General features: G+C 49.2%; 1 protein-coding gene and 1 long non-coding RNA gene across 7 annotated transcripts; both read left to right on the plus strand.

The window, feature by feature from the left end:
- Nucleotides 1–30,156: 30,156 nt before the first annotated feature.
- On the plus strand, nucleotides 30,157–30,543 carry LOC136484061 (uncharacterized). Its single transcript, XM_066481225.1, has one exon. The coding sequence runs from the start codon at nucleotides 30,157–30,159 to the stop codon at nucleotides 30,541–30,543; it is 387 nt and encodes a 128-aa protein (XP_066337322.1).
- Nucleotides 30,544–57,302: 26,759 nt separating this feature from the next.
- On the plus strand, nucleotides 57,303–60,701 carry LOC136483258 (uncharacterized). Of its 6 annotated transcripts, XR_010765386.1 has the most exons (7): nucleotides 57,303–57,791; nucleotides 58,236–58,291; nucleotides 58,388–58,434; nucleotides 59,192–59,633; nucleotides 59,784–60,038; nucleotides 60,117–60,222; nucleotides 60,434–60,701. It is a non-coding gene; the product is annotated as an uncharacterized lncRNA (long non-coding RNA). The 6 variants fall into 6 exon arrangements; XR_010765383.1 differs by lacking the exon at nucleotides 60,117–60,222 and having other exon boundaries at nucleotides 58,564–59,633; XR_010765382.1 differs by lacking the exon at nucleotides 60,117–60,222.
- Nucleotides 60,702–60,948: the final 247 nt, after the last annotated feature.

Below are 60,948 nucleotides of genomic sequence, written 5' to 3' on the forward strand. Positions count from 1 at the left end.
TCATTTGTAAAGCTAGGTGTTCGTTAGTTGAAACAACACTTTACTTGATGAAGATGATAGTTAGCTTTGTATCTTAGTCATTAGAGCTAGCTTAGTAGTTTACCATGTGTATTCTTATTTTAAGAGTTGGTGTTGCCGAAATGCTAAGTGGTGCATCATCATCACATGCATGTAGAGAACAAGTTGGTGGAGATCGTGACCATCAGAGATCATGAGTTCAAGGAGGTGATTGAAGACTATGAAGAGGAGATCCTCATGCAGGAGGAGGTCCCAGAGCCGCCACTGACTGACTGAGCTGACACCGCACCTGCCCAAGGCAAGCCCCGATGCATAACCTTTATTTTGAATGATCACTTGATATATATATATACATATATATATATATATGTGTGTGTGTGTGTGTGTGTGTGTGTGATGTGCATTTACGTTACAGGCATTTTATGGAAACTACATGCATAGATAACCTACCTATGAGTCCTACTAGCATAGGTCGTGTAGCTGCTATGCTTAGGCTACCGATAGCATGAGTAACCTACCATTACTCACAATAGGTGATTATTATTATCACTCTCATGACAAAATGCTGAAAGGAAATGGAGACCGGGCAGGGATATGATACGGGTATTGGTGGGTGTAAGAGGTTGTGTCCTACGGCCAACGGGGTATAGTTTGGTTACACTGTTTTCCCTATCCGTGTTGGTTAAGGACCGGCCATTGCATTGGGTTCTAGTCAGGTCACAGACTTATTATCCTGAGCACATACTTGTTTATGGGAGCAGGGAAGGCTCGTTGCTCTCTTGTCGTGGGTTCTGGCTCTTTCCAGACTAATTGATTGGAGGCGGGGATGGTGGAGGTCTAAGCACCACACTAAGTCCGGGACTCAGGTGTGGTGGCTTGGAGTCCAAGTTTGGATGGGGACCTAGACCCCTTGATAGGAGAGTGGTGGGTTGATCCTGCTTGTGCCTCGGGTACAAGCGAGGCGTGTGTTTAGGGGTACCCAGCTGGGCACATTAATTCATAAATCGTCGGGTAATCCGGTATGACTTATCTACGATCTAGCACCGTAGTAAGAACTGGAAGATGAAAGATGGTGAAATGGATCTTTTTGCTCCACTCTTGCTTGAAAGTAGATTAGGTGTTTACCTAGAATGGTTAGATAATGAACTAATCATGACTGCTAATAAGAAACATACATAAGGCTTCCCTACTAGTATTGCTTTTTGCAAAAAGGAAACCCAGCAAACCATAAAGCTTATCATATCCTTTGGAGTCAGGAAATTATTCCCACGAGTCGGGTAAGTCTTGCGAGTATATTGTGTACTTAGGGTTTATTCACCTTGTTGCAGGTGCAGCTTGAAGAGTAGCTGTTGTGTGGAGGATTCTTCTGGTGGGCACAGACGGATCCTTGTATTCTACCATTAGATGTTTATTGTAATTCCATTGTTTAAATTCTGCACTCTGAACTTAGTATTGTAATAATGTATTTCTAAGAACTCTTGTTGTATGAAATGGACTAAGTATTGTAAACTTGTTTTGATTATTGGATCCTGGAGGAAAAACATAGATTATTTGAGTTCTCCCTTGGGGTGTTCTCGATGGAATTCGTCTGATGTAGCTTGCTTTCGGGGTGCTTAGTGTCTGGTGGAAGACGAGCGTCTCCGAAGGTTTGTTATTTCGGGCGGTTCTGCCACAGGTGGTATCAGAGCCAATAATGAGTCTACGAGTTTCATAACTCTTTTCAAAACCTAAAATTTGACCAACAAAAGTTTTGCGAAAAGTAGGATGCAATGAAATTATGTAAATAAGTATAAGCCCTAATAATATGGTCTATCTAGGATAGCGACACTGGTTTTATCTAATCAAATTTCTATAGGTACACTAACTTACGCTGTGTAAAAATTGTTTAGCGTACGGAAAGTGAGTGTGCGATGTGCCAAAATTTTTTGCGAATGCCGCTATTTTCCGGCTTGAGTGAATGGGTTGGACGATGCATGCATCATGAAAAGAGAATCTTGCTTAAACTAGACTTCCCCCACACGTATAATATGGATAAGTAAATTGATAGGATAATCTAAAAGAATGCTTTAATAAAAGTCTTATCATTTCTCTAAGTCTCTTATTCCTAATCTGGAGGGTTGTCCCTAATGGTTGGTTCTTATCTATTTATAGATGAACCTAAGGTCTGGTGGGGGGAGTACTAGTGCTGGGGCAGACTAGGGTGATAACGGTTGTGGTGAGGACAATGGCCACACTAATGGGGACAGCCATGAGGCCCCACTTCTGGCTCCTCCTCCTTTGCCACCACCACCTTCGATGACCTATGCGGAGATGATGGCGGAGATGCTGGCTGCTCAGCGCGAGTCAGCCCGTGCCTTGGAGATGCTAGCCTAGGCAATTGGTGGCTTCGTCAGTGGGGGCCACGGAGGCAATGGCGGGAATGGAGGTGGTGCCCGTAGTCCCGAGGGACCCTATTCTTACTAGGATTTCTTGAAGATGCACCCGCCCACATTCACGTCGACTGCTGAGCCTCTGGATGCAGAGCATTGGCTTTTTATTCTGGAGCAGAAGTTTCTGCTACTCACTATAACTGAGGAGCGGAAGGTGCACTTTGCAGTGCAACAGCTATTGGGTTCTGCCAGTGCATGGTGGGACACGTTCAATGCCATGTAGCCAGTGGACCACCATGTGACTTGGCAGGAGTTTACCACTGCTTTCAGAGAGTACTTCATTCCTGCTGGTGTGCTGAACCAGAAGTTGACGGAGTTCCTGGACCTGAAGCAAGGGAGCATGTCTGTGATGGATTATGTGAACAAGTTTGTGGGGGTATTAACCCCTATACCCTTATGGCTAAGCTTGGGCCGGCCCAGATCGGTGGGTTCAGTCCACCAAAAGACGACGTGCGGCACAGCCAACCTGATTGGAGTCCCGCACAAGGAGTCAAGGCGGATTTGGCGATCAAGCAAGATCCTGGTCGGTTAGAATAGGAATCCTTATCCGGCCACATATGGCAATTGTAACTGACTAGGATTAGTTTCCAAATCTGTAACCCTGCCCCCCGGACTATATAAGGTGGGCAGGGGATCCCTCTAAAAAACATCTCTCATTGACATATAGCAATACAAATCAGACGCAGGACGTAGGTATTACGCCTTCTTGGTGGCCGAACCTGGATAAAACCTCGTGTCTGTCTTGCGTCACCGTCTTGTTTGGAGCTTGCGCATCTGTCTGCCGATAATCTACTACCTTGGGCATACCCCTAGGTAGACTGCCGACCATATTTCATCGACAGTGGCGCGCCAGGTAGGGGGTGTGCATACTGCTCTCCAAGCAAACAAGATGGTCATCATCTCTGGCTCCATGGCTACGCCGAACGGCCTCACGTTCACCGTCGGCCAGATCACCTGGACCACCGGCTCCGACGACTTCATCACCATGACCATGGAGGAGGCGTGGATTCAGTCTGCGCCGACCACTACTTCACCTGCATTGGCTACGGCTCCGACCACGACGGATACGGCTCCGACCACGATGGATACGGCTTCGACCACGACGGATCTGGCTCCGACCATGCCTACATCACCTTCAGCCATGCCGACAACCCATCATCCGCTTCCCCGCTACAAAGGGAAGCAGATCGACAACACCGACTTGCTCGACTCCATCGATCGGGTCGGCACTAAACTCGCTGAAACCCTAGCTCTGGTAAGTACGATTCAAAGTCAACCTAATGAGCAGGTAACCACTCCCCACAATAGATCTACCCGACTAGCTCGGACCAGTCATCCTGCACGACTTGGTACAGATCTCGTGGTCATATCTACTCCTGAGGGGCGCTCTGCTCGTCGCCGGCCAGCTCTTCGCGAGGGTCTTCGACTCTCCGAGTACGAAGCCTCGATGGAGAACCACCAGGTCCAGCCCTACGGCCTACGAAACTGCTACCTCCGGCTACGCGTATAACCTTACAACGCCGCTTGGATCTGTGTCCTATACACCGACCTCGGCTGAAGCCATGCAACTTCGTCAACATGGTCCGGATTGAAGATTATCAAGAAGGATCCGTCCACACAGGTCCAAGAGGGCGACTCCAGCTCCTCGTCTGGCATCAGCATCTAATGCATCTGTCCACATCGAGCTTCAGCATCACGAAGATGAAGGCGTCGAATACGAACTTGGATCTCCCAGACCACGCCCCGGGTTTCCCCAATTCCCGTCTTTCCCGCCAAGGACGAGGGGATTTGATCCATGTTGTCAGCAATGACGAAGCCACCAGCAGTTGGCGAAACAGAACAAGAAAGGACTGCACGCGAAGCACGCAATATTGACCGGTTTAATCGCCGACAAATCGAAGCTGAAGCTAGACCAGGAGGCATGATGCATAAGGGTCTAGCCACGCAACCTTAACAATGCTTTCGACAGGGTGGGGGACAAACAGGTCTTTAGGACCCCAAGTGCCAACGTAGCCGTCGCCATGGCGACGATGCAACGGCTACCCAACACCCCGGAAACCCAAGCAGTTCGCGATGAAATACAAGCCTATCTGACGGCTGCTATGGCCCAGACCGCGGAGATTGTAAACCAAGCTTGGGCTCCATCCGTCTCAGTCGAGTCAAGCCACAGCCGCCAGCACCCAAGTCGCTCACAGCCACTCAACCAACGTGGCTCGCGCAACAACGACCCATCAGACAACCGTCAAGGCGGAAACGGTGGCCACGATGGTGGCCAGGATGACAACCGCCGTCGAGATGACAACCGCCGCCGGGACGACAACCGCCATCGGGACAACCACGACAATCGCCGCGATAACCACGATCGCAAGGCTAATCCAGATGGCAACCGAGATCGCCGTGACGGCAATAACGATCTCCGCCATTACCTCGGTGGACGCGATCTGCGCGCTCGCATCAACCAGAGAGCCGACGATCGAGCATCCCACGAAAGTTATCGCCGTATGGAATATGACACTGCCCACGGCCCGCCGGGTTTGAAGCAGTTTACTCCACACCTTCGCCAAGTCATATGGCCCAAGAATTTCAAGCTCGAAAAACTTCAGAAGTACGACGGCAAGGAAAACCCTGAATTATGGGTCATGCTCTACGAGACTACGTGCAGATCAGCCATGGCTGACGAACACGTCATGTCTAACTATTTCCCAGTCGCTATTGGCCATGCAGGTCACCAATGGCTGGTCAGCTTGCCGGCGAACTACTTTGACTCTTGGCAGGAGCTCAAGCAAGCCTTCATCGACAACTTCATTGCTACTTGTGAACAGCCAGGCAACAAATACTATCTACAACGGATTTGAGATCGAAAGGATGAGCCACTACGCGAGTACGTCTGGCGCTTCTCGGAGATGCGCATCAAGGTCCCATCAATCTCCGACAACGAGGCAATCGAGGCTTTCGTCACTGGCCTCCGCTTCCATAACGCCCTAAGGGACAAGCTCCTCCGCAAGAGACCTGAATCAGGCATAGCGCTCTTAGCCACCGCTAAGAAATATGCGGATGCCGACGATGCTAAAAAGATAATTATTGAAGAAGCAGCAAGGGTTCCACGTTCCGACCACCCCCCACACCATGACGATTACCGCGGCAATCGTGGTCGGAACGACAATTTTGACCGCCGCAACCAGCGCAACGACTCCCGCGACCACCGTGACCAATGTAATCAGCGGCGTAATTGCCGTGACGATTATAGGAGCAAGCGTGCTCAGGAAGACGATGGCGAGGTCAATACCGTTAAAAAGGGGGGCGGATGTCGTAACTACGAAGACGACTACGCCAAAGCATTGAAGGGGCCTTGCCAGCTCCATCCTAAGTCAAACCATACCATGGAGAATTGCCGCGTCCTCAAGACTATCTACACGCGTCAACAGGCTCCGGATACGTCCGACAAGCCTAACGACGCAGGGGAACAATGCAACGAGGATAACGACGACGACGATGCAGACCCTCGTCATAAATACGTCAAGCCAACTGATCGCGTGCACACCATCATCGGCAGCAAGGCGTCCATTGAGACCAAATGAGAACGCAAGCTGCTCGCCCGCGCTTGCTTGAACGTGGCAAACACCGACAACCTTCTCACCGATCCGCGGCTCCCCCCTGTGGTCTCACCGCGAAATCTACTTCAGCAGGAAGGACCAATGGGCCGCCATACCTAAACCAGGATGTTTTCCCCTAGTCCTCGATCCTTGTATCAACAAGGTTCAGTTCGACAGAGTACTGATCGACGGCGGCAGCTCCATCGATATACTATTCAAGAACAGTCTACCCGCCCTGAAAATAGCCTAGGCGGACCTCAAGCTGTACGAGGCACAGTTCTAGGGCGTTCTCCCCGGACAGAGCTCTACACCTCTCGGGCAGATCACGTTACCTGTGCAATTTGGGACTCCGGACCACTTCCGCACCGACTACGTCAACTTCGTGGTCGCTGACTTCGACGGCACCTACCATGCTATTCTTGGTCGACCGTCGCTCACCAAGTTCATGGCCATACCTCATTACAGGTATCTGGTAGCTCAAGATGCCTACCAAGAAAGGAGTTCTAACCCTCTAGGGGCAACGTATACGCAGCTTATACCTGCGAGGACGACAGCTTCAAAATAGCAGAGGCCCACGACCTCTCTATTCGCATGGCCGAGACCATGCTCGACGCTAAGAAGACCTCAGCCGACCACCTGGAGATCCCAGAGCTCGAGGCTCCACGCAAGAACATCAGGTCCAAGGAGCACAAGGCGATCCAGCTGGTCGATGGTGATCTCAGCAAAACGGCCCTTATCGGGGCCAACCTGGATCCCAAATAGGAAGACGCGCTCGTCAGGTTCTTGAGGAGCAACGTGGATGTGTTCGCATGGAAACCTTCCGACATGCCCGGTGTACCTCGGAACTTGATCGAGCACTCCTTAAATGTCAATAGCAAGGCCAAACCAATCAAGCAGAAGCTACGACGATTCGCTCACGACAAAAAGGAGGCGATTAGGGTAGAAGTTACACTGGCTTTTGGCAGCCGGATTTATCAAAGAAGTGTATCATCCGGAGTGGTTAGCCAACCCGGTTCTTGTACGCAAAAAGAATAATGAATGGAGAATGTGCGTTGATTACACTGATCTCAACAAACACTGCCCTAAGGACCCCTTCGGCTTACCTCGCATAGACGAGGTCGTAGATTCAACTGCCGGTTGCGAGCTGCTTTCCTTTCTCAATTGCTACTCTGGTTATCACCAGATCGCTCTCAAAAAGGATGATCAGATCAAGACATCTTTCATCACGCCTTTCGGTGCCTACTGCTACACGACTATGTTGTTTGGGCTCAAGAACGCCGGGGCTACCTACCAACACGCTATACAGGCCTGCCTCAACGATGAGATAAAAGACGGCCTCGTCGAGGCTTATGTTGACGATGTAGTTGTCAAAACCAAGGAAGCACATACCCTTGTTGACAACCTGGAACACACCTTCATAGCCCTCAATACGTTCCAATGGAAATTAAATCCAAAGAAGTGCATCTTTGGTGTTCCTTCTGGCATACTGCTTGGCAACGTCGTCAGTTACGACAGGCATACGCCCTAACCCGGAGAAAGTCAAAGCTGTCTTAGACATGAAGCCCCCAAAAAAGGTGAAGGATGTCCAGAAGCTTACCGGATGCATGGCTGCTCTAAGCCGTTTCATATCAAGATTAGGAGAAAAAGGACTACGTTTTTTAAACTGCTCAAAGCATCCGAGAAGTTTGAGTGGTCGGAGGAAGCAGACGCTGCCTTCACACAGCTAAAACAATACCTTACATCACCTCCAGTCCTCACTGCTCCTAGAGAAGACGAAACACTCCTACTTTACATTGCGGCAACCAATCGGGTGGTCTCCACTACCATGGTGGTTGAGCGCGACGAGCCGGGCCACGCCTATAAGGTACAGCAGCCAATTTATTTCATTAGTGAGGTACTCAACGAATCCAAGACCAGGTACCCATAGATTCAGAAACTGCTCTACGCCATACTGATAACATCCCAAAAGTTGAGACATTACTTCGACGGATATCGTGTGGTGGTCATGACCGAGTACCCTTTGGGGGACATCATTCGCAATAAGGATGCGAACGGGCGCATCGTCAAATGGGCAATGGAGCTATGCCCCTTCTCCTTGGAATTTGCAAGCCGTACTACAATCAAGTCTCAGGCACTCGTCGATTTCATCGTCGAGTGGACAGACTTAAGCATGCCTGCCTCTCTGGGATCCGACGAATATTGGATGATGTACTTTGACGGCTCTCTCAACATTGACAGTGTGGGAGCAGGAGTTCTTTTCGTGTCACCATCCAAGGAGCAGCTCCGGTACATCCTCAAGATTTATTTCCCAGCATCTAATAATGCCGCCGAGTATGAAGCATGCCTACATGGTTTACGCATTGCGGTTGAGCTTGGTGTTAAACGTCTCTATGTCTATGGAGACTCGGCTCTGGTCATCAACCAACTCAACAAGGACTGGGACACGACCAGCGAAAAGATGGACGCATACTGTAAATCGATAAGAAAGCTGGAAGGCAGGTTCTATGGCATCGAGTACATACACGTGGTCCGAGACAAGAACCAAGCAGCAGATGCGCTGTCAAAGTTAGGATCATCCTGAGCCAAAATCCCACATGGCGTATTCGTCCAAGACCTGCTCACGCCTTCCATCGAAGAGGAAGATTCCACGGTCGACAAAGCTCCAGACCAGCAATTGGTGGCTACGGTTCTAGCGCCGAGCACCACCGAGCCGCCTCCGACCACTCATGAGCTAGACTGAAGGATACCTTTCATCAAGTACTTAACAGATGGCAGCGGTTATACTGATCGGACAGAAAACGAGCGCCTGATGCGTCGTAGTAAGCAGTATCTGCTCATCGATGGCAAGTTATGGCGCAAAAATGCAAAGGAGGAAATCTTGATGAAGTGTATAACCCAGGAGGAAGGCGAACATCTCCATAGACCAAATCCACTCTGGCTCCTGCAGCAACCACACAGGCCTCAAGAACACTGGTCGGTAAGGCTTTTCGAGCAGGGTTCTATTGGCCATCAGCAGTAGCCGACGCAGAGAAGCTAGTCCGCCACTGTGAGGGTTGTCAGTTCTTCGCCAAGAGAATCCACGTACCAGCACATGAGATCCAGACGATACCAGCCTCTTGGCCTTTGTATGCTGGGGACTGGATATGATCGGGCCCTTCAAACCGGCTCCTGGGAAGTTTACATGCGTCTTTGTGCTGATAGACAAATTTTCTAAGTGGATAGAATACATGCCTTTGGTACATGCATCTTCAGAAAAGGCTGTCACGTTCCTCGACCAGGTCATCCACCGTTTCGGCATACCCAACAGCATCATCACCGATCTGGGTACTCAGTTCACCGGGAATGCTTTTTGGGACTTCTACGATGAAAGGAGCATAGTAGTAAAATACGTCTCGGTGGCGCACCCTAGAGCTAATGGACAAGTCGAGTGGGCAAATGGCATGATCTTGGACGCATTGAAGAAGAGGATGTACAGAGAAAACGACAAAGCTCCCGGAAGATGGCTCAAAGAGTTACCAGCCGTGGTCTGGGGCCTCAGAACTCAGCCCAGTCGTAACACCGGCGTCTCACCATACTTTATGGTTTACGGCGCTGAGGCAGTCCTCCCACCAGATATAGCTTTCAGATCAGCACGGGTAGAGAACTTCGACGAAGGCAAGGTCAATGAAGTACGGGAGCTAGAAGTGAACAGCGCAGAAGAGAAAAGGCTCGATTCTTGTGTACGTACGGCCAAATACCTTGCTGTTTTGCGCAGGTACTACAACAAGAACGTTAAAGAGCGGTTCTTCGTGGTCGGGGACTTGGTCCTGAAGTGGAAGATGAACCAGGCTGGTGTCCACAAACTCGCAACCCCATGGGAGGGACCCTTCATGATCAAGGAAGTCACACGACCAACGTCTTACAAGTTAGCTCACCTAGACGGTACGGACGTACCAAACTCATGGCACATCGACAAGCTTAGACGTTTCTATGCTTAACTACTGAGATATGTACTCCTCTTGTACTTTCGATTTACTTCAATAAAGCAATTATGATTTCTCCGACCACTCTAATGTGTCACTTCGAATTTTATGGTTATTCTAACTTAGCCAGTAAAAGCCGACCACCACTCCTTCTACTGGTTTTCGGAGCAGGCCCTGTCTCCGGTTCCTCCCAACACGTGCATGGGATCCGCTCTCTACGTTACGGGTGATCGGCAGGTCCCCCTTGGTTTGACTTGTCCGCGTCTACGTGTGCACAGGTCACCGTACCTCACACTCCGACCACATGCCAAACTAGGGCCGCACAAACTTTTCGGATGATGTGTCGAGCAAAATGGTACAACTAAACAGAACGTTAACATGTTCTCACTTAGTTACACCAACATAAAGTTTCAAGCTTAAATACATTTTATACAAAGCAAACAAGCTTATAATGATATACAGTTACGTTATTACAAGCTTGCCTGAAGAGGCTCAAGTTTACAATAACACAACTATGTCCTCCTTCTACAGCTCTAAGCCTATTACATTGGCTGGTCGGGGCGCGCTGGCACTTACTGCTCGCCGCTTCCGATATCCTACTCGAGTCTCGGGGACTCTTGTGCTAGTCGAGCTGAAGGGGATGGACCCCGCCGGATGCCTGGCTGGTCGAGACCATAGGCTTCGTTGGTTGGCTTGCAACTGATGGCATTTCCAGCTGACTTGTCGATGGCGTACCCTGTACAGGTGCTGTCCCACCTCCACACAGGTTAATGTCGCCAATTATCTTTGACGACAAGTCTAGCTAGGCCTGTCCGAAGCTCCTCCGCCTTGTCTAGGTCTACCTCCTTCGGGTACCCAGCCTCCAGGCGCTTGAGATCGATCAGGGGGTAGTGGGCACGCACCATGCTTAGTACATGGGCACCCGTGTACTCACCCGCCTCCTTCATGAACTCTTGGAACCATCCCCACGCTTGTCTGCATCTCTCGACCAGTCCGAGCTGGGGCGTCCTTGGCTCTTCCTCTGTGAGCGCCGGGTCGATAAGGTCGAGGACTGGGCACAATGCCAGTTGCCACTTCTTGGCACCGGTTCTTCCACGTGTCCCGCTCCTCGGTGGCCTCGAGGCATCGTGCTTTCCAGCCGTCACGCTCTTTGATCACGGCCTCTAGGTGCCTCTTGGCATTGACTTTTAAAACTGAACACCATACAAGACATCAAATGTAATGGCACGACAAGACAAGGTGGGCAACAGAATGAGAAAGGTGGTCTGGAATACTTACTTTTCAGTTCCTCCTTCATCTTGGTTGTATCGGTCCTGGAGTTCAGACTGGTCGCACGCCAGTTTCTCGTTGTTCTCCTTTAGGCGACCACACTCTGCGGTCACACGGCTATTCTCCCCTTGGAGGCGGGTCACTTCAGCTTCTAAACCTGCATTACAGCTGTTACTGCCAACAATGCAACAACACAAGTCCTGCACTTGTTATGATAAGATGAAAACTTACTTGTTTTCTCTCGCTCTTTGTTATTGAGCTGGCCGACCAGGTTTTGGTTCTGTGCCTCTCGCTCTGTCCTCTCCTGGTCGGTGGCTTCAAGTTGGCGGCGCAAGCGTTCCACCTCGGCCGCCAGTTCTTTATTGTTCGCCGTGATCCCCTCAATCTGGTCGAAGCACCTCTTTTCGGTACTTTGCGGTCTTCATCAAGTCCTGCATATAGACAAGCTAAGTCAGACTAGTTCGACTACATAATAGGGTCAAGTGGTCAAACCAGACATACCTGGACTTCTGTCACTAGACGCTTTGCCTGCTCGTTCAACTTTTAGGGTCTCTTCGACCTCTGGGATTTCTTCGTGCATAACCCACTCGTCGTTCCGCCAGCGCGACACATATACATGTTGTCGCTTATCTTGGGGACGGCCCAGGACCTCTTCTACTTCGTCCTCTTCAGCCTCCTGTTCAGGGGGCGGCGCTGGTCTAGTAGTCTACAGTCTCCAGCGACCACCATGGCTTTTCCACGAGCCGTTGCATCGGCAAGAGTGCTCTGTGCCACCTCCGGCTACTGCTCCTCGGCTTGGTCTGGTTCCCTTGGCACCAAGGTATCCACCTCAGTAGGGTTAGCGCTCGGAACACTTGTACTTGGCTCGGCTATCTTCTCGACCAGCTGCTCGGGGACTGTCATTGGGCCGCTCGCCTTCTGAGGTTCCGGCGGAGTTTCTTCTACAGGTTCCTCCACGGCTGGCTGCTGGGCAGTTTTTTCTGCCATTGCTGGCGAAGTCGTGCCGCACCCAGCTAGCTGGTCAGGATTTCGGTGGACGCCGACCTAATATATCAGAGAAAAGTTCAGAAGACAATAGTATTCAATACAAATTATAAGCTTACATCAAAGTTACAGATACTTACAGCTTGGAAGCGTGGAATGATGTGGCGAAGGAGCGTCTCTTCGACCGCCCCTGCTCCGCGTGCTCGGCAGGTTCCACCGAATCTTTTTCCACCACCGGTACAGGCGCCGGGGTTTGATGCTCGACATTTCCCCCGCTTGTCCTCTGTGTTGCAGTGGTCGGTGATGCGATCACTGCTAGCACAGAGGAGCCACCCTACTCCGTCGACACCATTTGTCTCCTCCTCTTTCGAGGGACGAGCCGGAAGATGTCCGCATCCTCTGCTTCATCGTCTGAAAGGGGGAAGATGGCTTGGCGCCGTTTGTTGGCAGCCGGCCGCTTGCCAGCAGCTCTGGTCGATGCGTCCTCCGCAACCTCGAGTGTCGCCTAGTGGACGTCTTCGGTCCTGGCACTGGTCTGGGCGGCTGGGCCGGCAATTTGCGGCCAATCCACACCAGGGGGCGGAGACACAAACACTGCTGCCCGGTCACGACCATTACTCTGAGAAACATAGAGGAGACAACAGTCAATTTCTTGTTACAACATGATTCTACAGGTACAAGGAAGTATCATTTACCTTTGGGGGAGGTCGGGCCAGCTTGAAGGCGTGCTTGATGTCGTTTAACCGGACATAATTGGGATCGGCTAGGTTGAATAGCTCCCTAATCCTGGCCATTGACTTCTATCTTGTCGAGCGCCTCTTTCCTGGTCCTCGTTGGATCTGCGCTCCCCTAGTACTCGAAGCCAGGATGTACCCTCTTCTGGCAGGGCTGGATCCTTCGGCAGATGAAGTTCCCGACCACGCTTGGACCATCCAGCTTTCCCCATGGGATCATCCCGAGCAGTTCTGCGATCTGCTCCAAGTTCTCAGGCTTCTCTGACCAGCTGTTCTTCTTCTCCGGAATCAACCCCACGTCGCACAGGGTGATTGTGTTCGGCTCTTCGCGGATGTAGAACCACTTCTTGTACCATTCGTCCAGCGAGGTGTTCCAGGGGCAGTGCAAGTACTGGGGCTTCATGCCATCACGTAGATTGAGGTAGACGCCTTCGGCTATCTTCGAGCCACCGCTCCCTTTCTTCCGCAGACAGAACAGGTGGCGAAAGAGGTCGAAATGGGGCTAGAAGCCACCATAGGCCTCACAGAGATGAATGAAGGTGGAGACAAGAAGAATCGAGTTGGGATGCAGATTGCAAATCCCAATCTCAGTAATACAAGCAGAGACCCTGAAGGAAAGGGTGCACTGGAACCCCAAAACCCCACTTGAAGAAATCCTCGAAAACCACAATCTCACCTGGTTGTGGATCGGGGAAGCTTTCTCCTTCCGGCGCACGCCATCCCGCGAGTGCCTTGTTGTGGAGCACTCCCATGGCGACGAGGTCTTCGATGGTCTGCTCATTGCTCCTTGACTTCCACCACTCCTTCGCCATGACTCCGCCTTTCTTCTAGGCGTCTCTCTTCGCCATTAGTCTATCCTTACTAAGGGGGTGGATGCGGTGGAGGGGGATTGGTGATGATTTTCGGAGGAATAGGGTTCGGCAAGAGGAAGAAGGTTGCGGCGGCGAATGGACAATGGGGATCGGTAAAAGTAACTTACCAGATCTATATTATAAATAACAAAGAGCTCCGTCGTTTCGTCCGCCCTGAGATTCTTGGGAGACGTGCGCACGCGTAGCAGACGGTTGTTCACACAACCTCGAGATCTACGCCAATGAACGCGCCCCTTCATTACCAGTGTATGTGCCTCTTCGTTGATAGTGTAAGAGGGCCCACACTGACGCACCTCCATATAGGTGCCAAGTGACTGTTTGCCAGAAAAGAGCAAGAAGACAGAGTGACGTACTATACCCGTCTGCTTTTTTGACCAGACATGTTAGACTGGACTTGACAGAGAAAGGAGATAAATAAATACATCAAATAATATTGCAAGTGGCGTTCGTATTTTCGCTGCATGTCTTGCGCTCAAGGATGGATCAGACTACTACAATGCTCGGGGACTGCCTAGACCACTGCCGTGCTCGGGGACTGCCCAGACCACTACCGTGCTCATGGACTGCCTAGACCACTACCGTGCTCGGGGGTTGCTCCGACCACTGCCATGCTCGGGGACTGCTTCGACAACTTATGTGCTAGGGGACTGTCCCGACCACTGCTCGAAGAATGGTTCTCCTCGGCTACATGTGATTTGTACTCACATATAGTTGAGAGACATTTATTTAGACCTTGCTACAAGGCTCATACCTCGCCTTCCAGCAAGCTCGGGGACTACGTCGGTACGATGCACCTGCCGGTGCATCTCGTATCGCCTGTACAGCGATTGGATTCTTAGCTTCAGTGGAAATTCTTTTTTTAGACCCTGGCACCACGTGCCTACGTCACCTACTACCAGGCTCGGGGACTAAGTGGGCACACTTCACCTTGCGGTGAATGTGTTTTAATCGACCCCTGTGCTTTAATGATTGTAAGGATTATTAATGTGCTCGGGGACTGTCCCGACCACTGCTCGGAGAATGGTTCTCCTCGGCTACATGTGATTTGTACTCACATACAGTTGAGAGACATTTATTTAGACCTTGCTACAAGGCTCATACCTCGCCTTCCAGCAAGCTCGGGGACTACGTCGGTACGATGCACCTGCCGGTGCATCTCGTTTTTGTTTGTACTGACAATTGGGTTCTCAACTTAACTAGGAATTCTTTTTAGACCCTGGCACCACGTGCCTGCGTCACCTACTACCAGGCTCGGGGACTAAGTGGGCACACTTCACCTTGCGGTGAATGTGTTTGTTTTTCGACCCCTACGCCTCTGACGTTCAAGGACGCTATGCTTCAAGACCACTTACATTTCTTTTCAGAAATACAAGTGGGCACACTTCTCAGGACGGAAATCTTTTTCTTTTTTCTTAAGAGCACCATACATTCTTCGGACAACTTACTTCTCCGGCGATGATGGTGGTCAGAAATGTCAAGGACTAAGCCTTACTTGTCGGAGAAGGTTAAAATGGCGTGTCGCAGCATAATACATGGTGCTCGGGGACTAGCTGTGGGGGTATTAACCCCTATACCCTTACGGCTAAGCTTGGGCCAGCCCGGATCGGTGGGTTCGGTCCACCAAAAGATGACGTGCGGCTCAGCCAACCTGATTCGGAGTCCCGCACAAGGAGTCAAGGTGGATTTGGCGATCAAGCAAGATCCTGGTCGGTTAGAATAGGAATCCTTATCCGGCCACATATGGCAATTGTAACTGACTAGGATTAGTTTCTAGATCTGTAACCCTGCCCCCCGGACTATATAAGGCGGGCAGGGGATCCCTCTAAAAAACATCTCTCATTGAAATACAGCAATACAAATCAGACGCAGGACATAGGTATTACGCCTTCTTGGCGGCCGAACCTGGATAAAACCTCGTGTCTGTCTTGCGTCACCATCTTGTTTGGGGCTTGCGCATCTGTCTGCCGATAATCTACTACCTTGGGCATACCCCTAGGTAGACTGCCGACCATATTTCGTCGACAATGTTCAACCATCTATCACAGTATGCTGGGACCCACGTTGATACTGATGAGAAGAAGAGGGATTGTTTCTATCGCGGCCTCTCTTGCAGTCTGCAGAAAGGAGCTGTACACAGGGAACTACTAGGCTTTTGGTGCTATGATAAATGCTGCTATTACCATGGAGGGACTTCAGTGTGATTCTCAGGCTGAGTAGAAGCACAAGCAGGTGATTACTGGGTCTTCTAGTCAACCCTAGTCTCAGAAGGTATAGGTTGTCAGGCAGGTGCCCTATCAGTCTTCAGGTGGGCACACGTTCTGTCAGCCTTAGTAGACCTACCAAGCACCTCCCACTCAGTACTGTGCACCTACTCAGCAGATGCAACAACAATAGCCCTAGGGACATTAGGTTCCGCCTCATCAGGGGTAGGGGAACAAGCTTGGTGCTTGTTTCAAGTGTGGCAGGGAAGGCCACTATGCTCTAGAGTGTCCACAAAACCAGCCTGTGCAGTCTTCCTAGCCTTCAGCCAACTCCCGTCTGGTCAAGCGGATGATTATCAAGAAGAACGTGCCCGTAAGCCGCTCTGGGCAAGTTAACTTCACTAAGGCTGAGGAAATCTTGCAGAATGAACCAGTGATGGCTGGTATGTTTACCATTGATTCCCACCCAGCATATGTGTTGTTTGATTCTAGTGCATCACATTCATTCATGAGCATGGGGTTTGCACAGAGGCACAACATATCTCTTATGGCTATTCCTATTGCCTATAGAATCAGTACTCTGGGTGCGCAGTTGTGCATTAATACTTGAACGGACATAGTTGGATTAGTGCTAGCCACTCACACTTATCGCCTTTAGTTCATGGTGCTACCTGGGCAAGGCATAGATGCAATTCTGGGCATGAACTGGTTGCGAGTTTATGGGATAGTCTTAGATCTTAAGCAGAGAGTTGTTGAATTACAGCTTCCTTCTTCCGAGGATAGAATGACTCTTCTTATGCCCTTAGATCTAGCCTTACCAGTTATTGCTCAGGTTGAAGCTTCTCCTGATCTTGTCTCTATTCCTGTGGTATGTGAGTTCCCGGATGTCTTTCCTAAAAATATACCTAGGTTACCACCGGATAGAGATGTGGAGTTTTCCATTGAGTTAGAACCTTGCACTGCTCCTATTTCCCGGCATCCCTACCGCATGGCTCCTAAAGAACTAGCTGAAATAAAGAAGCAGTTAGAGGAATTATTGGAGAAGAGATTTATCCGTCCTAGTTCTTCACCATGAGGTTGTCTAGCTATTTTTGTGAAGAAGGATGATACTCTGTGGATGTGCGTGGATTACCGCCCACTCAATGCGGTAACCATTAAGAACAAGTATCATTTACCTCATACTGATACTTTGTTCGATCAGTTGGCTGGTGCCAAAGTGTTTTCAAAGATTGATCTTCATTCTGGGTATCATTAAATTAAGATCCGGCCACAAGATATACCAAAGACCGCTTTCTCTACTAGGAATGGGCTGTATGAATACCTAGTCATGTCTTTTGGTCTCACCAATGTTCCTGCATTCTTCATGTATCTCATGAATTCAGTCTTCATGCCGGAGCTGGATAAGTTTGTAGTGGTGTTTATTGATGACATTTTGATATACTCCAAGAACAATGAAGAGCATGCACATCATCTTCGGATAGTACTGACTCGATTAAGGGAACACAAGTTGTATGCCAAATTTAGCATTGGAGTTTTGGTTAGATCGAGTGTAGTTCTTGGGATATGTTCTGACACCTAAAGGTATCTCTGTAGACCCAAGCAAGGTACAAGATGTGTTAAATTGGAAGTCTCCAAAGTCAGTGCATCAGATTCATCAATTCCTTGGTCTTGCTGGTTATTATCAGCACTTCATTCCAGACTTCTCCAAAATAGCTCAGCCAATGACCAAGTTGCTCTAGAAAGATGTCAAATTTGTATGGAATCCGGCTTGTGAAGAAGCTTTCCAAGCCCTGAAGGAATTTCTTACCTCTGCTCCTGTTCTTTCCAAGCTCCAGATATTGGTCAAATATGAAGCAGGATATCACCAAGTACGTCACGGAGTGCGACACTTATGGAAGAGTTAAGGCAGACCATATGCGTACCCTAGGATTTTTGCAGCCCTTGCATATCCCTGTTTGGAAATAGGAGGAGATTTCCATGGATTTCATTATGGGTTTACCCCGCACGTCCAAGGGCTATAACTCTATTTAGGTCATTGTGGATTGCCTTACCAAGTTCGCTCATTTTCTCCCAGTGGATACCAGATATTCAGCCAAGAAGTATGCCAAGTTGTATTTTGACCGAATTGTGACCCTACATAGAGTTCCTCTTACTATCATCTCAGATAGAGGGTCAGTCTTTGTCTCTCATTTTTTGGAGCAACTTCAAGAGTGTCTTGGTACTAGTGTCCTCCGAAGTTCAGCTTATCATTCACAAACTGACGGCCAAACAGAAAGGGTAAATCAGGTACTTGAGGATATGTTGAGAGCTTGTGCCATTTGTTTTCTTGAGAAGTGGGATGAATGCTTGAATTTAGCTGAGTTTTCTTATAACAATAGCTATCAAGAAAGCATTCGTATGGCACCATTTGAGGCCCTGTATGGCAAGAAATGTAGAACACCACTTAACTGGGTTGAAGTGGGTGATCGTGAATATTTTGGGCCTGATTTTATCAAAGAAGCTCGAGAGCAACTCAGTATTATTCAGAGCCATTTGAAGGTAGCTCAAAGTCGTTAGAAAATTTATGCGGACAAGAGAAGAAGGCCCTTGCAATTTGAAGTGGGTGGCCATGTGTATCTCAAACTGTCTCCCATGAGAGGTGTGCATCGATTTGGTGTTCGTGGGAAGTTAGCTCCTCGTTATGTTGGGCCTTATATGGTTTTAGAGCAATGTGGTCCTGTTGCCTATCGTATCTAGCTCTCGGATATTTTGTCAGCAGTGCATAATATCTTCCATGTTTCCCAGTTAAAGAAATGTTTGTGGGTCCACGATGAAGCTGTGGAAATTGAAGGGCTTCCCCTCTAGCCCGACTTGTCGTATATTGAGCATCCTGTCAAGATCTTGGATGAAAAAGAAAGAGTGACTAGAAACAATGTGGTGAAGTTTTACAAAGTTCAGTGGCAAAATCACTCAGAGAACAAAGCAACGTGAGAGCAAGAAAGTTATATCTTGAAGCATTATCCCCACCTTCTTTCTAGTTCACCGAGGTAAATGTTTAAATCGGAATGTATTCCTTATCTCTTTTCCCACACTAGGCACATGAAATCTTGGGACGAGATTTTGTTTAAGGGGGTAGATTTGTAACACCCTCGGTGTTACACTGTAAATCATTTACTAAAACATGTCATGAGCATCATGTTTATGTGTTAATGCATGTAATAATGTGTGTAGATCAATTTCTGTAACTCGAAACGATCAACTCGAATGCGAAACGAAAGTTAATTCAATAGTCATGTTATACACTTAAGGTGGAAACCCAATTTTTATTAAGCAAAAATGCTAAGAAACATGTATGTGATACTTAAATAAAGTTTGAAGTACAAACTTTGTAGATGACAATGAAATACTTGCGGTCAAAAAATGATATTACTAGCTAATATTTCCACTAGCTTAGAAATCGCAATTAAAAACCAAATTCAACTCAAAAACTTAGAAATTTTCAAGTCTGTCAACAGTTAGACACTGCTATGTTTGGCAATTTATTATGAGAGATTGGGTTAAGGAGTAGGGAAGCATTAAGGCTTGTTTTAGTAGCCTAATATACCCTCTAAGGTATAGCAAAAGTGGTTTAGGGATTGGATCAACGGTTTAGATGTCTCGAACGCTTTAAAATCCGTGCGTGTCACTGTCTCGAGCGGTTTGTCGTTGTGGGCGCGGTCACCACGTGGCCACCCCACGCGCGCACATTGTCGTGCGTGCGCACGCTGTCACGTGGGACCGACCGTGGCCGCCTCTAGCCTAGCTAGGGCTCGGCTGCCGCTGGCCCGCCGTGTGGAGCCATCACTGCTGCCGCTTGCCCTGTCTCATGCTATGCTGCCGTCGCGTCCGCGCTGATCCGCTGCACCTATGCGCTATTGCCGGCCATGTGCGTGTCGCCCTGCCACAAGCACTTGGGTGAGCCGCCGTCGCTATGCCATTTATGGCACTATGGCCGCGCGGGCCACGTTGGTCGGGCGCGCACGCCCGTTGGCTAGCACCAGCGCGTGGGCCTCCCAGTCCCACCGCTCGTGTCCCGCCAAGGCGTGAACGAGCCGAGCCCACTGCCGCGCAGTCTCTCTCTTTTCCTCTTTCCCCCTCTATTTCCTGCAGCCGTCGTGTCGCGTCACGGTGAAGCCAGAGAGCGAGCAACTCTCATCAATTCCTCATGCTCGCGTCTCCGCCTTCACGCCCCCACTCCAGCCAACCCCACCCCGCCTTGACTCGCATCACGCCGAGCTCCAACTTTGGAGCTTTTCCCGCCGCTATGCCGTTAAGGTCCGTCGCCTCCCGCATCGTGCACACGCTAGTCACAGCTCTAGTGCCGCCTCCTCACCGCTGACATGGCCGTGCCTTTGCGGTCCACCGTTCACCTCTCAGCGCGCACACGGCCAGCCTTGCTCGGGTCATCTCCGACTGGGCTGGCTTCTCGATAAGGTTATTAGTGAATTGTCGTTTCTCACCCGCTACCCCTACCGCCTTATTGTTGCTGCGGCTCACCTGAACACCGTTGCCATTGTTGCATTGTGCCCCTCGTTGTGAAGAGGTCCTTCTACGGTGTCCTAGCTCGTGCAACCGTCGCCCATCATCTCACGTCGAACCCTAGGTGAGCGTCGGCCTTGTAGATAGGTCAACGTGGGTCCCGTGTGGCCGGCACAAGCGCCACTGCCATGGCTCGCCGCGCCAGAGCGCGCGAGGAGGGCCGAGGTCCTCGCCATTGTAAACAGCAGTGTTCGCCTACACGGCCGTGTAGACCGATTACTCGGCGTGTAATCGCTACTCAATAGCCGAACGTGCAGTTTAGGCCATAAACTGTAGGTTACACGGGATCGCCGTGTAAATGGTAAAAAACGGCCGTGTAATCGGTCTACACGGCCGTGTAGGCGAACACTGGGTAATATTTTGAAAATAAATTATTTTCAAAATATTACCAATGTTTATGATGTGTAATAAGTACCATTAGATTAGTTGTGAAATATACTTTCATAATAAAATTATTTGAATATACAAATATTAATATTACTTTCTACATACTTAGTTAAACTTAAAAGAGTTTGACTCCTCGATAAGCGAGATGTGCACTTATTTTGGGATGGAGGGAGTATTTTATTAGGCACTTAGGCTATTAGGTCTAGCACTTAGGTTCTTAATTCTATATTATTGGACTAACCGTTGTTGTGTAATTCTATATTATCTATGTTATAGGAATATATACACAGGTTATTATAGTTATTTTTACAAATAAAGTAAAAACGAGTAATCCATGTAAAACCGTGTACACGCCGTGTACACGGTCTAAACGCTACTCGAGACCTCGCCGACTGTCTACCGTTTACCGTTTAGGAAAACATTGGTAAACAGGAGATGATCCGAGGGTTCTTTTGCATAAGTGCTGTCTCTAGGAATAGTAATATGAACTGCGAGTTGTTTTGTTCATAATCCAGGGACCGTTTTTATTAATGTGCCAGCACGCGCGGACTCCCCACCACGGGCCGCCTCCGTGCGTGGGCCGCACCTCTCTTGTGGGCCGCCGCGCGCTCGCGCGCGTGCGTTGCGCCGCGTGGGCCGAAATTAGTTTAGCTTTTTCATGGAGAATAGAAATAGCTTTTCATTTGTATTTCTGAGCTGATCTTTGGTAAATCATATAAAATCATGTAGGTATCCAAAAATTGTAAAACCAATTTTATTAAGTTTCTAAAATTGTGCTCTGTCTGTTAGTATATTTAGTTTATATATATACTTGTCGATACTAGGAGCTATTAAATCATTTGAGAGTGCTTAATATTGTTAGGTTAAATATTGTAGGAATTTTTGTGGCAAAATGGTGATAGCTTTAGCTTTGAAAATTTTACAGTAGCTTCATGGTATTATTAGGTGCTCACTGTAATATTTGTAGCTTTAGAATAGACTAAACATAAGGGTAGTTAAATGCTCTTTGTTTCAAATATACATTAAATCATTAGTAGAAATAAATATATATCCTTCATTTGTAAAGCTAGGTGTTGGTTAGTTGAAACCAACACTTTACTTGATGAAGATGATAGTTAGCTTATTATCTTAGTCATTAGAGCTAGCTTAGTAGTTTACCATGTGTAGTCTTATTTTAAGAGTTGCTATTACCGAAATGCTAAGTGTTGCATTATCATCGCATGCATGTAGAGAACGAGTTGGCGGAGATCGTGACCATCGAAGATCACGAGTTCGAGGAGGTGATTGAAGAGTACGAGGAGGAGGTCCTGGAGCCGCCACTGACTAACTGAGCTAACACCGCACCTGCCTAAGGCAAGTCTCGGTGCATAACCTTTATTTTGGATGATCACTGGATATATATATGTGATGTGCATTTACGTTACAGGCATTTATGGAAACTACATGCATAGATAACCTACCTATGAGTCCTACTAGCATAGGTCGAGTAGCTACTATGCTTAGGATACCGGTAGCGTGAGTAACTCACAATAGGTGGTTATTATCACTCTTATAATAAAATGGTGAAAGGAAATGAAGACCGGGTAGGGATACGGTATGGCTATTGATGGGTGTAAGAAGTTGTGTCCCATGGCCAACGGGGCATAGCTTGGTTACAATGTTTTCCCTGTCCGTATCGGTTAAGGACCGGCCGTTGCATTAGGTTCTAGTCAGGTCACAGACTTATTATCCTGAGCACATACTTGTTTATGGGAGCAGGGAAGGCTCGTTGCTCTCTTGTCGTGGGTTCCGGCTCTTTCCGGACCGACTGATTAGAGGCGGAGAAGGTGGAGGTCTAAGCACCACACTAAGTCCGGGACTCAGGTGTGGGGGTTTGGAGTCCAAGTTTGGATGGGAACCTGGACCCCTTGACAGGAGAGTGGTGGGTTGGTCCTGCTTGTGCTTGGGGTACAAGTGGGGCGTGTGTTTTGGGGTACCCAGCTGGGCACATTGATTCTCGAATCGCCGAGTAATCCAGTACGACTTGTCTACGATCTACCACCGTAGTAAGAACTGAAAGATGAAAGATGGTGAAATAGATCTGTTTGCCCAACTCTTGCTTGAAAGTAGAATATATGCTTACCTAGAATGGTTAGATAATAAACTAATGATGACTGCTAATAAGAAACATACATAAGGCTTCACTACTAGTATTGCTTTTTGCAAAAAGGAAACTCAGCAAACCATAAAGCTTATCATATCCTTTGGAGTCGGAAAATTATTCTCACTATTCGGGTAAGTCTTGCGAGTACATTGTTTACTCAGAGTTTATTCACCCCTGTTGCAGGTGTAGCTTGAAGATTAGCTATTGTGTGGAGGATTCTTCTGGTGGGCACAGATGGATCCTTGTATTCTACCGTTAGATGTTTATTGTAATTTCGCTGTTTAAATTCCGCACTCTGAACTTAATATTGTAATAATATATTCCTAAGAACTCTTGTTTTATGAAATAGACAAAGTATTGTAAACTCGTTCTCATTATTGTATCCTGTAGGAAAAAACGTGGATTATTCGAGTTCTCCCTTGGGATGTGCTCGACGGAATTCGTCTGATATAACTTGCTTTCAGGATGCTTACTGTCTGGTGGAAGATGAACGCCTCCGAAGATGTGTTATTTCGGGCGGTTCTGCCATAGAAACTCGCCTATTCAACTGAACAATTACATACTGATGAATTGGCTAGAAATGTCAAGAGCACTGCTGGACTGGAGGGATCACGCCTACCAAGGATGGCCTCCAAACAGCACGCTAGAGTCGATGAGATTCACGAGCGCAGACGATGCACTAAAAGCTTTCCCTCGTGTTCAATGATCAGGATTGGATATGCCCACCACAGTACTAGACTTCGCCAAATTATATACTACTCCCTCTTTCCGTCCATAGAAGAATGCAGTTCTTCCTTATCGAGGAGTCAACCAATTTGAACTTTGACTGAAGTTATATTAAAAAGTACAACATCTTTTATATAAAAAATAAGTATCATTAGATTAATTATATAATATATTTTTATCATGAATTTATTTAAAGACATAAATACTAATACTATTTACTATAAATTTGGTCAACATTGAGTAAAGTTGACCGGCACGGATCCTATAGTTATATTCTTTTGTGGACCGAGAGAGTGTGTTATTTGTTGTATCCCTTTTCTTGTCACAAAATCATCAGCCTGTTCGGTTGGCTGGTTCGTTTCGTTGCTGGTTCGTGAAGAAGTACTGCTGGCTGGTTTGTGTGAGGAAAAAATACTGTTCCGGCTAAAAATTTACGATCGTTTACGACAAGCCACGGCCAAATGAACATGCGTCGATCGGGCACTGGTTTATGGTTATGGCGTGCGTGGCCTGGAACACTTGTCGAATTAGGGCTCATGCATATATTCTCCTGATGAGGTACCCTTTTCCCTTTTTCTAATTTTATTTAATTTACAAATAAATAAATCATGTCGTCCAAACGTGATGCATGTGACCATTGGAGCTAGTATTTGTTCATTTGATCCTGTAAACCCGACAGTACCGGGATCAAGAAACTATATATGCAAACATAAACACTACTGCATTTGGTTCAGCATGTAATGGTTTGGAATCACAATAATACTGCTTGCCATCTATGTCCGAGCTACCGGTTCAAATCTGGGTCCACTATGTCCTGCTCATGTCATTCCTTAGGTACCCGCCACTAGCTAGGATAAAAAGGGAAGGCCCACAGGCTGCTCTGAGATTGGTGTATGCCACGTGCAAGCAAAGGAGGGAGGTCTCTTTAGAAGAAGGAAGGGGAGAGTCTCTCAGAATTTGCCTCCCCCCTGGATGGCTCCTCCATAGACCATAGCAGTCCATGCCCACCGCGTCAACGCACGATGAAAGCGAGCCCCATTCTTCTCAGGTTCTGAAGGCAGAAGCTTTGGAATTGGATCTCCGTGCTGATCAGTCGTCCAACAGGTTAGTGATCGATTCTGCCACTGATTTCTCTCCATCCATGGCAAAAGCACTTCCGTACTGCCTTGAGCTAGTAACCTCTGCTTTGCTGATCCGTGATTAAGCATGTTATTGATGGGTCTCTGTGTTAGTGGTGTGCCAATGTTCAGCTTCCTAAGCAGTCCCTGTGAAATAGGGAAAACTTCTAAATATGTCATTTCATTGTTGTTATTTCGGGCATTACATTCCAATTTCCAGTGACTTAATTAATTTCAAGGTGCACATTATGCATTGCACAATCACTTGAGTGTGCAAATTTACCACTGTTATTCACATTTATATTTCACAATCATGCAGTTTGCAGTCCTATACAATTATCCAAGTGTGCTAGCTTTCAGAAGTTGTTCCCAACTAGTAGTGAAAATATTCAGAGCTGGAAATACTATTGTTGTATTTGGTTAAAAAAGGCTGTATCAATGATCCATGGCGATGCTACCTACCATCACATTCCTGTTGCCATCCGAGGAGGTTCAGTTTCATGCAGGTTCCTCTTGAAGCTACTAAAGCCAAGAATTTGCTAAAGTGTGGACATATGTGCAGGATTTTTGTTGATGGGTATCTCGCAGTTTGTTGATGGGTATCTCGCAGAGGTCAGATGTTGCGATGGACCCAAGTAGATCAGTGTACAAATTTTTCAGTCTAGCTTAGACAATGGCTTTTGTTCTGAATTTGCTTTGTAAGAGTTGCCGTACAAATGGCATAAGATGTATGCACATTGTAAAATTTTATTTGAAATACCTATGGCATCTTGGCAGAGTTGAAACCTGTATACAAGGTTTTTTTTGCTAAAAATGATTACACTGTTTTGTGATAGTTCCTATGATTGATTTACAAAGATCTGGATTGTGAAGAGAATATGCAGAAATTCACAACCAGAAACTAAAAACTGAAAATACCAGGCCCTGCAATTGCAATGGGGGTCATGCCTAGATCAATAAGGGTTACTTCGATGTACAGGTTTCGTGTGTTTTGGTTCAGATAGATATTGCATTTAGGCGATGGAAGGCTGGGATGGCACATGTGGCTGCGTTGCTGTAGTCTAGAATTTAATATACATATGAATTTCCATGAGGAACTGAGCTGAGGTGTGTAAGATATATATCATATTATTTATCATCATATAATATTAAGATCCTTTGTTCCTGAGACAGGAAACCTACTGTTGCCGTGTTCATCCACAGTGAATGCATCCTAGCCGTCCGTTCCTTTCCCAATCACACCAAACGTGCGCCACGCCTTCGTAAGAGCCTTTTACTTGTGAGCCATTATAAAAGATCGAAATTCCTTTTGAGCCACTAAAAAAAGTATGGCGGCCTTCAGTGACACTATTCTAAACTTTTGTTCCTCTCGTGCCACTTCCGTCCATTCCCCCTCAGACGGTGTCAAATTGGTGGCGGAAATGACAATTATGCCCTTGAGTCCATTTTCCTCTTCTTCCTCCCTCCCTCTGTTCTCACACGCAAGCAGGGACGATCCTTTGTTCCTGAGACAGGAAACCTATTGTTGCCCTGTTCATCCACAGTGAACCCATCCCTGCCGTCTGATTGGTCCTAAATGGCTAGAGAGGGGTGAATAGCGTAATAAAAATTTCTACAACAACACTAAGGCAAGATGGTTACATAACCAAATGGCGTAATGCGAGTTTTGCGCGCACTACAAAGAGTTGCAAGCCACCTATCCACAAGTCTAGTGAGTTATACTTATCTGACCACTCAACAACTAAGACTAACAACTACTACTAGGGAACTAGCAAGAAAGCTAATTACAACTAGTAAGGTAAACTATCACTACACAAGATGTATATCAATGCAAATACAAAGGAGTGATAGAGATGATTATACCGCCGTGGCAAGTGAAGAATCAATAAACACAATGAAATCCTTAGAGAAATGATGACACAAGATTTTTACCAAGGTTCACTTGCTTGCCGGCAAACTACGTCCTTATTGTAGCGATTCACCCACTTGGATGTTCACGCGCTAATTGGCATCACACGCCAAACCCGCAATCGGGTGCCGCACAACCAACACAAGATGGGGATCCACAAGCTACGAGCAATCCACTAGAGATGCCTTTCGTGAACTCCCACGAGGAAGGCTCAAGAACCCCTCACAATCACCACGATCGGAGCCAGACACAAACACCACCCTCCACTCAACGATCCTCGCTGCACCAAGACGTCTAGGTGTGCCAAACACCAAGAGTAACAAGAGAAATCCGCAGCGAAACACAATCACCAAGTGCCTCTAGATGCAGTCACTCAAACAATGCACTTGGATCGCTCAATCTCACTTCGATTTGCAATATCAAGCAAGGAGATGAGTGGGAGGGAGTATGCTTAGCTCAATGGGATGTTAGGAATGTTAAAATGCCAAGAGAGTTGGCCCAAAGCCGGCCAACTTGTATTTATAGACACCCCATTGAAAACATACCCGTTGGCCCCTTTAGTGGGCTGCCTGCACAAGCACCGGACATGCTGCAGGGTGCACTGGAAGCGTCCGGTGTGCATCGTCCGATCGCTTGTTGGCTGCCACGTGTCCTAGCCATTTGAAACTATCCATTGGCGCGCAACGGCTAACTCACGCGCGCTCACTGCGCTTGCACCGGACGTGTTCGGTCACAGACCGGACTTGCAACGCCTTAGGGTCCAGTGGTTACTCAAAGAGGTTCAAAACGCAATTTCAATGACCGAACGCATCCGGTCGTCCTGACTGGCCTCGCCCAGCGTCCGGTCAACACACAGACCAAACTCCCGAGTGCCACGTCATTAGCACGGGACGCGCCAGAGTCGCGTCCGGTCGGTTTTATCAGCCAGTGTCCGGTGCAACTCTGAGAGCATCTAGAGAGCTCCCTGAGCGACCGGACGCATCCAGTCACACATGACCGGACTCACTCAGAGCTCGGTCAGTCTCTACTGACTGACCGACGCCTATGGTTAGCCACCGAACGAGTCCGGTCCCATGGGGACAGCGTCCGGTGCACTCTGTGAAACCCTGTCTTTTCTGTATAGGGCGCTGGTGGCACCATCGGACTGTCTTTTCTGTATAGGGTGTCCGGTCCACTCTGTGAAACCCTGTCTTTTCTGTACGGGCGGACAGTCCACCGGTGAAGTTTTGAACCCTTGCTCCCATGTGCTAAACACAATGTGTATCACCTTTGTGCATATGTGTTAGCATATTTCCAAAGCATTTCCAAGGGTGTTAGCACTCACTAGAATCTAAATGCATATGCAATGAGTTAGAACATCTAGTGGAACTTTGATAACTACATTTCACAAATGAATTTCTCCCCTCTTCATAGTACGACTATCAATCCTAAATACACTCACACCTTCTATGGTGTCTTGAGTGCCAAAAACAAAATGGCCCTATCAAGTATACCTTTACCTTGAGCCCATTTTGTTTTTCTCTTTCTTCTTTCCAAGTTGGAGCACTTGATCATCCTAGCTGACCACTCCACTTGGCTTTGACCTAACCTCTCTTAGCTACACACTTAGCAATTAGGTTTCATCAATTAGCCAAAACCAAACTAGAGCTTTCACCGTCGAATCGCTCCGTCCACTCACCACATCCGTTGCCGGGCGTGGAGCAGGAGGCCGTGGCCATGCCACAGCCTGACCCGGCGCCTGCTCCGCACCAACCGCCTCTACACGAGTGGCTTGGGACGAACCATGACGCTCATAGCGTCATCAACAATCAGCGCTAGACTCAGCATGATGATGACGTCCACCGCATGGTGGCAAGAGCGAGGGGCGCGGGCCCTGGCCTGCAGCCGAGTAGTACGAGGACATACACCCTAGGCATGGCGGCCGACCGAATGACCGGAGCCCCAGCCCGGACGGCCCGGGGCCACGGGCCTTTGGTCCCCACATCCAGAAAGTGCCATTCTCACAACGTTTCCAACCACCCACCAACATTGCCAAATACACTAGGGAGATGAACCCCAGGAGATGGCTCGAAGTCTTCTGGCTCGCCTGCTGAGCGGGAGGAGTGGATGATGACTACTTCATCATCCAGTACCTCCCCATCTATGTGGGGGAGCATGTTCGAGCATGGCTCGAATTTCTTCCACCCAACAGCATCCGTGACTAGGTGGACCTCAAGAGGGTCTTCATTGGGAACTTCCAGGGGACATACGTCCGTCCTCGGAATTCCTAGGACCTCAAGAGTTGTCTGTAGGAGCCCAATGAGTCCCTGCGGGATTACATCCGTAGGTTCTCGAAGTAGTGCAACTCCCTTCCTGATGTCGTCAACATGGACGTCGTCAGTGCGTTCCTATCTGGGGCAACCTGCAAGTCCCTAATCCACAAGCTCGGCAGTGTGAAGCCCTGTACCACCCATGACCTGCTCGACATCACCACGAACCATGCCTCCAGCGAGGAGGTGGTCGGGGCAGTCTTCAGCGGCGGTCGGGACAAGGGCAAGGCCAAGCGTGAGGATCAAGGCAAGGGCCCCTCCACACAATAGGGCAAGAGGAACAAAAAGGATCGGCGTCGACCGAGCAACCTAGCTTTGGTCACCGCGGCCGACCACGCGGGCAAGCAGCCCCAGCCAGGCCAACCCGACCACTTCGACAAGCTCATGTAGAGCCCATGCACCAACCACATCTATCCCATTAAACACCTCTACAAGGACTGCGAGCTCCTCAAGCGCTTCTTACGGCAAGCCACCAAGCCAAAGGAGGGGAAAGGCAAGGAGGACGCAGCCAAGAAGGGAGGTGCGGTGGACAAGGATGAAGATGGTTTCCCTGACCCTGAGGAATGCCTAATGATATTTGGGGATCTGATGCCGTCCACTCCAAGCGCCAGCACAAGGTATGCTACCGAGAGGCATGCACCGCCGAGTCGGCCATCCCCTCTTTCCTTAGCTGGTCGTACTCCCCGATCACTTTTGATCATAGACACCATCCTTCCCATGTCACCCGACTGGGTCGCTACCCGCTCATCGTCGACCCCATCATCCACAAAAAAACGTCTCACTAAGGTGCTGATGGACGGAGGCAACGGCCTCACCATTCTCTACGTCAACACCCTCGATGCCATGCGCATCCCCCAGATAGAGCTCCGCCCCGTGAGCTCTCCCTTCCACAGCGTGATCCCAAGGATGCAGGCATACCCACTCAGGTAGATCGACCTGCCCATCATGTTTGGTGACCGCGCCAACTTTCGCTCGGAGGTCCTAACCTTCAAGGTGGTGGACTTTTCGGGGTCCTACCATGGCATCTTGGGGCGGCCATGCTACGCCAAGTTCATGGCGATCCCTAACTACACCTACCTCAAGCTAAAGATGCCAGGACCGAACGGCATCATCACCATGGGTAGTACCTTCTCACATGCCTACACGTGCGACCGCGAGCATTACGAGCTCACCACTGCCGTCATCAACTCCACCGAGCTCCCGGAGCTCAGGAATTCGGTGACTCCAGCAGTTCCCGACTACAACAAATCAGCCTCCTCGAGCGCCTTCTGTCCTACCGAAGGGAGCAAGGCAGTAGAGGTCAACCTTAACGACTCAACCAAGATGGTGTAGGTCAGGACTGAGCTCTCAGCCAAATAGGAAAGCGAGCTCATCGGCTTCCTGCGTGCAAATCAGGATGTCTTCACGTGGAAGCCTTCTGACATGCCGGGCATACCGAGGGAGGTCACCGAGCACGCACTATGTGTCGTCCTGGGCTCGAAGCTCATCAAACAATGCCTGTGCCGCTTCGGTGACGAGAGGCGCAGGGCCATAGGCGAGGAGATCAACAAACTACTAGCGGCCGGTTTCATTAAAGAGGTATACCACTCCGATTGGCTTGCCAATCCTGTTCTTGTAAAAAAGAAGAATGGGAAATGGAGAATGTGCATTGACTACACCAACCTCAACAAGGCATGCCCACGGGATCATTTTCCTTTACCACGCATAGATCAGATAGTCGACTCCACCTCAGGATGCGAAATCCTCTCCTTTCTGGATGCCAACTCGGGCTACCACCAGATCACCATGAAAGAGGCTGACTAGTTCACAACCTTATTCATTACCCCGTATGGTTCGTACTATTATGTAACCATGCCATTCGGTCTGAAGAACGTGGGCGCCACTATCAACGATGCATGCAGCAATGCTTCACCGACCAAATCGACCCGCCCGACCAACCCAACCAAGTCGAGCGGCCAAAACCAACTATTGCCATCTATGTTGATGACATAGTGGTAAAAATGGCTGAAGCAAGCGACCTGATCGCAAACTTAGCCGCGACATTCGCAAACCTTCGAAGGTTTCACGTCAAGCTGAATCCCAAAAAATGTGTTTTTGGGGTTCTAAAGGGGAAGCTGGTCGGAGACATCGTGTCCGAATGAGGCATCGAAGCCAACCCCAAAAATATCATAGCAATCTCCAACATGGGCCCCATATGCAATGTCAAGGGAGTACAAAGGCTCACGGGGTGCTTGGTCGTCCTAAGCCGGTTCGTCTCTCGACTCAGCGAAAAGGGGATGCCTCTCTACAAACTTCTCAAGAAGACAGATGCGTTTGTCTAGACAAAGGAGGCACAACAGGCCTTGGAAAGCCTCAAAGCATCATTAACGTCAGCCCCAATCCTCGTTGCTCCCAAACAAGGAGAACCCCTCCTCCTCTATGTTGTGGCAAGCAACCACGTGGTGAGCGCAACCCTCATCGTCGAGAGGGAGGAGTCGGGATGCCCCCTGAAGATCCAACAACCGGTGTACTTCGTCGATGAGGTACTCCATGTTAATGGCAACCCGGAAGCTCCTGCACTACTTCACCGACCACGAAGTCATTGTGGTCACTTTGTACCCGCTCGGGGAGGTCATTCGCAACCGTGATGCCACTGGCCGAATCTCCATGTGGGATCTCAAGCTCATGGGCCATGGCATCAGGTATGTACCTCGCACCACTATTAAGTCTCAGGCTCTTATCGACTTCATCACCGAATGGATGGAAGTCTAGCTCCTGACTCCGGACATCACCCATGAGTACTTGACGATGTACTTCGACGGGTCAGTCATGGTGCCCGGATCGGGGGCTGGAGTGGTCCAGATCTCCCCGAATGGGAGCAGGCTCTGCTACGCGATCCGTCTCCATTTTTTAGCCTCCAACAACACCATGGAGTACAAGGCTCTCATCAATGGGCTACGCATTGCCATCGAGCTTGGCGTGACAAGGCTGTATGTCTACGGTGAATCGGAGCTGGTCATCAACCAGGTCATGAAGGAGTTCTCCTGCAAGAGCCCTCTCATGATGGCATACTGCTAGGAGGTGCGCAAGCTCGAGGACAAGTTAAGAGGCATCGAACTGCATCATGTCCCTCGGAAGGACAATGACGCCGCCGACTTCCTCAAGAAATTGGCGGCCAGACAGGGTCTTTATAAACGACCTCCATGAGTCATCTGCTCACGTCCGAGAGGATTCGACCTAGACGCGCTCAACACCAATCTAGCACTCGGGGGCTCCAACCCCCCGACATGCCCCGACCCCGACCGAACACTCGAGGGCTCCGACCATGGCACCTCCATGGCGACGTCGCTCGGTGACATTGCCATGACGGCGCTCGATCCAGCTAACTGGAGGGCGCCACTGCTCTCCTATCTCCTCGAGGTGGTTCTCCCACCAGAAAGGACCGAAGCGCGGCGAATCGCTCGACGTGCCAAGACATTCATCGCCATTAGAGATGAACTTTACAGGCGAAGTCCATCGGGAGTGCTCATGAAGTGCATCCCGACCGACCAGGGGAAACAACTTCTCCTCAAAGTCCACACTAGAATCTATGGACATCACGCGACCCCGAGGACACTGGTCGAGAAAGCCTTTCGCCAAGGTTTTTACTGGCCCACCGCGCTATGAGATGCTAAGGAGGTTGTTCATAGATGTGAAGGATGCCAATTCTATGCTCGCAAACTCACCTGCCGGCACAGAAACTCTAGACCATCCCCATCACCTGGCCATTTATGGTCTGGGGCCTCAACATGGTCGGGCCCCTCAAAAAGGCCCTAGGTGGCTTCACTCACCTACTCGTGGCGGTGGACAAGTTCACCAAGTGGATTGAGGTTGAGCCCATCACCAACATTCGCTCAGAAGAGGCGGTCATGTTCTTCCTCGACATCATCTATCGGTTTGGTGTTCCTAATTGTATCATCACCGACCACAGAACGAACTTCACAGGGAAGAAGTTCCTGGACTTCTGTGATGGATACGGCATCAGGATCGACTGGGCCTCAGTCAGACACCCGTGTACTAACGGTTAGGTTGAGCGGGCCAATGGCATGGTCCTCCAAGGACTCAAGCCCCGCATCTTTGACCGGATCAAAAAGTATGTCGGCCGATGGGTCGCCGAGGTCCCAGCGATCCTCTGGAGTCTAAGAATGACCCCAAATTGATCCACAGGGTTCACCCCTTTCTTCCTAGCATACGGAGCCAAAGCAGTGTTTCCATCCGACCTCGATCACGGTGCCTCAAAAAGGCTTAGTAGGATGCGGTTGACCTGCTCAAGGAGGCTCGTGAGACGGCCATGATTCGCTCCGCTCGTTACTAGCAAACTCTTTGCAGGTACCACAAAAGAAAAATTAGGGGGAGGACCCTCGAGATCGGTGATCTCGTACTCTGAAGGACCTAGTTGACCAAGGACAAGCATAAGCTCCCTCCACCATTGGAAGGACCGTATGTGGTGGCCGAGGTGATCCGACCGAGCGGCTACCAATTGAAGGATGACGACGGCAATGTTCTCACCAACACATGGAATATCGAACAGTTACATCGTTTCTTTCCCTAAACTCGGTCTTTACCAGTCATTTGTATTCAATACTTGTTCCTTTAGCCCCCCAGCCCGAGCACTACCCCCTCCTTACCATCGTTTCTTTCCCTAAACTTGGTCTTGACCAATACTTGAGCCTGGATCGCTCGAGGGCTCCACGGGGTGTGAGAAACCACCCCCTCCTTACCATAGTGCAAACATGCATTTTTCGCCCAAACGAAAGGGCGTCGCGCAAACGAAAGGGCACCCCGTTCCTTTAATTACCTTAAGTAAACTACACTTTAGCCTCCCGACCGATCAGACCCCGCCATGACCTACGGTTATGAGCAGCTGAGCCTCGCGGGCCATGCCCGGGTTCTTAAGGTTGCAGCCTATGGTCAACAGGCAGGTGTGAAAAGGAAAGGACAAAAAGCGAAGTTACGCAAGGATAAAAACTAGGGCGGGCGGGACAAGTTTTCCCCTCACAAGTGATTTCGTCACAAAGCGAACTTAAAAATGATCATGAACATAAACTGTTCACACGGGGGCTCCCCCACGAATGTATCTTTTTACAAAGGCTAACAACTTCTACTCTAACTCTATTGTGGATCCATGGCTACATCGCTTAATGGTGCAGTCGGCGAGGACGAAGGCAGCTCGGCTGTGGTCGGGACGATGGCACTCGGCTTGGCTATGGCCGGGACGATGGCGCTCGGCTCGGCTACGGACGGGACAACACCCGGCTCGGATGCGACCTCCGCCGCCTCGGCAGGCTAGACGACGTCCTCCTGGCGCACACCTACGGCCACCCTTGAGTGGAGAGGATCCATCACCCACTGCGGGGTGACCTGCTCGGCAACCAATTGTGGGTACGGCACCAAGCTTTCACCCAGCGCCTAGATGTCATCCGCGCTCCACCCGCGGGCATATCCCCCATAGGCGGCCGTGAAGTCTAGGTCCTAGTAGTGGGTGGCCACTGATATTAGCACCCCCAACGTCCCAAAGAGCATGCTGTCAGAGATAAGCGCCCGAACCTCGTTCAGGACCTTCGCCAGCTAGATGGCGGGCATGCTGGTGCTCTGGCTTGACCCAAACACCTCGGAGACCAACAGCTGCGCAATGTTGCGAAGCTGGTCGAGCTCTCCCTCCAGATCATGTCGCTCCTCAAGGGACTAGGCCAGCACCTCTATGCTCCGACCTACCACCGCCTTGGCCGTCTCCAGCTCCTGCTCCATAGAGTCGATCTTTCCACCCAGTTCTAGAAACGGACAACATTCAGTAGAAGGAAAAGAAAAATGTCTAGACTTCGACCGAGCATAGGAAAAGGTAATACCGAGGCAGGCGCTTTCAAGAATGTTGAGCCCTTTCTTTTGCTGGGTCACCCTCTCGAGCAGCCGGGTGTTTGACTCCTCTGCCCCAAGCATCTGCCCCTAGAGCTCGACGACCTCCCGCTCAGTGTCCGACTAGGCCTTTCGCTCCACCTCCAGACACTTCCTGAGCGCTGCCTCAGTCTTCGCCAAGTGGGCCTATGCCGCATCAAGCTTCTTCTCGGCAACAGTCGCTCGCTTGGCTACACGTCGCTCCGCCTCTCGGGCGCCCATCGCTTCCGCCACCCAATCTTGGGACTCATGACGGGTGGACTCTAGCTTGTGCCTAAGCTCGTTGACCTACCACAACGCCGCTGCTTCCTGCTCCATCCGACCATGCTCCTCCCAGAGAAACCAGGACTTGCGGATCGACATCATCTCCAAGTCCTACGACACAAGAAGCAGGAGTGCTGAGACAACTGTTTCATGCCAAGGAATCAAAGACAACAGGAACACAGAAACCTTACCTCGGCAACTCATGGCACATCGATAGTCACAGTCTGATGGACGAGCTCGACCCTCTCCAAGGCCTCCTTTAGCTTCGTCTTGGTAAGGGCGAGATCGGATCCCATCAACAGCCCTCTATCCCCGAGCAGGTGCCAAAGATTGACCTCCTCCTCGTCATGAAGGACGAACTGGGCCTTTCCTAGCTCGCTGAGGTGAGGCCACACTAGCTCGCAGGTCACCCTGACTCGTTGGAAGATCTAGCCATCGTAGTACCATGCGACGACCGGATCATTGCCTACTCCTAGGACGGCAGGATGGATGACGGCACTACCCTGGTGTCTTCCTCACCGTTAGAAGAGATGTCCACCATCAGGATGCCACAGCTCGCCGGCGGCTCCTCTACCTCCATCCTGGCCATGGCTCCGATGACCCCTCTAATTTTGACTAGGTGGGTGAACTGTGCACTCCTCCGCCGAGCGAGATAGGGAGACCAGCTTCCCCCCTCTCCTCCTCCACAGCCGATGGAGGAGGAACCGCTAGAGTCACCTTCGACCCAACCTCCACCATCATCATGGGGATCACTGCCATTACAGCCGCTGCCGCCACTGTCGCCGTACTCCCGACCGGTTAGGAGGAAGCAGCCCCCATTAAGGAAGGTCAGGCCACCACTAGCCCGCTTCTCCCATCGTTCATCGCAACTTGCCACAACCTGGGTCTCCACTGTTCTATAACAGGAGTTGGGGATATCTCTATGCCAGCCGGCTCTTGGTAGCTGCAAAAGAAGGCACGAATGCAGGTTAGTCAAACACCCAAAAGCTCAACTATGAGGACAAAGGGAAGCATGAATACATACCCAGACAAAAGCGGTAGAGCCTTGAAAGCCCAACCGGCTAACGATGTGCCGACCAGATGAGGATCGCTTGGGGGTCGCACCATGCGCCCCCTCGGATCAGCCGAAGGTGTGGGCGGCCTAGCTGGTCCCCGTTTAGCCCATGAACGGCCATGGCTGCCTGCTTGTGGCAAAACCGCTGGAGCAACTGGCGGGGCATCTCCCCGTTGGGGGTCGCGCATGCGCGTCAACCCTGAAGATGTTGGGGAATGGTCATGTCCCCTCGACCGACCAGCACGCTCCGTCACCCTCAGAGAAGGGGGAGGCGAAGCTGATGGTGTTTCCAAAGGATGCGGCGACCGCGCCCGCTTCGCTTCCTAGTCGTGGGTGGCGTCCTCACTCAAGGCATGCTTCCTCGACTCATGAATGTTGTCGTGTGTCTCCATACTGCGCTCACTGCCGACAGGCACAGCCATAGGCTCATGGTGCTCTGACGAGGTCACAACGGCGCCCTCGTCTCCCTCATTCCCCGAGGAAACCACATCGTCACCCAACTCCGACGGATCCTCTGACTTGAGCTCTGCCTCCACATCGCTCTGGCTCTCACCACCGTGGACCCGCCGGTTAATCTCCTTCTCCTTGTTGAACCTCCTCCAAACCTTCTCGTTCTTCTTCTTCTTGGCCTACACAGCCTCCCTCTGAGTAGCTTGCTGAGCCGCGCCTTCCGGTCCTTTTGGAGATGCGGCCGGGATTTGCAGCCCGCAAGCCCCTATGAGACGGGCGACTCAGAATCGATCGAAAGGATAAAACATGAAAGAAAAAAGTCAAGGGAAAGGAGCGTACCAAAGTAGATAGCTTCGTGGCATTGAGGGGTCCAGGCGTCCCGTCGATGGAATCTTGATCACTCAACTGCAACACTTGACCAAGATACGCCCAAATTTCATCCCTCGACAACTCCGACGACGATGGGCGATCGGGATCTGTCGGGCCAGAATACTACCACATCGGCCATGATCTTTCCACCAACAGGGCAATCCGATGGTGGAAGAAGGTGTGGAAGACCCACAACCCATCAAGGCCACGCCGCACAAGCTTCTGAAGCTCCTGCTCGATGATCTCTAGCTTTTTAAGTTGTTGGTGAGCGAGGTCCCACAACCAGCTGTCCTTCTTCTCTAGCATTCACCCGGTGAACCTCAGGAATGGCGCATCCACCGGGTTCCTGATGTAGAACCACTCGCCATGCCATCCCCAATTGTAGTCACTAGGGGAGTACGTCGGATAGGGGACTGACGGCTTGGGCCTCTTCTGTAGGGCGAACCCGCTAACTAGAGCATTAATAGGCAGTTTCCCCTCGGACAGGGCACGCCCAAGGAAGATCCACCGAAAGAGGTCCACGTGATGCTCCATCCCAAGGAAGGCCTCACAGACGGTGACAAAGCCGGTGATATGCAGCACCCCATTGGGGTTGAGGTGCGGCAATGCTAGTCCCCACTTGTTGAGTAGCCCACGCAGGAACCAATGCATGGGATACCCAAGCCCATGCTCATGGAAGGTGAGGAAGGAGACGACCTCGTCGTCCTAGGGTCGTGGAATAATTTCCCCTAGCGCGGGAGCCCTCCAATGCGCCACCTCCTTTGATGGAAGAAACCCCTTCATCGTGAAGTTGGCTAGCATGTCCTCATCCATGACGGAAGGCCTATAGTTCAACATCACTCTCCAGATCTATGAATGGATCTATGAGTTTCCTCGCTCTGCCCTCCTCTCTCCAAGAAACCACCATGGCGCACGAACAGGCTTGGTGAAAAAAGAGGAAGGAGAAGCGGCGGCAGTTCAAGGGAGGCAAAAAGACAGGAGAAAAATCCTCCCCCTTCCCCCTATTTAAAGGGAAGGCAGCGGGATGGGACATGGCCTAATTGAAGGGACATGGCCTGCCTGATGGGACGTGGCCTGATTCAACGGGGCATGGCCTGCCAGCCAAGTGGGACGTGGCCTGAGCGGGGCCCACCACTACTGGCGTGAGAAACGGGGCACAACCCCACACCAATGAGCCTCCGCCTTCCTAGGCTAGGTTTGGAGGGGCCCACCGATGGAGTCTTCACCAAGGAGAAGCCAGTGGGCCACCCGAGTCAGTCAGACAGCTCGGACTTCTCCTGAGAGACGGGTAGGAAGCAGTGGAATGCCACGCAAAGGCCATGCCGACCTCGTCATGAATGACAGGTCCAGATTTCACTCGGGTATGCCTGACAAGAGCTCACCTAGCCCATCACTCAAGCCATCAAGGTAAGCAGCATCGCCTTGACCCCTCCGGTTGCAAAAACCGCTGATGAGGCGATACCCGAAAACTCGACCGAGCTAACTTTACCAATACCCTCTGTTTTATTTACTAGCATGTGAGCATTCATTCATCCATTTTGTGCATGCATTTACACATCCATTCATCCATACATTCATCTCATACATCCAAATCATTACATCAAAACACTTCGTGTCGCGTCACGAAGCGGTAGTTGTCTCATTCGAAATGAGCGACGATCGACTGGGGTTCGAAGGCCGGCCCGCAAAGGGCTCAAGACCACCTCGCATCAAACAGAGCCAGGGGAGAAAACACAAATGAGCCCCAGTGGCCCTTGCCCAACCCGCTCCAAAGCGGATAGGGTCATCTTGACCTTCTCGTTCCATCCTAACCTCGAGCCATGCCCACAGAATCTCCATCGAGGGGAGGCCATTGGGCCACCATAGTTGGTCTCTAGAATGGCTTGGGCATCTACTGGGAGGTGGGTTAAGGAGCAGTCGAATGCCACATGAGGCCTATGCTAACCCCGTTACGAACGACGAACCCAGATTCCACTCAGACATACCCGATAGACAGCTCACCGAGCGCGTCACTCGAGCCATCAAGGCAAGTGACGTTAGCTCAACCCATCCGGTTCCGAAAACCATGGACATGGTGACACATGAAACTCGACCGACCCCGACCGAGCCAAACAGGGCTCGAGGACTCAGGCCACCAGATCCCAACTCAGGAGTCCGACCGACGCACAGAACGCGGTTAGAACACAAACAGGCAAACGCCCCGACTAAAATGGTCTAATACTGACCGACAGGGGCACCAAAGTCTGCAGCCCCAGGAAAGAGTACCCATGTGTGAAAGCATCTAGGCCCCTAGTTGGGTTTTGATGATTAATGACAATACAAGATTACTATGACTAACGTGTGTTTTGCAGAGGCAATTAAGTTAGGTCATGGTAATGGCAATTGATTGGGCAATCATGGTTGTCATGCCTCTACGATGGAAATCATTTCAGATTTCAAAGGATGGATGACAAGGTTAAGGATGGACTAGTTCTAAGTGTCATTTGGTGTTTAAGAGACACTTAGAGTAGTTTAGGACTTTGTTTTTCCTTTGGCCGTACTATAAAGGGGGGTATGGACTAGTAGCTTGACCTAGGTGAGTCTAGTGGGTTAGGTGTGGTGCACACTTGTCAAATCTAGCACTAGGTAGCTCCTAGGTAGCCCTAAGATCAATTGGAGAAAACTTCATTCACATAAGATTGCGAGTTGGAAGTGAATGGAGGGTCAAATGTTGACCGGACGCTGGTCCTGGTGTGATCGGACGCTAGCAGTAGAGTTCGTTCAGTTCATTTGATCACGCAGAAGTTGTCTGGATGCGACCGAACACTGAGTGAATAGTGACCGAACGCTGGGTACTAGAGTCCGGTCAACTCCAGTATGGTTCCAGAGAGTAGTTTTCGTGACCGGACGTGTCCGGTTATTGCTGACCGGACGCTGGTTAGAGTCCGGTCACAACTTAACGGCTCAGTGGCGGGGAGAACTGGCCAGAGCGTTCGGTCACCCTGCAGAGGCACATAATGGTTTGTTTTGAATGAGGGTGTATAAATACTTCCTCTATTCATTCAAGGGAGTACTCTTGCCCATTTCAACAGCTAAGAAACTCTCTTGAGAGTGCCAAGGAGAGCAAGAGCCTAGTGAGGTGATTGAGATTTGAGAATCCAACATTAAGGCCTCATTAGCAAAAAGAGAGTAGCAAGTGTGCATCCACCCTTCTCATTAGGCTTGTTGTCATCAAGTGAGAGTCCTTGCTTGTTACTCTAGGTGATCGCCATCACCTAGATGGCTTGGTGGTGATTGGGGGTTTGGTGATCATTCGGTGGAGCTTGTGGATTACTCAACTCAAGTTGTGAGCGGTTGTGGGTGATTCACCGCGATGGAGTGTCGAAGAATCAACCCGTAGAGAGCACTTGATCCTTGCGCGGATCAAGGGGGAGCTACACCCTTGCGTGGGTGCTCCAACGAGGACTAGTGGGGAGTGGCGACTCTCCGATACCTCGACAAAACATCGCCGTGTTCCTTCTTCTCTCTTTACTTTAAGCATTTACATTTGAGCAATTCAATTCTTGTTTTCACATTCTTAGAATTGCCATGCTAGAGTAGGATTGGAACTTAGGGTGCCAAACTTTTAGGCGGTAGATCAACAGCTTCACATTCTAGGCACAAGGGGTGAAGTGGGCTAAGTGTAGGGTTTAATTATTGAAAGAATTTTAGAATTAGCCCAATTCACCCTCCCTCTTGGGTATCTTGATCCTTTCAATTGGTATCAGAGCCTCGTACTCATATATTTAGGCTTAACCGCCTAGAGAAAGATGTCCTATGGGGATGGACCTCCTCCTATCTTTGAGGGAGATGATTTTCCTTATTGAAAAATCCGCATGGAGGCGTATTTAGAAGCTCTAGATGTTGGAATTCTTAGAGCCGCCTCTCAAGGTTTTCCAAAACCTAGGGATCCCACGCACCATCAAGGCGATGAAGTGAATTACAAAAAATGTAATGCAAAGGCTAGAAACACCATCTTTAGAGGCCTTTGCAAAGATGTGTTTAACCAGGTGAGGAACCACAATGACGCCCATGCACTATGGTCGGACAATTGTGCGCTCTATGAGAGAACAAAGAGTGAACGTGAGGAACGCTATCATCTCATAATGAAAAAGCTTAATTCTTTTGAGATGCTTCCTAAAGAGAGTGCTAATGAAATGTACTCACGCTTGAATGTTCTTATAGAGGAAGTCAATGGGCTCGGAGTTACACAAATGCAACCATCCGATATTGTAAGAAAGAACTTGAGTGTCCTCCCCATTGACAAATATGGGCACATTGTGACCGTGCTTCATCAAGGTGATCTTTCCACCGCTACACCAACTCAAATCTTGGGAGAGATCAACGCTCATGAGATGTACATGCACATCACACCACAAGATGGCTCATCCTCTACCAAGAAGAAAGACCAAGACTTAGCATTCAAGGCTAGCCAAGAGAAGGGCAAAGCAAGAATTGAGTATGAGAGCTCAAGTGATGATGAAGTTGATGATGCAAGTCTTGTTCTCATGGTGAGAAGAACCACCAAGATGCTAAAGAAGCTCAACAAGAATGGCATCAAGTTTGATGGGAAGAAAAAGAAGTTCTTCACTAGCACTAGAAGGAAGCCAATCTTCGAGATGGATTGCTATAATTGTGGAGAACTTGGTCATCTAGCACATCAATGCACCAAACCCAAGAAAGACAAGTACAAGAAGAAGTACAAGGCCAAGAAAGATGACTCAAGTAATGATGATGAAGATGAGAAGAAGAAAACCAAGCCATACAAGAAGAAAGTTGGCAAGAAGAAGGACTTCCACAAGAAGAAGAAAAATGGCAAGGCATACATCGTCGGTGATTGGCTCACGGACATTGATTCATCAAGTTGCTCATCTGATGATGATAGTGACAACGAGAAGGTGGCCGCCATTATGATTGACTCTTCATTATCTTCACCGACACCACTACGACCATCCTCTACACACCTATGCCTTATGGCCAAGGGTGAATGAAAGGTTTCAAATGATGATGATAGTAGTGGTGATGATCATGCTAGCAATGATGATAGTGATAGTGATGATGATGAATTTGAATCACCTTCATATGATGATCTTGTTAAATTGCTAAATCAATACACTAAGATCATTAGAAAGTCAAGAGCTAAGAATGAAAAGCTAGAACTTAAGAATGACTCCCTTTTAGCTAAATGTGACATAGCGGAAAAGGCTAGTGTTGAGCTTAGATAAGCAAATGATGCTATGTCATCCAAACTCAAGGAGCTCAAATCTTCCAAGAAAGAGCTTAAAGAAAAACATGATAAACTTGAGGGGATACATAATGAGCTCATCACTAGCTACAACATGCTAAAAGAAGAGTATACCAACCTCAAGGTTAATCATGATAATCTTGTTATCTCTCATGAGTTTTTATCCAATGAGCCACATGATGCTACTAACGATGTTGTTAAGATTGATATAGCTACATCATGTGATGATTTGATTATTGAGAGCATTGAGCAAGGTTCTAGTTGCAAAGGCAAGCAAGTGGTTGAGTCCGATAATTATGATGAATATGTCAAGATCAAGAATGAGAATGAGAAGCTTAAGAAAGATCTTGAAAAGCTATCAACCACCAACACTATTGTGAAAGAGAACCTTGACCATGATAGAGATCTAATTCTTGAGAATGAGAAGCTCAAAGAAGAAAACAAGAGACTCAAGAAGGAGAAGAATAATGATGAGCTTAAAGAAGAGAACAAGAAGCTCAAGCTAGAAAAAGAACATCTCAAGACCGGGTTGAGCAAATTCACAAGAGGTCAACATCTCCAAAGTGAGCTACTAATGAACACCGTCGTGAAGATGGATAGAAGTGGAATTGGATATAAGGCAAATCAAGAGAAGAATGCTCAAGCTCAACAACAACAAGACAAGTCAAAGCCAAAGCCAAAGAGGTGTTTTGAGTGTGGACAAGAAGGTCACTTTGACCATGAGTGTCAAACTCCACCACCACAACCCTTGCCCAAGCATGCTAGACCTTTTGCTTTCAATGCTCATTATATGCTTAGAAAGGATTCTAGTGGTAAAATGAAAGTCATGTTCTTAGGACCTCCCAACAAGAATAGGCCTAAGAAAATTTGGGTAGCAAAGTCACTTGTAGAGAAAGTCAAGGGCCCTCAACAAGTTTGGGTCCCTAAACAAGCTTGATATCTTGTGTGTAGGTGAACTACAAGACCGGTGGAAGTCATTGGGTTATTGATAGTGGTTGCACACAACATATGACCGGTGATCCTCGTATGTTCAACTCACTAGATGAAGAAGTAGATGGCCAAGAAATAAATACATTTGGAGATAATTCAAAGGGCAAAGTCAAAGGATTGGGCAAAGTGGCAATATCAAATGATCACTCTATTTCAAATGTGCTATATGTTGCTTCTTTGAGTTTCAACTTGCTATCCGTTGGACAATTGTGTGATCTTGGTTTTCAATGTTTGTTTACCGAGAAGGAAGTGGTTGTATCTAAGAAAGATGATGATCAAGTTATATTCAAGGGATTTAGATACAACAACCTATATCTAGTCAATTTCACCTCCGAAGATGCAAACATGAAGACATGCCTATTCACCAAAATATCACTTGGGTGGCTATGGCATAGAAGACTTGCTCATGTTGGGATGAGCTCACTCAAGAAGCTTATGAAGAATGAATTGGTGAGAGAGTTGAAGGATGTGAAATTTGAGAAGGACAAGCTTTGTAGTGCATGTCAAGCTGGCAAACAAGTTGCAAACACTCATCCTACAAAAGCTTTCATGTCAACAACAAGAGTGCTAGAGCTCCTTCACATAGACTTATTTGGACCAACAACATACAAGAGTTTAGCAGGAAATCTTTATTGTCTTATGATTGTTGATGACTACTCTAGATATACATGGGTGTTCTTCCTTCATGACAAAACTGAAGTGGCATCATGTTTCAAGAAGTTTGCCAAGAGAGCACAAAATGAGTTTGAAGTGAAGCTCAAGAAGATTAGGAGTGATAATGGAAAAGAGTTTGACAACACAAACATTGAAGCCTATTGTGATGAAGTTGGAATCAAGCATGAGGTCTCTGCAACATACACTCCTCAACAAAATGGTGTACTTGAGAGAAAGAACCGAACACTAATCACTCTTGCAAAAACAATGCTTGATGAGTACAACTCACCCAAAGCTTTATGGGCGGACACTATCAGCACCGCATGTTATGCATCCAACCGCCTATTCCTTCAAAAGTTTCTTGGCAAGACACCTTATGAGTTGCTCAATAGGAAGAAGCCGGACGTCTCCTTCTTTAGGGTGTTTGGTTACAAATGCTACATCTACAAGAAGCGGCAACACCTAGGGAAGTTTCAAAGATGTTGTGATATTGGTTTTCTTGTTGGTTACTCATCAAAGTCCAAAGCATATTGAGTATTAAATCATGCCACCGGCTTGGTTGAAGAAACATATGATGTGGAATTTGATGAATCTAACGGCTCCCAAGGAGCACATGAGAATCTTGATGATGTAGGTGATGAACCATTGAGGGAGGCTATGAAGAACATTCTGGTTGGAGACATCAAGCCTAAAGATGATGAAGATGATGTATAAGTGATTGATCCACCTTCTCCATCAAATGTGCCATAAGATGGTGATAAAGATGGGAGAGTAGAAAATGAAGACACTCATGTCTCCCATGATCAAATGGTGGTACAAGCACAAGATGTTGATGCTCCACAACCTCCCCCTCAAGTGGTTGATAGAAGAAATACACCTATACTATAAGCTCATCCACAAGATCTCATCATCCGGAGGGTGCCATTTGCTTGGTAGATCACTTGTGTCTTGGTCCTCCAAGAAGCAAAATAGTATGGCTTTGTCCACCGTCAAAGCGGAATACATTGCTATGGGTGCTTGTTGTGCACAAATACTTTACATGAAGCAAACTTTGCTAGACTATGGTGTAGTTCTAGAAAAGGTACCTCTTTTGTATGACAATGAGAGTGTGGCAAAGCTTGCTAATAATCTGGTTCAACACTCTCGCACCAAGCACATAGATATATGCCATCACTTTCTTAGAGATCATGTTGCTAAAAATGATATTTCACTAGAAGGTGTAAGGACCGAGGATCAATTGGCGAATATCTTCACTAAACCGCTAGATGAGTCTACATTTTTTCGGTTGAGGAATGAGCTCAATGTGCTTGATTTTAGTAACTTCACTAGAAAATGAGCTTGTGTTGTCCCTTGCATTGCATTGTAATATACAACATGTTTAATTTTTGGTAATGCTCTTAGGGCTTGTCTAACATGGTCAAGATAACTGCCGTAAAGCATGTGAAGAAGCTTAACCTTGGATCAAACTTGACAAGCAACTAGAATTACTCTCAAGTATTGCATTGCATATGCATATGTGTTGTTTTGTCGTTTCTCTTCAATCACCCTTTTAATGCCTATTTTCTTAAAAAGAATTATAGCCTAAGGCAAAATACTTTGAAAATTTTGAGGGTTTGAGAGAGGTCACTCATATCAGTCCCAATTGGTGTTTATTTGGGTCTTATTGAAGTTGGGACTTGATTGGGAACAGGCAGCGCGAAGGAATGTTGAAGATTTGCTGGAAAGGGCAACCGAACATTGGACCAGACTCTGGTCCCTGCGTCCGATCAGTTCATAGGAGGTGAACCATTGCTGCACAAGAGTGACTGGATGCTGAAACAGTTCTTTCCCTGCGTTCGGTCAGATGACGTCACTGCGTTCGGTCAAGCGAAGAAGAAGATCTAAGGATCGACCGGACTCTAGCTGTGTCCAGTCAGTGGTGATCGGACGCATCGAGTCGTGACTTGGGAGGTTTCGGACGTCTCTGTTGTCGACTGGACTCCGGGTGGCAGCATCCGGTCATTGCCACCGGAGCGTCCGGTCAGTAGAAGTCATGCGGCTCTAGGATTCTTTCCCTTTCCTTTTCCATCACGTTGGGGGCCACCATATAACCGTACCACCGGTTGACCTAAGCCTGCATCCGCCACGTATCCCTCGACTTCGCCGCCGCTAGAGCCCTAGCCGTGCCTTCACCGCTCGCCTCACACCCGTGCCCTAGCCGTGCTGCAGCGCCGCCGTGCCCGCGCCACATCATGCCGCTGCGCCCCGCGACGTCGTGCCCGCACCGAAGCCGCACCACCGCGCTAGCCACCGCAGCTCGCCCGTGCCACCCACAGCTCTCCCACACCGCCGCTTGTGACTCCCCTGCCGCATCAACGCCGCCTGCCTAGCGCTGCCGCGCCAGCTTCCACGGCCCTAGTTGTCCTCCACGCCACGCGCTCGTGCCCCATTGCTCCTCGCCGGTGACCTAGCCACTGCCTCCACATCTTCTCAGCCGCCGCATCGCCAACACTAGCCTTTGCTGACCCGGTGGTGCCCCTGTGATCCGTTCCTTTGCTCTACGGTTCACCGGTTCATCAGGTAACAAGCCATCACCTCTAATTTTGTATCTATTGCTTGCTTCTTAGGGTTTCATATCTCTAGATGTATATTGAAATTATTCATATATCTGATCTATTCTATCGTGTAGTGAGTCAGTGTTTTTGAGGTCACTTTGGTAGTTGTCAGTTAACTCGGGGCTAAGCTCACGAGTACGGATTGAGGCCAAGCCTCGGAAGTGACAGTTGGTAGTTGATTCTTGTCAGTGGCAGTTGTTCTTTTTAGCTCCAGCAATGGCACATGTCAAGAACATCAGAGGTGGTCTAGGTGATGAGGATCCGAGGTCTATGCCTTGCTTGCCTACTGAGGTTAAAGGCAAGGCGAAGAAGCTTGCGATGAAGAAGAGGAAGTATGCAGATGCTGATACTGAGAGAGCTGCAGTAGTTGCAGCTGCCGCAGAGCATGCAGAGAGAGGATGTGCTCGGAGTAGTGTTGTCATTGTAGATCAGCTTTCACCAGCTCAGAGGGCCGCCGTTGAGCAGGCTGAGCGTCATCATGGTAGTCCAACTGGGACTGTCATGCTTGAGGGATAGTGTGTTATTTTGGAGGAGACTCAGCCTCAGGGGGAGCCACAGTAGTAGATAGAGAAGACTCAGGAGGGAGAGCAGACAGAGAAGATAGAGTAGGCATCTCTGCCATAGTTACGCCGCTCTAGTCATACCCATGCTCAGGTGACACCAAGGCCAGAGGCATAGCAGAGGGGTTCTCATCTGCCTCCTAGACCATAGGGTCCGCCTCCAGTGACTCACTTGGATTTGAGGGCCGCCACGGCCAAGCAGGTGCAGCAGCTCAGGTTTGTGCAGTATGAGGACTGGTTCCTGCCGAGAAGGGATGAGCGTGCTTTAGAGGGTTTCTATACACCACTGTAGGAGGATTTTTATAATGCATATCTTAACAGTGGCGTTGCATTCAGGTCTTAGAGGGTTTGCTCCATTGAGTCAGTTGTTGCAGCAGTAGAAGAGCAGATTCGCCCTCATCTATCTTATCTACCAGGGCTATCTGATATGTACCATCATAGGTCCATGAGTTTTACGCTACACTTTGGATTGACCCGGGCCACAGATTCATTCACTTTGCATTCAGAGGCCGTGACTACAGGCTGATGAGCTATAGGGTCAGAGAGATTCTCAGGATTCCAGAGGCACCCATTTGCTTGCATGAGGTTTGCTATGGTCAGACAGAGCCTCCCAGACGCCCTCACAGCGATCTTGTGCCTCCTACAGATTTGGTCTGACCTTGCTTCACAGAGCCTTTTGGCGAGGGGTCAAGTAGAACACCTAGAGATCTCACTCCTACAGTGAGACTGCTTGATGCTATCATGAGGAGGACATTGCTCCCGAGGATGGGTTATCGTGAGGGATTGACTCGCATTCAGCTATGGTTGGTGAACTCCCCGATCTAGCAGATAGTATTTGACATTTGGGATGTTATTCTATCAGAGATGGCGGACACTTTTGCTGAGGGGTTCAGAGGCCATCGTCAGCTACCTTATGCTCACTGGATTACTTTTCTGATTCACAGGGTAGTTACAGTGAGACCTCCTGAGATGTTGGCAGAGTATTCTGGTGCTACTACAGAGTTCCCTGCATATAACTTGACATAGATGCTCTGCCACAATGTAGCGAGGACACCTAGTCAGTCGCGCCGTCGCCTAGAGGTGCCAGAGACTGCAGCCCAGTAGGATGAGATCATCAGGGGCGTAGCAGCAACAGAGGAGGAGTAGCTAGATGCATAGCCAGAGGGTATGGTCGAGAGCGACCCCAGCGACAGCTCAGATGATGACTACCAGGCTATACCTCGGATGCCTCCTCGACGACATGACAGTGAGGCCTGTGGCTCCAGCTCAGCTCCACCATAGCCACCATAGATAGACCCCGCTCTACTTGCTATACTTGAGCAGACGAGGCAGGATCAGGCTCGCTAGGCCTAGGAGACAGCAGCAGCCCTAGCATAGGTTCAGGCCAGATAGGACAAGTTCCAGCGACAGCAGCAGGCCATGCAGCAGCAGCAGCTCCTCATTCAGCAGCAGTTACTTGGTTTCATGCAGCATGTTGTTACTGCTATTGGGGCTCCACCGCCATAGCTTACACCTCAGCTCGGCTAGCCTGCCACCACTACAGTGACTCCAGGTTTTCAGCCCAGTGGGCTTCAGAGTCAAGGACAGCTAGCTATGCAGCTCACTTCACCTACAGAGCAGGTGTCCCAGTGGTTCGCGTCGCTAGTGCTAGCCTAGGGTCTTTCCTTCACACCACTACATACGGGCTTCACTCTGACTCAGAGTTCGTCGATGCTTGTGATAGACACCCAAGTCTTCAGGAGCCTCGGTGCTACTTTCAGCGAGTTGATAGGGTAGCCTACACCGCCAGAGCTACGTGCCCCTAGACCTTCCACCGTTGCTCCAGTCACTAGGACTACAGAGATGCTCCGTTCATCAGTTGCATCATCAGAGCCACCTGCTATAGTCATACCTGCAGAGTCACAGGATGCACCAGTTCTAGAGCAGACCTAGACCGCTTTAGCTTCACTTCTAGTGACAGAGGGCCAGATAGCTCAGAGCTCCGGATCAGAGGATGATGCTACCCAGTTCCAGATTGCTCATCGCACCTCAGCGCCCGACTCATCTGCTCCTGCCCCGCCGACAGACCCTTAGGTTTTGGTGTTTCACGCCAAAGGGGGAGAGGGATCGAGTATGATAGACATAGGGGAGCGATATATCTAGGGGAGCTTATTTATTACATTTGGCTTTTTATGTGTGATACATTTTTATGCATTCATGTTTACTTTAATGCATTGAACTACTTAAGTGTGATAGTGATATTTATGTGATATGTGACATGTGTGCTCTCTACTTTGATCTTTATATATGACATGTCACTTCATTATGCTCATTTGGCTTGCTTCCGCATTTTTACTCCGATGCAAATGAGCTTTATTACTTATACTCATGCTTATTTCATATCTATTGAGTACATCATGTTGGCTTGGGTCATATAAGCTTGCCTAACTCTTTTGTTCTTATTGTCAAAAGCTTATATGAACCAAGCATGCTGAAAACATCATCTTTTTTATGTACTCGAGGTTATATTATCATCAATCACCAAAAAGGGGGAGATTAAAAGCATCTAGGCCCCTAGTTGGGTTTCGGTGATTAATGACAATACGAGATTACTATGACTAACATGTGTTTTGCAGAGGCAATTAAGTTAGGTCATGGTAATGGCAATTGATTGGGCAATCATGGTTGTCATGCCCCTACGATGGAAATCATTTTGGTTTTCAAAAGATGGACGACAAGGTTAAGGATGGACTAGTTCTAAGTGTCGTTTGGTGTTGAAGAGACACTTAGAGTAGTTTAGGACTTTGTTTTTTTTTGCCATACTATAAAGGGGGTATGGACTAGTAGCTTGACCTAGGTGAGTCTAGTGGGTTAGGTGTGGTGCACAATTGTCAAATCTAGCACTATGTAGCTCCTAAGTAGCCCTAAGATCAATTGGACAAAACTTCATTCACATATGATTACGAGTTGGAAGTGAATGGAGGGTCAAATGTTGACTGGATGCTGGTTCCGGTGTGACCGGACGCTAGCAGTAGAGTTCGGTCAATTCATTTGATTAAGCAGAAGTCGTCTGGATGCGACCGGACGCTGAGTGAATAGTGACCAGACGTTGGGTGCCAGAGTCCGGTCAACTCCAGTAAGGTTCCAGAGAGCAGTTTTTGTGACCGGACGCGTCCGGTCAGTGCTAACCGGACGCTGGTCAGAGTCCGGTCACTACTTAACGGCTCAGTGGTGGAGAGAACTGACCGGAGCATCTGGTCACCTTGACCGGAGTGTTCGGTCACCCCGCAGAGGCACATAACGGTTCATTTTGAATGAGGGTATATAAATACTTCCTCTATTCATTTAAGGGAGTACTCTTGCCCATTTCAATAGCTAAGAAACACCCGAGTGCCAAGGAGAACAAGAGCCTAGTGAGGTGATTGAGATTGGAGAATCCAACATTAAGGCCTCATTAGCAAAAAGAGAGTAGCAAGTGTGCATCCACCCTTCTCATTAGGCTTGTTGTGGTCAAGTGGGAGTCCTTGCTTGTTACTCTTGGTGATCACCACCACCTAGACAGCTTGGTGGTGATTGGGGGTTTGGTGATCATCCGGTGGAGCTTATGGATGACCCAACTCAAGTTATGAGCGGTTGTGGGTGATTCACCGCGATGGAGTGTCGAAGAATCAACCTGTGGAGAGCACTTGATCCTTACGCGGATCAAGGGGGAGCTACACCCTTATGCGGGTGCTCCAACGAGGACTAGTGGGGAGTGGCGACTCTCCGATACCTCGGCAAAACATCGCCGTGTTCCTTCTCCTCTCTTTACTTTAAGCATTTACATTTGAGCAATTCAATTCTTGTCTTTACATTCTTAGAATTGCCATGCTAGAGTAGGATTGGAACTTAGGGTGCTAAACTTTTGTGTGGTAGATCAATAGCTTCACATTCTAGGCACAAGGGGTGAAGTGAGCTAAGTGTAGGGTTTAATTATTGAAAGAATTTTAGAATTAGCCCAATTCACCCCCCCCCCCTCTTGGGCATCTTGATCCTTTCAATGTGCTCAGCCTCCGACCAACCCACCAGTCGGCCGAAGGTCGGGGGCTACACCCACCGGGTGCGCTCACGCGCACTCGGCGGAAAATGGACTACCAACAAGTCCTCCCTCAGGGGCTGGGTGCCAATACCCCCCCCCCCAACACGCCTCCATGGCCTTCGCTAGTCCTCTCCTCGGAGGCTGGGCGAGGCTAGGGCGCCACTACCCTACTCGGTTACCCTACGCAGAGCGGCAAACCAAGGAGGAAAACACCAAAATTCCAATGACAGGGTGCCTCCATGGCACCATGGGAATAGGAAACATATAGCGAATATGAGCTTTCATTAGGCTAAAAATACCAGAAGCCCAGGGCTTTTACAATATCACGCAAAGTGTGTGTGAACAGCTCCAAGGCTGCACCTCACCTTAGAGCCAGAAGCGGGACAAGGGAACCAAGATCCTTGTTCTCCTGCTGCAATGCTCTCCCCCCTCTCCTCCGTCCTCTGATCCAGAATCCAAGATAGGGGCCCATTCGAGATGCACGATGCCCTCTTCTTACGAGAGATCTTCTAGCATCATGGCCCCGGACGTGCCCGAGGAGGCTTTGGAGGGAAGGAGCTTCTCAGCACCAATACGAGAAAATCTTCTGGCATAACGAGGTATAGCCAAAGCTACACCTCGTAAAGAGCAAGAGCCTCAAACCAACTAGCATTATAACTTGAGCCATGAACGCTCCACAGGCAGGAGCAGCTCTATTTATAGCCAATGCCACAAGCTACCATCCAGGAACGCTAAAGCGTACCCGTGGCTGCACAACAAAAATGCCTGAGCACAAGATGACGACACAGTGCCCCGTGAACCTGATCCCTATTAGGAATCCGGGGCTCGTACTTACACACGGTCTGTCCCCTTCATTGCAAAGAGATGAGGGTGAGCAATACACCTATGAGGCCGATCCTTATCCAGAATCCGGGACAGTGCTTACATGCGGCTCGTCCATCTTACGATAGGGTAAGGACGAACAGTCCTCCCGTGTGCTCCTCAAAAGTAGCAACCAAACGACCGTCGCTCGACAGCCCCTTCATGGCTTCATAGAAGCCTCAAAGGGGCTCAGGGGCTGCTGTCGGATTCATAAACCCAAGGTCCCCAATGGCCCCGCTTCTCTGCAAACTCGGCCCAGCAGGCGGCATAGGGACGGCATGTGTCTGGGCCAGCCCAGATACACGACAACAAGCCGAGACCATGATCCGGACGCTAAACTAATGCCCTCGGCCAGAAGGCCAGGTTGGCACTCCGACCAAAGAGGCTGGCCGAACCGCAGTCCGACTCCGACCGAGTTCCCTGACTAGGAAGACGCCAGATCTACTCAAGCCACTCCTTCCCGACCAAAACGGTCAATGCCGACTCAGAACAACCGATTGGGGACGCCCAGTCGGTGTGGGCCCAGGGAACAGGCAGAGCAGATAAGGGGAATGCACCAAGTCAACCGTGATACCGAGGTCCGTACCCTGCCACGCCCTGTGCACGTACTGGGCAGTGTCGTTCTGTTGTATCAGGCGGACACTGTGTTGCCTGCTCAATGGGTACCGACTCAAACAATATTGCGGCCGCCGTCATCTACCGTGCCAGGCAGATACTGTATAGCCTGCCAAAAACGACAGAGCCTAAATAGTATGGCAGGCGATGGCACCATAAACAGTAAGGCGGGCGACGACCATCCCGTACCCAAAGGTGTGGGAAACAAGACTAGGCAGCACCAGTACTCTCTCTCTCTCTCTCATAAAGTCATCCCCTTCAAACTACAAAAGGGGATGCGCTCTCTCTTCAAAACGACGGTAAAAATGAGTCACAACAACTACACAGTCTCAACAGACTACGACCCTCAACTCTCAAAGAGTCTCCACGCTCTCAACACTTAGCACACGTTTGAGCACCCGTCACTCTCTTCCACTCGGATCAGAGTCCGACCGGGCCCTTAAACACCCCCTTTCATTCCGCACTCGTTTGTACCCCCACTGCAAAGTTTGAGTACCTGGGCTAAGGAATAAAGTCACCGACCTACTCAGACTGGACGTAGGGCACGTTGCCTGAACTACTATAAATCCTATGTCATTGAGTGCTCGGCCACATCTGATCTCAATGCATGGCAAAACTACAAATATTTACTTGTCGGCCACATTTCACACCAACATAACCCATCCCAGCCATCCGTTTCTTTCCCAATCACAGCAAACATTCGCCACACCTTCGTTCCTCTAGAAGAGCCTTTTACTTGTGAGCCATTATAGAAGATCGAAATTCATTTTGAGCCACTAAAAAAGTATGGCGGCCTTCAGTGACACTGCTGTAAGCTTTTGTTTCTCTCATGCCACTTCCGTCCATTCCCCCTCGGAGTCAAACCGGTGGTGAAAATGACAATTATACCCTCGACTCTATTTTCCACTTCTTCCTCTCCGTCTCCCTCTCCCTCTGTTCTCACACGCAAACAGGGACACGAGCTTTTTATTAAAAACATGGCAGTGGAGCGAGGTGCCCAGCCACCCAGCACTGCGGCGCGCCAAGGTGGCGGCCGACTCGCTCGCCCACGCCCACTCACGCATGGCGTTCACACGGCGGCGGCTTGGCAGCTCGCTCGCCTGCCTGCATGCACGCAGCGGCGGTGCGTCCACCCGCTCGCTCGCCCGCGTCCGTGCATGCACAGCGGTGGCGTGGCAGCTCGCTCGCCGAGCCCGAGCGCACGTAGCAACGGCGCATCGGCCTTCTTGCTTGCCTGCGCTCGCGCGGCGGCGTGGCAGCTCACTCGCGCGCACGCGTGCACGCGCACTCCTGGACTCCGGCGTGCTCTTGGCGGACACGGACTCCGGCAAGCCCGGCGTGGCAGGTGGTGTTGCAGGAGAACTGGAGCTATAGGCCACAGGCCCCGTCATGGTGTACCTCGTCCCTAAGGAGCAAGCATGGCAGGTGCTGCTGCAGGCTATCACCACACTCGTCTGGGTCGTCGGAGGCGCTTCTGCGATGGCCGAAGATGGCTAGAAGTCGTCGGCCCCCTCCGTCAGGCGCACCTGCGAGCTTCACCACGCGCGGCGATGCAGGCCGCGCATAGCCCCGACCGCGCGCAGGCGAAGGCCATGCCTGGCCACGGTGGGCGGCCCTGCCTGCCCTCCGCGTGGGGATTGGGGCCGTCTAACCCGGCTATGGCGGCCGCAGCAGCACCCGGCCGTGGTGGCCTCCAACACCTCGAGCGGCGCGACGATGGCCTCCAGCACCTCGGGCGGCGCGACGACGACAGCGACCTTGGCCGTGGTGGTGGGAGACGACACCAGCCTCCCCCGCTGGCCAGCAGGACACTACTGTGGTCGTCCAGGCGCTTCATGGGGAGCGCGGCGCGCCCCACGGACAAAATGCCCCAGCGAGATTTGCGGGCCCGCGGCATGCTAGTAACGAGCGAGGGAGGAGAGGTTAGGCACCGTGAGTCAAGGGCAGCCTGGACATTTTCCATGCATGGACCCACCTGACAGATGCAATAATCTGTTAAAATGTGACAAGAGGCGACGGATGTGGAATGGAAGGAAAGAAAATTAAGAGCAGGGTCAATCAAGTCCGTCGACGTTGTGTTTGGTTACAGACGTGAGCCCCCGCAACTCTCTGAAAAAGAAACCCTAACACTAACCGATTAAGAGACGGTGCTGCCAGCGATGAGAAGCCGCCACCGACTCCACCGTCGCCTCTGCATCGCCACTGGACCGCGCCTCCTCTGCACGGCGTTCGACTACGACGCATCGCCACCATCGCCCCTCACTGCATCGCCACTGCCATGGCGATTCCTTCCTCCTTTACCAAGCCCGAAGGTATGGCACTCTACTCTCTCTCTCCCTCTCTCTCAAGTTCATGTTGTTGGTTGTTCTAAGCCAAATAGAAATGAATCCACCCGCCATATCTACTCTTAGACGATCCTAGCAACCTTTCAATGGTATCGGAGCATTTCTTGGTCCTTATCAACTCTCTGAAAAATTCACCATATTGGTGTAAAAATTTACAGAGATTTAAACTTTAAACTTAAATTCGTTATAATATTGTCATCATCAACGTTGGTCCGAAAATGACAATACCATAATCTTACTTAAACAAAACGGACAACTCCTCTAATTAAATTTTATCGTTGGTTCCAATTTAATTAGAGGATCAACATAATCATAATTTACTAAATATAACTGCTCTCCAAATTAAATTCTCCCATTGATTCGAATTTAATTGCAAGATAATAAACATTAAACTTTGCAGCGGAAACATGAAAAATTATTTATCTACTTTTCAGAAGCATTTTACTTTACTCATCTACTCTCTGAAAAAATTATCCCGTTGGTTCAAATTTTGACAGAGATTCAAAACTTGACAAAGTTCATCGAAATTTGCTTCTAAAAATTAATAAAACTAAAAACTATTTACTCTGTTCATTTTGGACCAACCGAGAAAATTCGCCCCGCGGCCCGTCTCGCTAGCGCGCGCACTTGCGGCCCAGCGCGCGAAAGCACGGCCCAGCAGCCTGCTTCACCCGGCGCGCGCCCGCTCCCCCACGCTGAGGCCGCAACCTAGGCCTGGGCCGGGAAACCGCTGCCCCGTCGGCCTGCTTAGCGCCGGCTCGATTTGAGCCGTTTGATCTAATCCGACGATCACGGTTTGCCCCGTGAGGAACAAAAACACAGCTCCCCCAAAACCCAAGGTCACTTCTTTCCTCTCCCTCTGATTTTCTCGGGCCGCAGCCGCAGGGAGAGCATGCGCGGGTTGCCGGCGCCACCGGCGGGAGCGCTCGCTGGAGCTGATGCCGCGTGGCCGGGCTGCTCCTCGCCGGAGCACGCGTGCGGCCAAGGCCGCGCGTGGCTCCGTCGAGTCGCTGCATGGGGGCACGTGGAGGAGGGAGTGGAGGTGGAGCATGGTGGCGACGGTGGTAGTGCCTGGCTTCTAGATGCCCTTCCTCGGTGTTGCGGCTAAACGCCGCCTTTGTCTTCGTTGCCGGCACAGGGGTTCGCTGTGCGCGGCGCTAATAGAAATGGCACACGGGGTGAAAACCACCGCGGCCGCGGAGGGCCCAAGGGGTCGACGCCGGCGAGCTGTGCCGTGTTTTCCGAAGCTAATCCAGTAAGTTAAAACTCCCCCAACCCTTTCTTCTCTCTTCACGGAGTGGGTCCGATCTAGGGTTAGGGTTCGTTCTTGCTACAAGCGGCCGTCGGTCCAGTGGCGATGCCGTCGTGGTTTCTATCCTGCGGCGGAGCGCCGCCGGCGGCCACCGCTCATCAAAAAAATTCTGAAAAATTCTTATTTTCAGTTTTAACTCGAAATAGAAAAATCCTCTTCTTCTAATTGAATCCACCCGCCAGATCTACTCTTAGACGATCCTAGCAACCTTTCAATGATACCAGAGCCACACTAGTATGTAGATCTAGTTCCCTGTCACATCGGACGTTCGAATGCTAATTAGAAGGACTAAACATGAGTTAATTATAAAACTAATTACACAGATGGAGACTGATTTACGAGATGAATCTATTAAGTATAATTAATCCATCATTAGCGCATATTCACTGTAGCACCATATTGTCAAATTATGGACTAATTAGGCTTAATAGATTCGTCTCGCAAATTAGTCCCAATTTATATAGTTAGTTTGTAATTAATATTCTAAATTAGTGTCTAAATCTCTGATGAGACCGAGAGTAAAATTTAGCCCGTGTTTAGTTGGGGGAAAGTTAGAATTGGGCTACTGTAGCACTTTCGTTTTTATTTGTCAATTAGTGTTCATGGACTAATTAGGCTCAAAACGTTCGTCTCGTGATTTCCAACTAAACTGTATAATTAGTTTTTTTCGTCTACATTTAATGCTCCATGTACGTATCGTAAGATTTGATGTAATAGCTACTGTAGCACTTTTTTGAAACTTTTTTTTTTACTAAACACGGGCTTAGTTGTGGAAGCCAACAACCCCTTAGTGCCGCAGAAGGAATTACAATCTTCCCTGCTTTAGGCCTCGCCTTATCCTCCCCCGGCTCTCCACGCGCGGATGTCGCGGCCCGCCCCCTCGCAGGCTCCGCGGCCTCTTCCTCTCCCCCGCCGCGACGCACGCGCCTCTGCTTCGCCGTCTTCTCCCGTCGTAGATTTGCTTTCCTTAGATTCTCCATCGTCACCTGCACGTCGCCCCCTTCGCTCACGGCCGCCGCCCAGCCGTCATCTTCCTCGACGAGCCCGCTTCCTCGAGGTACGCTAGCTCCTCGCCTTTTCTCGATTCCCACGCTTTCCCTCCCTACCTGTTTGCCTTCTTGCTCCGCATCCTGTGTCAGCGGCGGCGGCGATAGGTGTGGTTTCCTGTGGTTGCCGTCGCTGCGAGTCGTGCAGCGGATTCTAGGTGTGGTCGCTGCCCGCTCCGTCGCATGCTCGGGTCCACCCGGGATTTCCTCGGTTCATGTGTCGTCTTTCTTTTGAGGTAAGCTTTGGTTCTCCGAACTCCGATCTCGTTAGAGCAACTCCAACCGAACTCTTACTTGAGCCCTCATCTTATTTTGAGAGTTCAAACACGTAAAAACCTCTCCAACCCAACCCCTAAGCCCCGATGGATTATTTCTCTCTCCTGACCCAACCCCTAAGCCCCGATGGATGAGGGACTCTTATTTCTCTCTCCTGAACCCCTCTCCCTCATCCTGCTTTCTCTCTTCCATAAAGCTGACAAGTGGGACCAATAAACAGGATCCATGACAATACAGTGTAAAAGTGGGAAAATTTAGGAGATCGGTTGGAGTACCCTGAGAAGTAGGGGATGAAATATGGACGAGGGACTCTCATTTGCGGGAATAGGGGGTCAAAATTTGAGGGATTGGTTGCACCTCTGATCCCTAACACTGTATCTCATATCTTTTTGTGGATTCCATAGGTTCCAGCATATTTCGCCATCGCCCACACCGTCTATGCCGGGTATTCAAAGTTTTGGTATGCGTGTGCCCATGATTTTTTTGTTGTACTGCTGTACTCGCTGCATTTCTTAAATACCATGAGGACAAATCGTCGATTATTTTCATGTCACAGCGAAAACGATGGCCTGCCTCTAAGAATAGCATCTGTCTTCAGCTAAGGTATCGCATCTGATTCGACTCAGTTAAGTTTGATTTTGGTTTTAGTTTTCATATGTGTCTTCTCATTTGCCGTCAGAGCATTAGGATTTTGAGTTCTTGAGTCTTGATTGCCAAATGTGCTTCTTTTAGGTCCAATTGGTGCTACACCAGCCAATGAGTGCTCTCTGATTTATGGTTCCTCCTTCGATTTTGCTCTGTCTAGGTTTCTCTTTCTCATCCTTAGGCTTGAGATATTTTTTTACTCAAAACTTTCACAAGAATAGCCTGCTGCACATTTCTGGTGATAAGGAGCCTAACTAGATGCAGTTTCTGATGTTGAGTAGCAGTCATAGTAGCCTCCACATGCATTGATCTACATGCTCTCAAGCTATCTGATGGAACGGCACCCGACAATAGAGTTTATGTGGGTGACATTGCCTTTCTTATCCAATTTTCTAAATGCCAGATAAATTGTGCTGCTTGAAGTATGTTGAATTGTTTGGCGTAGTAACCTTGACAGGCCAAAAAAAAAATTGCGATTGTTTTTTCATCCATTCTCTTCTGAGTCACAAATCCTTCTCCCTTAACCATAGATTTGTATCGCATAGATGGGACATAGCCTGGTAACCACTTACTGCATATTATCCATGGTACCTTCGCTTCACCGGATTAGGTAGTGGTTGTAGTTGTTTGTCAATGCATACTTTCATGATCTCTTCAGACAATTGTTTCTGCTTCAGTGTAAATACCCTAACTGATTTTGTTACATTGCTGACAGTATCAATGGATGATTGTTATCTGAGCTAAAATGTTAACTGTGTGGTACGTTCACAGTTGCATTCTTTGTGTCCAAAACATTTTTGGACCGTCTTCCTCTTCCCTTCAATTCATATAGTGCAGGCCGATACAACCTCTGCTCAAAGGGATTGTCTGAGATCCACTTACGAATCTTTCGCCGAGAATATCCATAGGTACTACCAATCTACGCTCAGGTATCTGTGACGGTAAAATAAGGCTACACCAGTCAGACACCATCCCTTCTCTTCTAAGTTCGACTCTGATTCTGAAACTTCGCCAAAAAGGCTCTGTTCCCGCAACCACCTCATGATGCTGGCCCTCACGTCCCTAGATTCAGTGCCATAGACAACATCCTGATATGCGCTCACAAAGGCAGATTGGCAAATGGGGCCAGTGATGATGTCGTAACATGTCCAATTCAGGTTTGTAACTTTTCAATGCACCCTTTTCTTTTGCAGTTAGTTGTGCCTTGGTCATAAAAACTAAAGGCAAATAATATTTAGATCTTGATCCAAACCAAGACATCTATAGTTTTGCATCGTCGAAGTTATGTTGGCTATACTGCATTGCAGGTACCATCGTTGCCTGCTACCTAAAAATACAATCTCTCCATGTGCAGCAAGGAATAATACTATTGCTCAAGATATACATGCCTGGCCATATGCGACGGCGCTATGGCCGGACCACGGCTATGGCTGGAGAAGCATTGGGGGTGGCACAAAACTAGCGTCAGTGTGACCGCAGGCCCACCTCGGCATCGTGCGGTCGTGGCCATCGAGGAGTTTCCTGCGCTAGCTACATCAGCGCTGCTTCCCTGCAGCATCTAGGTAACGTCCTCTGCGAACTCCAGGAACTCACCTCACTCCTAGAGTTTAGAGTTAAAACATCCATCGTGTTCACCTCAGATCCATATGAATAGCACACATCACCTAGCCTTGGCCCGTGCTCAGCAGCGGCTCTTCCATAAGACGAATGCAGAGGCCCAGGCCTTGACTATTCAGAAGATTTGAGGTCTGCATAATGAGCTACTATCCATATGAATGTATTAGTTTTACTACACCACATCGTGGGTTTCTTTACCAGATAAATTTGCTCTCCAGCCATTTTAACCGTACAATTTCAATGTTCCTGATAAGTCATTTACTTCAACATATACATGTCAGCATTGTGTTAATTATGTGTTAGACACCCCCCTATATTATAATTCCTTTCATCTTTCCAGATTTTGTACTGCTGCCTCTGGCCTCCATCATTTTGGTAGTCCACATGTGAGCGTGGAAACTGATACGGGCATGGTATCTTTGAACTACTGGAGCTAAAAGAAAGAACACTACCTACCTTACTTCATACAGCCAATGGCATGTAATAATTTCCTGGATACTAATGAGAGTAAACAGTTCAAACAGATGCTGCTTCCATTATATTCCTGTAATTATCAACGACCCTTTGCAAGAAAAGCGTAAATATTAACAAGGTAAAATTTGACCTCTTCCTTTGGACAACTCTACTATAAATGTAGTGAAAGATATAAGTCATCGTACCTTGAACGTTTCTGTATTTTTTTTTGTTCCATGGGATTGTTTTTAGAGGTTGCCTCTGTAGCGTGCTGGATGTAGACCTATCCAGTCGTACTGATGCCGCTCTGCTGGTACCTTTCTACCATGCCGTTTTTACAATTTTTCTTGAGCATTCTTGTGTTTGCTGCACTATATCTTTTTGTTGTTTCATGAGTATATT

This window comes from Miscanthus floridulus, chromosome 9, assembly GCF_019320115.1.
Source record: "Miscanthus floridulus cultivar M001 chromosome 9, ASM1932011v1, whole genome shotgun sequence".
NCBI lineage: Eukaryota > Viridiplantae > Streptophyta > Magnoliopsida > Poales > Poaceae > Miscanthus > Miscanthus floridulus.

What these genes read in the sequence shown, in the direction of transcription:
- LOC136484061 (XM_066481225.1), top strand. Translation starts at nt 30,157, where the DNA reads ATGTTTGGTGACCGCGCCAACTTTCGCTCGGAGGTCCTAACCTTCAAG.